The sequence below is a fragment of the Bufo bufo genome, chromosome 6 (genome assembly GCF_905171765.1).
Source record: "Bufo bufo chromosome 6, aBufBuf1.1, whole genome shotgun sequence".
Lineage (NCBI taxonomy): Eukaryota > Metazoa > Chordata > Amphibia > Anura > Bufonidae > Bufo > Bufo bufo.
The window spans coordinates 45,375,085-45,436,032 of record NC_053394.1 but is presented as its reverse complement, the minus strand read 5'-3'; the positions used below and the strand labels follow the sequence as shown (position 1 = coordinate 45,436,032).

At 45.2% G+C, this 60,948-nt stretch overlaps 1 protein-coding gene across 1 annotated transcript; it reads left to right on the top strand.

Annotated features, from left to right (window-relative positions):
* Positions 1–12,934: 12,934 nt before the first annotated feature.
* LOC121004364 (uncharacterized protein C10orf143 homolog) lies at positions 12,935–43,308 on the top strand. Its single transcript, XM_040436551.1, has 5 exons — positions 12,935–13,079; positions 19,466–19,579; positions 29,318–29,461; positions 29,862–29,924; positions 42,819–43,308. The coding sequence occupies exons 2-5, from the start codon at positions 19,487–19,489 to the stop codon at positions 42,846–42,848; spliced, it is 330 nt and encodes a 109-aa protein (XP_040292485.1). The 5' UTR covers positions 12,935–13,079; positions 19,466–19,486; the 3' UTR covers positions 42,849–43,308.
* Positions 43,309–60,948: the final 17,640 nt, after the last annotated feature.

Genomic DNA, 60,948 nt, shown 5'->3' with positions numbered 1-60,948 from the left:
CGTGTGCATGAGGCCTAAGGCTTTAGTCTAGTCTACAGTTGGAAGGAGAGGAGAATCACCCTGACTCCTTCCAGATTTACAGACTGAGTATTGCGAGGGTCAACAGGCACCCCACTCCAAGGGTACAAGAACGGTCCTAAAGTCCATCGATGAGACTAAAGCTGAGTTTAGCACAGCAGAGAGATAAAGCAGAATATTTAGTTGTGTCGGCCAGTTTATGCCAAAAACCTGCTGGAACCAAGAGAAACACCACTTCTTGTACGGATACAAGTTGATGCAAGTAAAGCTGTTGAACTTTATAAAAGTCTGGACTTGACTATTTCTCCACCTCCACCCGTACCCTCCCCTTTATTGCTTCGGAGTCTAACCCTGGGGAGCAATGGTATCCAGGCAGGAGCACCGTGACACACACAGAAAACTATTGAGGCCGCAACACATCACTCAGCATTCTGATAAACCTGGCACACGATCGGCCCTGGGGGGCGGCACAATGCAGATACAGACCTAACCTATTTGCCTGGATGTTACATGGCCCTGTATATCTGGCTGCTACATGGTTAATTACAGTACATTCAGAAAGTCTTCAGACTCTCACTTTACTTTATATTTTATCTTGTGGCCTTGTGCTAAAATGAAAACAAAAATTCAACTGTTTCCCCATCATTCTGCACTCAGTATCTCGTAATAAGAAAGTGAAAACAGGATGTTAGAAATATTTGCTAATTTATTAAAACAAAAACTAAAATCTTGTGTTGACATAAGTACTCAGCCCCTTTACTTAGTTGAATCCTCTTTGGCAGTGATTACAGCCTCCAGTCTTCTTGGGTATGATGCCAAACGGTTTTCACACCTGGATTAGGGGTTTTTCTGCCATTCTTCTCTGCAGATCCTCTCAAGCTCTGTCAGGTTGGATGGGAACTGTCGGTGAACAACCATTTTCAGGTCTCTACATAGATGTTCAATTGGGTTCAGGCTGACTGGACCATTCAAGAAAATTCAGAGTTGTCCCCAAGCCACTCATATGTTGTCTTGGCGGTGTGCTTAGGGTCATTGTCTTGTTGGAAGGTGAACCTTCAGCCCAATCTGAGGTCCAGAGCCCTCTGGATCAGGTTTTCATTAAGAATATCTCTGTACTTTGCTCCATTCAGCTTTCCCTCAGCCCTGACCAGTCTCCCTATCCCAGCCACTGAAAAACACCCCCACAGCATGATACTGCCACCACCACCATTCCTCACTGCAGGGAAGGGATTGGGCAGGTGATGAGCAGGGCCTGGTTTACTCCAGACTTGACGGCTAGAATTGAAGCCAAAAAGTTCAATCTTGGTTTTATTAGACCAGAGAATCTTGTTTATCACAGTCTGAGAGCCCTTTAGGTGCCTTTTTTTCATGTGTCTTTTACTGAGGAGAGGCTTTTTTTCTGGCCACTGCTATAAAGCCCAGATTGGTGGAGTGCTGCAGTGATAGTTAACCTTCTGGATTTTTCTCCCATCTGCACACAGGATCTTTGGAGCTCAGCCAGAGTGACCATTGGGTTCTTGGCCACCCATCTTCCCAAGGCCTTTCCCCCCGATTACTTAGTTTGGTCGAGTGACCAGCTCTGGTTATTTCAAACGTTGTCTATTTAAGAATTATGGGGGTTACTGTGCTCTTGAGAACTCTTGAGAATCTATCCAAACCATGTCCAATCAAGGTATAGAAACATCTCATAGCTGACCAAGAGAAATGGGGGACCCCCAGAGATAAATTTTAACTGTCATGACATAGGGTATGAATTCTTATGTCCATGTGAAGAATTATGGAGGCCACTGTGCTCTTTAGACTTTTCAGTACAGCAGAAATGTTTTTCTCCCCTTCTCCAGATCTGTGCCTCCACACAAGCCTGTCTTGTTTTTTTCTCTAATACGCATTGTCAGCTGTGAGATCTTATATATATATGTGTCTGTCCAAATCATGTCCAATCAAGGTGTAGAAACATCTCATAGATGATTAAGAGAAATGGGGGACCCCCAGAGATAAATTTCAAGTGTCATAGCAAAAGGTATGAATTCTTATTTTACTTAGGTCCATGTGAAATTTTAGTTTTTTCTTTTTAATAAATTTGCAAACATTTCTAAAATTCGGTTTGCACTTTCTCATTATGGGATATTGAGTGCACAAGGCCGCAACTAAATGTGAAAAAAAAATGAAAGGGTCTGAAGACTTTCCGAACGCATTGTAAAATAGTAATAAATTGTAAACTCTAAGCATGAAATAATTTGCTTCCTTCCACGTCTTCCCGAGCGACATTCTCCAAGATACTTCTCATTGAACCATCTGGTGCAGGGGACAAGCCTTTCTCCGTCTCCCCAGCGCATATTGATCAAAGTTGCAGCAGGGGAAGCACATCTGGCCATTCCTCAGAGGTGGGCGAAGCATCCAGACACATACCAGTCAGTAGGGTTATTTTTTTATGCAGACTGTCATTTTCAGATTTTCGCAATCCCTCATCTCATTACCTAATTTATTACAGGAAATTGAAAGGTTCAGAAGCCTCTCTGGAATTAAAGTCAATTATGACAAGTCTAATATTCCTATCCAAATCTTTCTTCTCACAAAGGAAAGTGCATCCAAATTAACACTGTCTAGAAAATATCTGGGGATAAATAATATTAATCCCCCATTCCACTTCATACGGCATTCGTCTCTGCCATCACTGCAAGCTGGAAATGTCTTCAAGGTAGACTTTGAGGATATTACGATGTGGGATGTCAGTGTTTGGTTACATAGAGATTATTATGCTGATGCGCTGTTTTAGTGACAGTTATTAAAATGAGGAAAAATCACTTTTACTTAGCTTCATGTGATTCAGCTCTTCACTATATATTTTAATTTTATGAGATTATGGGAAGCTCTTAACCTCATGGCTGATCCACTTTTTAAAGGTGGCTTTCAACCTTGTCGGAAACTCCAGCATGGCCGATGGTCCCCATTGGGCTTTACTAGGCCATAATCATGATGTGCTATGCTCCTCATAGTACACCTAGGGTTTAGATGAGGAAAATCAAAATATATTTGTAATTAGACCTCAGATCAGACCCCCAGTCTTCATCAGACCTCAGATAGGACTGCCAATCTGTATAAGACCTAAGATCAGACCCTCAATCTTCATCAGTCCTCCAGTGTTCATCAGCCCTTAGATCAGACCCCCAATCTTCATCAGATCCCCAGTGTTCATCAGACCTAAGATCAGACCCCCAATCTTCATCAGACCTAAGATCAGACCCCCAATCTTCATCAGATCCCCAGTGTTCATCAGACCTAGGATCAGACCCCCAATCTTCATCAGACCCCCAGTGTTCATCAGACCTCAGATCAGACCCCCAGTGTTCATCAGACCTCAGATCAGACCCCCAATCCTCATCAGACCTCCAAATCTGCATAAGGCCCCTTTCACACGGGCGAGTATTCCGCGCGGATGCGATGCGTTAGTTGAACGCATTGCACCCGCACTGAATACCGACCCATTCATTTCTATGGGGCTGTGCACACGAGCGGTGATTTTCACGCATCACTTGTGCGTTGCGTGAAAATCGCAGCATGCTCCTCTCTGGTGCGTTTTTCACGTAACGCAGGCCCCATAGAAATGAATGGGGTTGCGTGAAAATTGCAAGCATCCGCAAGCTAGTGCGGATGCGGTGCGATTTTCACGCTAGGTGACGATCGGGATGGGGACCCGATCATTATTATTTCCCCTTATAACATGGTTATAAGGGAAAATAATAGCATTCTAAATACAGAATGCATAGTACAATAGGACTGGAGGGGTTAAAAAAATAAAATAAAAATGTAACTCACCTTAATCCACTTGTTCGCGCAGCCGGCATCTCTTCTGTCTTCATCTGTGAGCAATAGGACCTTTGATGACGTCACTACGCTCATCACATGATCCATCACCATGGTGATGGATCATGTGATGGACCATGTGATGAACGCAGTGACGTCATCAAAGGTCCTATTGCTCACAGATGAAGACAGAAGAGAAGCCGGGCTGCGCGAACAAGTGGATTAAGGTGAGTTAAATTATTATTATTATTTTTTTATTAACCCCTCCAGCCCTATTGTACTATGCATTCTGTATTCAGAATGCTATTATTTTTCCTTATAACCATGTTATAAGGGGAAATAATACAATCTAATACAACTAACCCAAACCTGAACTTCTGTAAAGAAGTTCGGGTCTGGGTACCACAATCGGTTTTTTATCACGCACGTGCAAAACACATTGCACCCGCGCGATAAAAACTGAACATCGGAGCGCAATCGCATTCAAAACTGACTGCAATTGCGTTCCTACTCGCGCGGGTTTGCCGCATTGCACCGGGACGCATCCGGACCTAATCCGGACACGCCCGTGTGAAAGAGGCCTAAGACCAGACCCCAAATTTTATCAGACCTCAGATTATACCCCCAATCTGTATAAGACCTAAGATCAGACGCCCAATTAGACCACTAAACTTTATCCGACCTCAGATCGGACCCCCAATCTTCATTAGACCTCAGTTGAGACCCCCCAATGAAAACCTCCAGTCTGTATCAAACCTCAGATCAGACCCCTTTAATCAGACTTCCTCATCAGACCTCAGATCAGACATAAAATAAAAAATGAACTTACCTCTCCTGCTCTGGACGGCGTGCTCTTCCAGCACTCACTGCTCCCTGGTCTTCTTCCGGGTCCTGAGCTGCGCTGTAATCCGACAACACAAAGCGTCAGGTCATAGTGCACACTTAGGTGCACTACATTCTAGGGATCGACCGATTATCGGTTTTACCGATATTATCGGCCGATATTCAGGATTTTCAATGTTATTGGTATCGGCATCTATTTTGCCGATATGTCGATAACGAATCGGGAACAAGGATCGCGCTGCTGTCAGCGCGATCCGTTCCCTCAGCATCACAGGGGAGAAGGAAGCAGTGTCTCCCTCCCCCCTGTGCCGCTGCTGCTGCCACCAATGAGAGGAGAGAGGAGAAGAGGAGGGGCGGGGCTGTGGCCACTGCGCCACCAATGATGTTAACTCACTCATTCATATACAGGAGGCGGGTGCTGGCTGCAGAATCACATAGCCGGCTCCTGACCTCTATGAGCGGTAGCTGCGATCTGCGGTACGGCACCTGAGGGGTTAACTGCCCGGATCGCAGCTACCGCTCATAGAGGTCGGGTGCGGCTGTAAGATTCTGCAGCCAGCACCCGCCTCCTGTATATGAATTAATGGGCGAGTTATCTTCATTGGTGGCGCAGTGCGCCCCCCCAACCTCAGTATTAAAGACATTGGTGGTGCAGTGCGCCCCCCCACCCCAGTATTAAAAGCATTGGTGGCACAGTGCGCCCCCCCCACCCAAACCCCCCTCAGTATTAATCATTGGTGGCAGTGGCCACAGGGTCCCCTCCTCCTCATTGGTGGCAGCTTCTGATCGGAGCCCCAGCAGTGTAATCGCGGCGCTCCGATCGGTTACCATGGCAGCCAGGACGCTACTGAAGCCCTGGCTGCCATGGTCAGCTCCCTGCTGCTGTGTGCACTATGCACAGGGCAGCAGGGAGAGTGTGAAGTCCTATTCAGCCTAATAGAGCTCTATCAGGGTGAACAGGACAAGGGTTCTAGCCCCTAAGGGGGCTAATAGTTAGTAAAAAAACACCAAAATATTAAGTATAAATGAAAAAGAAAGATTTACAAAAAAAAGCTAAACGTTAACAATAATCATGTTCATTTTCAGCAGATTTGCATAGAAATTTTTTGTTTTTTCAAAAATGAAAATGCACAGAATATCGGTATAAATTATCGGCTATCGGCCTGAAAGTTCACAGATTATCGGTATCGGCTCTAAAAAATCTAAATCAATATCGGTCGATCCCTACTGCATTCTGACATTATATGCAGTCAGGGCACAGTGCTTCGTGCGGCCCAGAAGAAGACCAAGGAGCGGTGAGTACAGCCAGTGCTAACAGCGCTTCACTTACCATTCTCCACACCTGCATAAACCAAAAAATACGGTATATATCGCTGGTCAACACTGCAGCCAGTGATCAGTTGCTGTGACGGCTACAGCATGTCACCATTGTGAACAGACCAACATGGGACCATGAAGCAGTAGGGTGGTAATATCCAAATTTGTACTTTTGGCAAACAAAAGAGGTACCAAAAGTGAAATCACGAGAGCAATGTCATGTATAAAAACATAGGAAACGTATTAGTATCACAAATAAATTCTTATGCATTAAGGGTACAGCGACACTGGTTATGGCCAGGTTCACAGAGTAGCGGTGATCCCGCAAAAATGCGGCGTGTTGGATTTCTTGCAGTCATTTTTATGGGATCACCGCTACTCTGCGAGCCTGGCCACGACAGCGTCTCATCTCGCGTGTAGTCGTATCCTCAAAGAAAAACACTTCTATCTATAGGTGAAGAATTTCTCATTTAAAAGGGATAAAAAGAATAAAATGTAAAAAAAAAAGTATCTGGAATGCACACAGTTATTTCAACTATTTTGATGCAAAAAAAATATAAAAAATCCACTTTTATTTTAATCTATTTGAGCTTTATTACTCACCTCTCTGCAGCAGTGGTCTCTACACTTTCTGTAGGGGCAGCAGCTCATCAGTGAGACCATCAAGTGCCTCTATCTCCCAGGAGTTGATTGCAGATGTCTCTTCCCCAGTTGATGAAGCTCTGTTTTGGGGGGGTCTTCCTTCTCTGGATAGAAATAGTCCCTCCGCTCATAAATAGCACTATGGTATGCAGTCCCCCCATTTTCTTCTCCGGTGACATGAGAGATATAACATATCCGACTCTGAAGGCAGGAGAATTCTAGCCACAGGAGAAACAGCAGGGGGCGCTATCAGAGAGGAAAATGTACATAAAAGGCCTAACAATATTTTATAGCATGTACAGTATATTGCTATAATACATTTGAAATGTCCTGTTCGTTGCATATTAATACTTTTCCTGGGTTAACCCCTTATAAGGCTACTGTCACACTTGCGTTGTTAATTCCGGTATTGAGATCCGGCAGACGATCTCAATATCGGCATTAAACTGATCTGTTTTGATTTTGCACATCAGGATGCATCCGTTCCGTTAGGACGCGGTTGTGTGAAATCAAAACGGAAAAAAACTGATCCATCACTAAATACATTGAAAGTCAATGGGTGACGGATCCGGTTTTTTAAGCTCCTAAAAAAAAAAACGGATCAGTCATCATTGACTTATATTGTTTTCAGTGCAGGATCCATTTTTATGACCGGACACAAAACCGCAGCTTGCAGCGGTTTTGTATCCGGTCACAAAACGGAATGGAAGACGTCCTGATGCCTCCTGGACGGATCTCTTTCCATTCAGAATGCACGAGGAGTAAGCGGAAACGTATTTTTTTCTGTTATTGAGATGCTCTGCCGGATCTCAATACCGGAAAACTACAACGCAAATGTGAAAGTAGCCTAACATCATCATTATGTTATTCAGTTGCATCATTGCGGTGAAAGATAACATTCTAATAACATGTTAATCACAGAGGGGTGGGTCCGAGCCCCTCCGAGCACGTCTACAGCTCCTCCGCCCTCCTGGTCACGCCATCCATCCCCTTACAGGAGGAGGCATCTTGCCTGGACCTGTAATCTGGCACCTGCATCGTAGGTCACACTATCTACGCATGCGCTGCTTGGAAAGCAGTGTCAACCCTATTCAATCAAACATAATGCCTAGATGGGTTGATCCTGCTGAGCAGTGTTAAGCGAACCTGTTTTTTAAGGTCTGTGTCCAAAGTTCGGGTTATCCCGTAACGAAATCCATAACGGGATTCTTTGATAACCCGAACTTTGGGCGCAGAACTTAAAAAACAAGTTCGCTCAACACTACGGCTGAGTAAAATGATACCTGCTTTATGATATTCTTTTGCACCATTCTGGTAGAAATTAACATTTAATCGGGGGAAGGGAAGGGGGGGGGTCCGAGCTGGTTCCCTTGATTGACAATGCAGGAGTGAGATTAAAGGGTCAGTCAAGATGGCTGGGGGCTGGGGACAGGACAGGGGCTTATGTAAGAGAGGAGGAGATCTGGTGCCCTCGGGGGCTCGGGCCCCTTTGTGCTCTGAAAACCCGAATTAACATATTAATTAAATGTTAATTTTCAGCAGAGTGGAGCAATGGAATATGATAAGACAGGTGTTGTTTTACTCTTCAGGCACCCTTTAATAGGGTTGATCCTGCTGACATGTGTTCTTTAAGATTGTCCATTAAAAAATTATCACGCTGAACTTTATGAACCAGGGGTGGTGGCACATTATGAAATCACTGCCTTAGGCGCCAACAGGGCTTGCCCCACCCCCACCCCCGCCCCCACAGCCCATTACTACATCCAGCTGCACCCACACCTTTTCCCCTTTTACACCCGCCATCTCTCTCCAGCTGTGATCAGCTCTCTCCTCCACTCTCCACTTCAAGATGGGCTCATGGAAGTCTAAGAGCCAATCTTCCGCTAACGATCCAAAAAAATACATCGGGGTGTCACCCTTTTTTGCGGAAGGGCAGTTACCCTATAAAGTGGATCAGTCAGCCTCCGGACACGGCTGCTTCAAAAAGTGAAATAACAATTGTAAAGCAGGTTTTCCTAAAATGTAGTGTTGTGTTGTTCCTCTGTTATTCCTACTGTCACCATTCTCCTTGTTGAAGGGGCACGTCTCTATGGACAGTGTCAGGGTACACGGCATGGCTGGGTCATGTGGCACTTGTGGTTGCGCTGCCTTCGAGCACCACTGTACGGGCCGCGGCGAGCTCTAATTAATTGTTAATGGCCATGCGGCACCTGCAATACCACACGGCCATTAGAAGCACAGACTGATTAAACAGTGCGGTCTGATAAGTTTAATTAAAGCCCCCTCGCCACGCAGTCCTTGACCACAGAGCAGCTGATCTTACCACTACTGTGCAGGGGCACACCCCAAACTGGGAACACCCAGTAGGTCATTTATGCTGGGTGCACATAATTCAGTTGTGTTGATTTTTTGTGAGCCAGACACGGCTGATATATGTAGTGCACAGGACGGACGTCCACAGACTGCAGCGGACGGACAGCCTGGCATGCATGATTTTCCAACCGACAATATTTGACATCCAGCATCACAACGGATGCGCCGGATGGTTATGAATGATTCCATAGAAAACTCTGGGAACAGTTCTGAGTGCGGTTTCCCTCTGGTGATTCAGCACCATGCCTGAGGGAAGAGAAGCCGGGCGGCCGGCTATATGTGAGAGGGGGAATAACTGAGGAATTGCACAATGTAACAATGCTCCAGAATTATTACCAGGTTTTAGAGGAGGACAATAAGAAACAAATAGTTTTCATTAGACCTCAGATCATACCAGCAATCAGACCCCCAATGTTAATAAGACCCCCATTCAGACCTCAGATCAGACTCCCAATGTTAATAAGACCCCCATTCAGACCTCAGATCAGACCCCAGTGCCACAAATCAAATAAAATTTTAAAAAATAAACTTACTGCTCCAGACGTCATGGGCTCCCAGGATCCAGCTCTTTCTCTTCTTCCTGCGTCGGCTGTGTCGGGGAGAAGAATATGGAGGAGCTGTGGAGTGGCGCCCCTACAGGAGAGGTAAGTATTTTATTTCACTGGTGCTGGGGACATGGTGGCACTGGGGGGGCAAGCTGGTGGCACTGGGGGGCAAGCTGGTGGCACTGGGGGGCAAGCTGGTGGCACTGGGGGGCAGCTGATGGCACTGGGGGCAAGCTGGTCACACTAGGGGGCAAGCTGGTGGCACTGGGGGAAATCTGGTGGCACTGGGGGCAAGCTGGTCACACTATGGGGCAAGCTGGTGGCACTGGGGGGCAGCTGATGGCACTGGGGGGGGGCAGCTGATGGCACTAGGGGGGCGCCTGATGGCACTGGGGGGCAGCTGATGGCACTAGGGGGGAGTTGATGGAACTAGGGGGGAGCTGATGAGTTTTTAGAAAAGAAATGATCTAGTAAACCAGTGTGGCACACTAGGTGGTGCTGCATGGAGTCGGGATCCCACCCCGTATATATGATAAAGACAAACTCCAGCAAAATTTGCGTTGGAATTTATTGTGATGCGGCAAAGTAACACTTTGTGTGACGTTTCGGCTAAAATAGCCTTTTTCAAACAACAGCCGCTCTGGAGGAAGGAGCCAGTCAGTGCTGCGCAGAGGAGATGTATAGCGCGCGGATGCATGCGATGGGTATAAGCGCAGCACTGACTGGCTCCTTCCTCCAGAGCGGCTGTTGTTTGAAAAAGGCTATTTTAGCCGAAACGTCACACAAAGTGTTAGGCTACTTTCACACCTGCGTTCAGGTGTCCGCTCGTGAGCTCCGTTTGAAGGAGCTCACGAGCGGTCCCGAACGCAGCCGTCCAGCCCTGATGCATTCTCAATGGAGGCGGATCCGCTCAGAATGCATCCGCCTGCCAGCGCTCAGCCTCCGCTCCGCTCAGTGGAAGTCAATGGGGACGGATCCGTTTGAAGATGACACAGTATGGCTCAATTTTCAAACGGATCCGTCCCCCATTGACTTTCAATGTAAAGTCTGAACGGATCCGTTTGCATTATCATGAAAAAAAAAAAAAATAATAATAATATATTTTTTTTTTTTTTTGTTTTGTTCATGGTTATGCAAACGGATCCGTTCTGAACGGATGCAAGCGTTTGCATTATAGGAGCGGATCCGTCTGTGCAGACACCAGACGGATCCGCTCCTAACGCAAGTGTGAAAGTAGCCTTACTTTGCCGCATCACAATAAATTCCAACGCAAATTTTGCTGGAGTTTGTCTTTATCATTTTTATAAAGAAAAACATTCTTTTAATTATTGAAAAAATAGTCGTTAGCTGCAGCCCTAGGGCAAAACAATACGCTGTATGGGTAATGCAAGTAATTATTAAACCCCCTTTTGATATGACCAGGCAGGGACGTAGCTATAGGGGGAGCCGAGGTCGCAGTCGCTACCGGGTCCAGGAGCCTGAGGGGCCCAAAGACCCTTCTTCTGCCACATGAGAAGACACCGGTATTATAGAAAGTTCATGCAGGTCAAGTTACACCTTTGGCAGGAGGGAAGGGGTTAGGTCGAGAATTTGGCATGGGGGGGGGCGTGTTTCAATTCTTGTCCCAGGCAGCACGAAGGCCTTGTGCTTCCCTGCTCCTGGCCACTAAGCCCTGAGGGAAGGGGGTCCAAGCTGAACTCTTGCACCAGGGCCCCTGAGGCTTTAGCTACATCCCTGGGGGAAGACTCACCTGACGCACTCCGGTTCTAGCCCTGATCTCCTTTGGACCTGACGTGTGATATGCCATCTACAGGAATGTCACCACTGCCGCCATGCAGTGACCTCAGCGGTGATGATGTGTGAAGGCTGCCTCCTCTGGGGCTATTGATTGGACAGCAGCTTTGATGGTTCAGCAGAGACTGGAAGCGGAGGAGAAGGGAGTTTGGTTTCTTTAAAGGGGTCGTCTCTCACTCCAGTAAGTGGCATTTATCATGTAGAGAAAGTTACCACAAGGCACTGACTAATGTATTGCGATTATCCATATTGCTTCCTTTGCTGGCTTGATTCATTTTTCCATCACATTATACACTGCTTGTTTCCATGGTTACGACCACCCTGCAATCCATCGGTGGTGGTCGTGTTTGCATAGTACAGAAAAAAGCGCCGGCCTCTCTGGTGGCCTGGACCGCGGGAGGGCACATAGGCCGGTGCTTTTCCTATAGTGTGCAAGTGCGACCACCGCCGATGGATTGCAGGGTGGTCGTAACCATAGAATCGAGCTGTGTATAATGTGATGGAGAAATGAATCCAGCCAGCAAAGGAGGCAATATGGAGAATCACAATACATTAGTAAGGGGCTTAATGCCATTTGTTAAAGTGAGACTGCCCCTTTAAGCAAAACTCTTGGTAAAGTTGGTTCACTCAGTGCACCGGAACAATAGGAAATGGTTACAAAGGAAATACAGAAATGCTGTCATACCACAAAGAGGGACAATATATGGCGGCGCGCATCGCTGCAATCTTTTTCAAACTAGGCCACGCCTCTAACTCCGCCCAAAGCCTAATTACTGACCTCCGTCACAACCGCAGCAGCCGGGGGTCGGTTTGGTGAGTGGAAGGTCCTTTATTTTTTTAACCGCCTGTGGAGCGTTTTTTCTTGCGCTTCAATAAATATTCACACGGGCGTTTTGGTTTCCGTCTGTGAGATCCGTTCAGGGATGAGTTTTGTCCTAATGCATTCTGAATGGAAAAGGATCCGCTCAGTTTGCCTCCGTTCAGTCTCCACTCCGCTTTGGAGGCGGACGCAGCGTTTTGTTGTCCGTTTGACGAAACTGAGCCAAACGGATCCGTCCTGGCACACAATGCAAGTCAATGGGGACGGATCCGTTTTCACTGACACAATCGGACACAAATCGAAAACGGATCGGTTCTGAACGGATGCAGACGTTGTATTATCTGAACGGATCCGTCTGTGCAGATCCATGACGGAGGAAAGGTAGAAATAATGAAGTTCTGGTCTAATCTACAGGTAGTTTAGTAAGTTTCTGCATTAATTCCCCAGGTCAAAAAGAGAGACATTTAAGGATCAGAGAGGGACGGAGGGACTTGGATAAAACATAGGGACTGTCCCACTTGTTCCCCATTGTGTCAGTTATACACCCCAAAAAAATGAAACTATGGCGCCTACAAGGACCTTCCTTATCATCTGGGTTCTGTCAGCCATTCCTTTGGGCAGAACCTGTGACCCTCTGGACGGGACTCTGTTCTACAGCAGAAGCGACGTCTCTGCGCTCTCAGCCAGAGGCACGGGACACCAGGGGTTAAGTCCTCCTCTCCGCTTCCCTGTTACTGGCAGGCATTGGTTCGTGACGTCACTGGCTTTGAACGCCGCGCGCTGATTGGCTGGGAGGAGGAGGGCCGGCTGATACATTGTAACACTGTCCGCGTTCTGAGCGGCGGGTGTGTGGCCCCCAGCGGAGAGGAGCGGCTCCCGGGGTCCCCTCACTGGCATCGGGACGACGGGCGGCAGAGTGAGCGGTAAGTGATCCTCACGCTCCCTTATTAGAATGGGTTAAACCAGTCCTGGGCAAAACTCCTGTCATCTGCTGGTGGCCAAAGGAGTCGGATAGGAGTTGTAGTCCTCCTCTTCGATGAGAGATGGGGCACGGCATGGGGTCTATCCTGCTGACTGCACGTGTCTGGGAGCCCTGTGGCCCTTCCAGGGCTGTTACAATTAGGGTTGTACTTCTTGTGTAGGACTGCCATGGTCTGGAGTCTGCAGAGAAGAGAAGATCTCTAGGAACAGTGACGTTTAGCTTCCTTTTATCCTGCACTGATGCCGCTTATCCCAGCCCGTATACTATATACAATATGCTATATATATGTACACTGTATAGGCCGTATACCATATGTACACTGTATAGGCCGTATACCATATATACACTGTATAGGCTGTATACTATATACAATATATAGACCATATACTATATATATACACTGTATAGGCTGTATACTATATATACACTGTATAGGCTGTATACTATATATATACACTGTATAGGCCGTATACCATATATACACTGTATAGGCCGTATACCATATATACACTGTATAGGCCGTATACCATATATACACTGTATAGGCCGTATACCATATATACACTGTATAGGCCGTATACCATATATACACTGTATAGGCCGTATACCATATATACACTGTATAGGCCGTATACCATATATACACTGTATAGGCCGTATACCATATATACACTGTATAGGCTGTATACCATATATACACTGTATAGGCCGTATACTCTATATATACACTGTATAGGCCGTATACTATATATACAATATATAGGCCGTATACTATATATACACTGTATAGGCTGTATACTATATATACACTGTATAGGCTGTATACCATATATACACTGTATAGGCCGTATACCATATATACACTGTATAGGCCGTATACCATATATACACTGTATAGGCCGTATACCATATATACACTGTATAGGCCGTATACTCTATATATACACTGTATAGGCTGTATACTATATATACAATATATAGGCCGTATACTATATACAATATATAGGCCGTATACTCTATATATATATATATATATATATATATATATATATATATATATTGTATAGTCCATATACTATATATATATATATATATATATATACACAATATATAGGCCGTATACTCTATATATACACTGTATAGGCCGTATACTCTATATATACACTGTATAGGCCGTATACTCTATATATACAATATATAGGCCGTATACCATATATACACTGTATAGGCCGTATACTATATATATACAATATATAGGCCGTATACCATATATATACTGTATAGGCCGTATACTATATATATACACTGTATAGGCCGTATACTCTATATATACACTGTATAGGCCGTATACTCTATATATACACTGTATAGGCCGTATACTCTATATATACACTGTATAGGCCGTATACTCTATATATACACTGTATAGGCCGTATACCCTATATATACACACACTGTATAGGCCGTATGCCCTATATATACACACACTGTATAGGCCGTATGCCCTATATATACACACACTGTATAGGCCGTATGCCCTATATATACACACACTGTATAGGCCGTATGCCCTATATATACACACACTGTATAGGCCGTATGCCCTATATATACACACACTGTATAGGCCGTATGCCCTATATATACACACACTGTATAGGCCGTATGCCCTATATATACACACACTGTATAGGCCGTATGCCCTATATATACACACACTGTATAGGCCGTATGCCCTATATATACACACACTGTATAGGCCGTATGCCCTATATATACACACACTGTATAGGCCGTATGCCCTATATATACACACACTGTATAGGCCGTATGCCCTATATATACACACACTGTATAGGCCGTATGCCCTATATATACACACACTGTATAGGCCGTATGCCCTATATATACACACACTGTATAGGCCGTATGCCCTATATATACACACACTGTATAGGCCGTATGCCCTATATATACACACACTGTATAGGCCGTATGCCCTATATATACACACACTGTATAGGCCGTATGCCCTATATATACACACACTGTATAGGCCGTATGCCCTATATATACACACACTGTATAGGCCGTATGCCCTATATATACACACACTGTATAGGCCGTATGCCCTATATATACACACACTGTATAGGCCGTATGCCCTATATATACACACACTGTATAGGCCGTATGCCCTATATATACACACACTGTATAGGCCGTATGCCCTATATATACACACACACTGTATAGGCCGTATGCCCTATATATACACACACACTGTATAGGCCGTATGCCCTATATATACACACACACTGTATAGGCCGTATGCCCTATATATACACACACACTGTATAGGCCGTATGCCCTATATATACACACACACTGTATAGGCCGTATGCCCTATATATACACACACACTGTATAGGCCGTATGCCCTATATATACACACACACTGTATAGGCCGTATGCCCTATATATACACACACTGTATAGGCCGCCCAAGCCCTCCTGACTGCTGCTGGCCGGGTACCTATTGAGCTCTCATGTACCCGGCCAGCGACCACGTGTGCCCTCCTGAATTCAGCTGCCGTGGCCGCCCCTCGCCTCCTCGGCCCCCTGCTCCATGTCTTACAGAAGATGGCAGCTACTGATGGCCACCACAGAGGGGCAGCTTTTGGGGCAATATATTGAACTGGTTGTGATGGGACGGTATTTTGCACTATGGTATTGCTGCCCCTGTACAACATGCAGCCGCTATAAGGCCCCTTTCACATGAGCGAGTTTACCGCGTGGGTGCAATGCGTCACGTGAACGCACAGCACCCGCACTGAATCCGGACCCATTCATTGTAATGGGTCTGTGTACATGAGCGTTGTTTTTCACGCATCAGTTCTGCGTCGCGTGAAAATGGCAGCATGTTCTATATTCAGCGTTTTTCACGCAGCCCTGGCCCCATAGAAGTGAATGGGGCTTCAGTGAAGAACGCATCGCATCCGGATATAGTCCTGGGGTAATATGTTTTTCAGTGATGGTTGCTAGGAGATGTTCTTGTAAGCCATCCGTTTTTTTTCCCGTGTGAACAACTGAACGCAATCGCAGACAAAACTGACTGTTTTTTAAAATTCTTCCGGACAGATCTTCACTGTGTCTTGAAATTTTATAGCAGCAACTCCCGTTTTGAAATATTAGGGGCCACTATGAAGAGGGGGGGGGGGGGGGGCTGGTGGAGTATGGCGGCTGCGGTGATGTAGCAGAGCTCGTCCAGCTCTAGGCTTCAGTTGTCATGAATAATATTGGTAACTTTAGCATAAAGTCTAATAATCTTGTGGCTACAGCAAAGCCTTGTATCAGGTTTCCACTTCTCCCAGGGAGGATAGTTCAAATGGCTTGACCCCCACCCCCCCACTCCCGCGCGGTTCGGCAGGCTGTACAGGCTCGTCCTGTAATTGCCTGTGGGGCAGATTTGGCTTCTGGAATTTTGAGTGCAATTAAAGCAACCAGTGTAGAAGAGCAGGTTTACACTTTTCACGCAAGTCCTCAAATGGACAACTCAATGATCCACCGAGATATTTGGCGAAGTTTAGGAAAGCAATGTTAAAGAGGACCTTTCACTTGTAAAAACTATGTGAACTAAGTATGCTGCATATAGAGCGGCGCCCGGGGATCTCACTGCACTTACTATTATCCCCGGGCGCCGCTCCGTTCTCCCGTTATGCCCTCCGGTATCTCCGCTCAGTAAGTTATAGTAGGCGGGTCTTCCCTTGTCCTGTGGGCGTCTCCTTCTCCTAGGCTGCAGCGCTGGCCAATCGCAGTGCACAGCTCACAGCCTGGGAGGGGGAGACGCCCACAGGACAAGGGAAGACACCGCCTACTATAACTTACTGAGCGGAGATACCGGAGGGCATAACGGGAGAACGGAGCGGCGCCTGGGGATAATAGTAAGTGCAGTGAGATCCCCGGGCGCCGCTCTACATGGCAGCATACTCAGTTCACATAGTTTTTACAAGTGAAAGATCCTCTTTAAGCCTGCATGTCCTGATCAGCCGAGCATGCATGTTTATTTTGATAGACCCCCCACTAGAAGTGTCATTTTAACCTTCGAGGAAAACCTGAGGATACTTTCACACTAGTGTTTTTCTTTTCCGGTGTCGAGTTCCGTCCTCGGGGCTCAATAACGAGAAAACGGATTCGTCCCCATTGACTTGCATTGTGTGTTATGACGGATCCGTCTTGCTCCGCATCCCAGGACGGAAAGCAAACCGCAGCATGCTGCTCTCCGGTATGAGAACCGAATGCATTTCATATCACTCCGTTCGGTTCAGTTACGTTATGTCCTCATTGACAATGAATGGAGACAAAACGTAAGTGGTTTTTTTTCGGTATTGAGACCCTATGACGGATCTCAATACCGGAAAACATTAGCGCGAGTGTGAAAGTAGCCTAAGGAGTTTCTCCAACATTAATGTGTATTGATGACTTTGGGATGGTCATAAACTACGGAAAGGGAAATGTGGGATGCGCACGGCTGGCATCCGCGTTTTTTCAGATTCACGGTTTGTGGACTACAAAAACGCGTACGGTCGTGTGCATTGCATTAGGCCTTAACGGCATGTCGATTTATCTGCGGATCTCCATGTTGGATTTTATCCTGTGCCATGGAAAAAACGTACGTTATTCACTTCGGGTTCATCCAGCAGCGGATACAAAAAAACGTCTAGAATAATGAAGCCGAATACGCTAATCTGAGTGTGTGCAGGCAACAGAATGAGGCCACATGCACATGGCCAGAAGTGTTTTGCAGTCTGCAAATCACGGACTCGGGCGAGTGCATGCCGCCATCTTTTTTTTTTTTTTTTTTGCAGGGCCACGGACTGGACTTACGGATGCAGACAAAACGCGGTGAGCTGTCCGCATCTTTTGCGGCCCCATTGAGATGAATGGGTCCACATCCAGTCCGCGAAAAACTCTTAGGGCTCATGCACACAAACATACGTTTTTTGTTTTTTTTTTCTTTCGGATAGGATGCGGACAGCACACCGTGTGTTGTCCGCATTCGTATGGCTGTTCCGTAGCCTCGCAAAAAATATAGAGCATGTCCTATTCTTGTCCGTTTTTCAGACAAGGATAGATATTGTTAAAATGCAACACTGATGTCACACAGACGTCATCCGTATTTTTTGCGGACCTCAAAATACATACAGTCGTGTGCATGAGGCCTTAAACAGACATTGAGGGGGGAGGAAAAAGTTGCTTACAACGGACACTGTGGGCCAGATTTATCATTCCTCTGACAGCTCACTCCACTTTAACATATGGCTAAAGTCAGTTTTAGCCAAGTCAGATTTATGATCGGCCCTTTAAGACTGTAATAAATCTGGTTTGACGGTAGCAGTTTATCCGTCAGTAAGCAGCTTTACAAAAGTCGCACATCTTTACGAAAAAGTCGCACGTTTTTATGAAAAAGTCGCATGTTCTATTAAAAAGTCTCATAAGATAAGCATGGTCCTCACTGGAGTGAAATTGGGACTTTTTTGCGACTTTTTTAAATAGTCCCAATAGTAAATCTGTCTAGAGATTCATTTACATAAGAAAACACGCCCACTTTCAGAAAACTGGCGAGCGTAGTGGAGAGCAGAAAAAAGTCGCAAATTTGTGCGCAGTTTTAGCGTTTGGGACTTTTTCACTCCATTATTCTGACCTGAGCTAATGATAAATCTGGCCCTGTGTGTTTATGGCCATACAAATTCTTGTTACTGAAAATTGAATTCACTTCAGTTGGCCCCTGGAATTTGTAATTGGGCCCTTAAAATCCGCAGGGATTTTTGTTGTTTTCTGCCCTAATGTGATAAGAGATCTCTGAGTGAAATGAGAAAATCCCCAAAAATAATTTTTTCACTTTTCCAGGAAAAATAAGAAAGTGGTTAAAAAAAATCTGAATGTCATGAAAGGTTTATCAGTGAAAGGCAAAGGTAAGGCGTCTCCGAGTGATCCAAAGTGCACCCGGGCTTATCTCGAGGGCAGCGCCCGGAGATCGTTTTGTAAGAGACTATTTGATCCGGGACTTTACAGGGAACGTGTCTGACTCTTACTCCTGAGATCCGGGAGGAGTTCCATTTTGGGACAGCAGGTGACCCCTTATAACTCATTGCAGTGTATACTGACACCCGGATTACATGACCTCTGCAGATCACTGACAGGGTTCTACTCCCAGACACTTGGCACCGCTCGGCTGTGGACGAAGGGGCCTTTTATCCGTTATAACCCTATAGATGGTGTGCAGCAATAAGCTCTGACTTTACTGGGATTGTATTCTTCTCTTAGGGGCCCTCTCTGAAGTGAAACATGGAGATGTGTGAAGACATGGTCATTGATCTCAACATGGTGAACATGAGGAAGCGGCAATGTATGGACGCTGTTCTGGACCATCCGCTCAATGTACGTCTGTATCCATTTTATACATTTTTTGTTTTTGCATTTAAAGGGGGTGTCCGCCTATGCCGGGCACAGTCGGGCAGCAGGCCTCTTTGCCAGCAGCTTTTAAAGTAGTCAGCTCCTTGAATTTGAAGATTTACCTTTAGGATGTGGGACGGACTATTTCGGTTGTCACAAGTCATCCACTATCCAAGGGCTAGGGGATAACTGTTATCAGTGATATCATGAGAATGCGGACCCCACATACCGGGGGCCTCTTAAATGAATACGATGGCGTGTATAGCATGCCCCCCGTCTCTCCAATTACCGTATCTCAGTGGGACTGCAGGAGATGGCAGAGTACTACACTGACAGTTCATTTTGGGAATCTGGCCCCCATTGGTCTAATAGTTCTTCCCTATCCTTTGTATAGGTCAGGGGTCAGCAATCTTTGGCACTACAACTCCCAGCATGAAAACATGCTCTTCTGTTCTTCTAACTCCCATAGAAGGAATGGAGCATTCTGGGAGTTGTAGTTTCAGAACAGCTGCAGTGCCGGAGGTGGCTGATCCCTGGTATAGATGATAACTTGTTGTCTCACTTCAGAAAATGGCATTTATCTTGTAGAGAAAGTAAATCCAAGGCAGTTACTAATGTATTGTGATTGTCCATATTGCCTCCTGTGCTGGCTGGATTCATTTTTCCATCGCATTATACACCGCTCGTATCCAGGGGATATATGACCACCGCTGCAGCGCAAGATATGAGATGGTTGGGACGGAAGATGCACCGCTATGCGCGCTCCCTCACATCTGGCCACCAGATAGGTCAGCTCCTTTTCCTCTAGTGTGCAAGCACGACCACCGCTGCTGGATTGCAGGGTGGTCGTACTCGTAACCCCTGGAAGCGAGCCGTGTGTATAATGTAATGGAAAAATTAATGAGGTCAGCAAAGGAGACAATATGGAGAATCACAATACATTAGTAAGTGCCTTGGATTTACTTTCTCTACATGATAAATGCCATTTCTTGAAGTTAGACAACCCCTTTAACTAAACGGAATATATTTGAGAACATTTGTAATAATTATCAAGCAGTAAAGCAAGGTGACCGATCCTCAGCTTCTCCGGCCCGGACTCCTCTCCTAGTAAGTTGTATCCTCAGTTACTCTACGTTACGGACATGTTTGGACCCCTAATTCCCAGCTGCCTGATGTCATGGGGGCGGTTTAGAGGCCCCAAACCAGGTTAATGTGGTTATCAGGTTATCCAATATGATGTAGCAGTTGAAAGTCCTGCAGTCATACGTTGGTTTCACCTGCTCCAGATAAAAGTGGCGGGAAGGCACTGGGAGGATAGGAGTGGTGGCTGCAGGGAGGAGGGTGATGGTAATTATCACGGGGGCTGATCCCTGCTTCAGTGCTCCCTGGGCTGCACATAAAAGTGGTATGGGGGGCGCAGCCTTTCCGTTCCTCTGGGCATACCCTGGGTTTTGGGGTCTCCTGTCTTGTGGTTACCGGGGTTCTCTTAATGGTAAATGGATAGCGGGTGCAAGGCAGGAAGACAATGACCAGGCCAGCTGGGCTGTCTCCTTACTGGACCTGATGAGTGGCACGGTGCAAATATAAGTAGTTCTCAAGTCAAACCTTTCCCAAAAGGTTATGTTTAGGGGATAGGCAATATAATGGACCCATGTATGTCGCAATCTTCCCAATTGACCTAGATCAGGTGGCCAGTCTCAGTAGTATGTCGAGCACCGGAAGCAATATAACCCAAACCACATACAGTAAAGTCTATAGCTGTGTCCATGCATTACCTTTACTGTCTTTAATGTCCCTAAGTGTCCTTAACCTTCTGCAAATTCCCAATGCCTCTTTCTCTCAGAGGTTGGTTCTTAGTAACGTTGCTTTTCCGGCAGCTTTCACTCGCACAGGGATGGTGTCTCCCTAGAGAAGAATTCTTGTTTCCTGCTTTAGCTTGTCTGGCTAAAACACCAACAGCAGCAAGCATGTCCTTCTTCTTCTTGGCTGACTTGCTAACAACTCTTTAGCCAGGGGAATGTGGGGTCAGCCTACCACCCGGCAACCATTACTAAGGCTGCTTGTTAACTATTTCTCACCCATACATAGCCTTTTGGAATACATGGTGCATCATAAACTCTATTTGTGTAACTGAAAGTGTATAGTCAAAAGGGTTATCCAACCCCTGTAATGACCCCCCCCCCCCCCCCCCCAATGCCCGGGCACCTCATATAGGTTATACCTGCCCCGCTGCCTGGCACCTGCATTGCTTCTGATCCCCACACGGCTGCTGCATATCCCCGTTGCGCTGATGAAAACATACTTGGAAAGGGGATTGGACAGCCAATAGCAGGCCGCGACAAGGACGAGCCTCCCTAGCGTCGCCCGTGATGCTCGGGAGGCTCATCCCTGTTGCGGCCTCCTATTGGCTGCCCCAACTGTTCCCAGCCCCCGTCGCCGGATGTTTTGATCTGTGTGACGGGGAGATGAGTCAGTGGCCGTGCGGGGATCAGAAGCAAAGCGGGTAAGTATAACCTAATATGAGGTGCCCGCGCATTAGGGTGGGGGTCATTAAAGGTAGGGATGAGCGAATCGCCTTTGGATAATAACTTCAGAAATTCATTTCTACGGTAAAAACCTTTTTACCAAACTGTTTCGGTTCCAAGTGTTACCGTCTCCGTACAGTATTCTAACAAAGTTTTATGCGAATCGACTTCGGACGTTGCATCCAAAGTCGATTCGCTCACCCCTAATTATAGGGGTTGGATAACCCCCTTTAAACATTTTAACGGTTTAGCAGTGAACCATAGCATTAACCCTTTAGCAGTGAACCAACGGTTCCCTGCAAAAGCGTGTTGCAGCAGTTTCCAAATGGATAGCATGTGATGGCAGCAGCTGTGGATTCAAATATGGTGCAATGTTCATGCAGAACAATCTGAAACGCATTCCTATGGGGTGACGAGGAAAGAATTTACAGCTCCCCCGCTCATAAACCTTCCAATAATAGAGAGGTATTAGAGAATTGCCGTCTGAACAATTCCCTGACATGTAGCAGTGTAGGTTACGAGCCTCCCTACACGTGTTTATTGAAGAACACTTGTCCTGTCTTTTATCTTCCCTTAGAACTTTCTGTGCTTCCAGCGACCTGTCAATGTCTTTCCCTCCTTAGCAGCAAGCTGTGAAGTGTCCTTTTTTTTTTTTTTTTTTTTTTTTTTTTTAAAGCTCCTGAGATTTTTTTTTTCTTCACTTTATGGAGTATGATAAGAAATTGTAATAGCTTGGAGGTCAGGCTCAAAGTTTATACCATGTGAGATGCCTTAGCACATTGCTTTTTGGTGTGAAAAATGTAGAGTAACAACCGACATCTAAGGTGAGAACATCCTCGGGTGATGAGATGGAACGGAGCGGGTGGGTCGGGAATAGACAGATTTCACCTTGGTCAGTAAGAAATGCTTGTACGATAGTCTGGGTATGTCCTTGCTGGTCCTGAGTGCTCCTCCATGGTACATCAGCCATAGGACATCCTCAGGATAGAACACCAATATCAAACCGGTCAGCTTTCTGAAGAGGCTAGGCCCAACTTGCGGCCCTCCGGCTGTTGCAAAACTACAATTCCCAGCATGCCTGCACAGCCTACATGCTGGGAGTTGTAGTTTTGCAACAGCTGGAGGGCCGCAGGTTGAGCATCCCTGGGCTGGGGCATGCTACTGCCTTCTCACAGCTTTCCAAGCACAGCGCCGCACATTGCATAGTGGAGGTGCTTGGTATTGCAGCCCAGGCTCATTCACTTCACTCTCTGGCCCAGGAAGAGGATGCAGGGCTCGCCTGAGAACCACGTCCTCTTCAAACCTCTGATCGGAGACGGTGCCGTGAGTCAGACCCCAACCAATCGCATATGGACGACCTCTCCTGAGCCTAGGCCATCAATGTTCTAGTCCCAGTTAACCCCCTTGAAATAATTTGTTTTACTTTTCTCTAGCTCATCGTGATGCCTGGTTCTATCGGACGAGGTCGGGATGCAGATTAGGTCCACATTCAAATGCTGATTAGACGTTTTTGTAAAAGAGCTGGTGAGCGGCTCGAGAGCTACTTACCTAATTGGTTTCTTTCTTTCCAAAACTGAGCAAATCGGAGAGATGAAATTAAAATTCCAGTCAATTGTTATAAAAGTGGCTCCTGAATAACTCGGCGTGGTGTAAAACCGGATTTTTTGGCTCGATCTGTGAAGGGAAACTTACCTGTTTCCCGACTCTGGCTCCCTCTCCTCTAGGCTCCCTCTCTGTAAACATCCGGTTTGACATGGCTGCAGTCAATCGCTGGCTGTGGCGGGGACCTTCTTCCCTTGCATCATGAGAAAAGGTCACATGACGCAAAGGTAGCGGGTCACCACCCCGGCCAGCGATTGGCTGCAGTTGGATGTTTACAGAGAGGGGGCCTAGGCCTGGAAGAGAAGGAGCAGGGAGCCAGAGCCGGGAAGCAGGTCAGTAAAGTTCCGTTCACAGGTCCCACTCCCCCAACAAACTTACACAACCCCTTTTAAAGGGGTGTCTCATGTTAAGTATCTTAAGGCCCCTTGCAGACGAGCGTGTCCGGATGCGTCCCGGTGCATTTCGGCAAACCCGCGCGAGTAGGTACGCAATTGCAGTCAGATGTTCAGTTTTTATCGCGCGGGTGCAATGTGTTTTGCACGCGCGTGATAAAAAAACGACTGGTACCCAGACCCGAACTTCTTTGAAGAACTTCAGGTTTGGGTTAGTTGTAGTGTAGATTGTATTATTTCCCCTCATGACATGGCTATAAGGGAAAATAATAGCATTCTGAATACAGAATGCATAGTACAATAAGGCTGGAGGGGTTAAAAAAATAATAATTTAACTCACCTTAATCCACTTGATCGCGCAGCCGGCATCTCTTCTGTCTTCATCTGTGAGCAATAGGACCTTTTGATGACGTCACTGCGTTCGTTACATGGTCCATCATATGATCCATCACCAGCGTAGTGACGTCATCAAAGGTCCTATTGCTCACAGATGAAGACAGAAGAGATGTCGGCTGCGCGAACAAGTGGATTAAGGTGAGTTAAATTATTATTATTATATTTATTTATTTTTTAACCCCTCCAGCCTTATTGTACTATGCATTCTGTATTAGGAATGCTATTATTTTCCCTTATAACCATGTTATAAGGGGAAATAATAATGATCGGGTCTCCATCCCGATCGTCACCTAGCAACCGTGCGTGAAAATCGCACCGCATCCGCACTTGCTTGCAGATGCTTGAGATTTTCACGCAACCCCATTCATTTCTATGGGGCCTGCGTTACGTGAAAAACGCACAAAGAGGAGCATGCTGCGATTTTCACGCAACGCACAAGTGATGCTTGAAAATCACCGCTCGTGTGCACAGCCCCATAGAAATGAATGGGTCGGGATTCAGTGCTGGTGCAATGCGTTCAACTCACGCATCGTACCCGCGCGGAATACTCGCCCGTGTGAAAGGGGCCCAAGACATGCGCATGCCATGTAGACGCGGTCACTATTTCTGGATCTTCCTTTCTCTATACGAGAGGGACCCTATGCAAAGAAAGGCACCATCTAAATTTTTAGTGGGAAAACTCAATTTTGCTGTCCATCCACATTAGATGAAAGAAATCCACACCTACCATTTCTTTGTAGGATCTGCTCATGTATGGAGGGCTCACAACTCCTGGCGCCAGATGTTGGTGGGAAGAAGCATCCAGCTGCTGGATTTCAGCTTCTCGATCCTTTGTTCCTGCATAAGACAAGCTGCTTCTAGGAGGGCCCGGCAGGGACTTGGCTTCCTCTCCACGCTGATATGAAATGGTGGAGTTGGTTGATGCCTATCTGATGTGTATGGACGGCTTTGTGGTAGTCACAGTGTACAACCCCTTTAAACAGCTCATTGCAGGCAGCAGTAGGTGCTTACTGCACGTTAACCTCTTAACAGACCCTTTTAAATTGGAAAAACCCTCCCCAAAATGTCAGTTTTTATTTTATTTTTTATTGTAGATTTTAAATGTGTCTGCAGTAAACCTTGTTGGCGCAGAACTCAAGACACTATTGGATTTTTAACCCCTTAGCGACATAATTAATTTTGGCCTTAAGGACCGATAATATTTTCCCCCTTCTGTGTTTTTTAAAATTTTTGTTTTCACCTAAATTTAAAAAAAAATTATTTTGTGTTTTTGGGGTGTATATATAGTGTATTAAATAACTTTTATTATTTTATTTTTAGGGGGAAAGATAAAAATAAGATTTTTACATTATTTTGTGGAATTTATTTACAGCGTTCACTGTGTGGTAAAAAAAAAAAACATAATTTTATTATGTGGGTCTGTACACTGATCATAATACCACATTTCTAAATATATATTTAATACTATTTTTCTCTCCTCCTGCAGCCTGTCAGCTCTGCAACTTCTCCCTCTCCTCCTCCACACTGACTGGAGGGGGGGGGGGGGCTGCTTTAGCTGCTCATATCTCTGGTTTGGTACCAGCTAGAGAGATGATTTTTTCAGTAGATGGGAAGATATCACTGATAGAAATCGGGATGCAGTGAATACAACTGAAAGTGTAAGTAAAAGCAGGTTTTACCCGCGATTATTCCCGACTCGATTTCGAACAGTGATATCTCTTCTGTTGCTTGGACTTTAGCTGTCATTTTGGTCTTGTATGAAAGCCTGGAAGACCAGGCTTCGAGCTGCTACCATTGAGGAGATAGCAGCATCTAAAGCAGCCCTCCACTTCTGCCCAAGCTCAGCTCCCACAGAACGGTTAAGTACTTTTCCCACAGCAGGAGCTGAGCTCGGGCAGAACAGTTAGGTGGTTAAAGAAAATGAGTCATCAGAAAATGACTTATTATTTAAATGCGTTTTTATGTTAACCTCCCGAAGCCTCCGCCTAGCAGTGTAAAAATGTAAACAAAACGGCATAAAATGCTCCGATGCTCAAGAGGGGCTGAGTCGGGGAAGAAGGGGTTATGTCCGGGTTCAGCTCTGAAGCTATTTTTTATTTTTTTTTTATTTATTTTTCATTTTTTTAGAAGATCCATTGTGTTTGCTCGTAAACAATGTACATCACCCTCTTTAACCACTGAAACTTGTGTACAGGACACAAAATTGGCCATTAAGTCTCTCATGCTTTGTCTTGTTATCACATTTTGTTTTTAGGTCCTGGTACTAGAGGGGAGAGCGGCTCTTGGCTGTAATAAGATGTTTCGCCTGTCTCGGATACATTTCTTGTATGGTCACAGCGGTTTATTAGACCAGAATTAATGTCGATGGTATCTGGAAACATTTTCCATTGCTAAGTGCAAATGTAAAGTCCATTAGTGCTTGCTGTGGGAGCTTTAAGCCACCAGTGGATTAAATGATTCACGTCTAATCCAAAGCAGAAGGGTCACCTGTCCAAAAAAGAAAAGGGCTTCTCTGGCTAATCCTCTGAATGCATGAAGTATTAATCGTATGTTTCACGTTAGTTCCGCCTGGCTGGCTACATGTGATAAATATATGAAGGAAGAGTCTTCCCTTTCACCTTCACTGTGATGCATGACAGCCGGTACATCAGGACCTGGGAGCATGGAGGACGTCTGGTACAGTGTGACTGGCTGAGATGACGACATTCTTGGTAGAATGTTGTTATCACATCTAAATTTCGTCTGATTTCACTTGTGAGGTTTGAAGGGTACATGACGTCCACAATGAAGTGGTACAATTGTCGACACTGGTGCAACAGTAGCAAACTATCGCACTGCATGGCAACACCGCATGTAAAATATGACCCTTAAAGGGGTTATTCAACCCCTATAATGCCCCCCAATATTCCCGAGCCCCTCACACAGGTTATACTTGCCTTGTTCACCGGCACCTGCATCACTTCTGTTGCCCGCACGGCCGCCGCTGCATCTCCCCGTCCTGCGGATCAAAAAATCCGGCGACGGGGGCAGCCAATAGCGGGCCGCAACGGGAACCAGCCTCCCTAGCGTCACCCGCAATGCTAGGGAGGCTTGTTCCTGTTGTGGCCTGCTATTGGCTGAGACCTTCCCACCCCGTCGCTGGATGTTTTGATCCGCACGCCGGGGAGACGCAGCGGTGGCCGTGTGGACATCAGGAGCGACTTGTCTGAGGGGCCCGGCCATTAGAAGCACTCTGTAATCCCGGGACTCGGTCTTCCTCAATATGCTGTCACCAGGAAATTCGCTGTTCACCGGGCACAATGCCTTGTAGGTCTAGATCATCTTAATGTAAAGATACCTTTCACTTAGCAATCTGTTGCTTTGTTCTGCAGAAAAAGTACACCTAATCCATATGCAAATGAGCAGTTATGTGCACTGAGGGCGGGCCCAAGCCACATTTTGCACCTTTTGATATTAATAAGCTATCCTTAAGTTAGGCCATCAATAACAAAATATTGGACAACTCCCTTAACGGCAGGGAATCTGTGTGATCCAATATGTCCACCTGGTCCTTGTCTCTGTAGATCAGGGTCTCTCAACTCCGGTCCTTGGGACCCACTTACCAGTCAGGTTTTCAGGATTTCCAGTATTGAGCAGGTGATCTAATTAGTGTCCATGCATCAGGACTTACCACAGGTATTCATTCTGTGGGATATTCTCAAATCCTGACCGGTAGGTGGGTCTCAAGGACCGGAGTTGAGAAACCCTACTGTAGATGAACGCTGTGGGTGATGAATCCAGTTTGCGTTACCTGTGGAGTGACCACCTTGAAAAGAAGTCCTAATCCATCTGATCTGCCCTGCGGCCGCTTCAGGCTGAAGAGTAAAATTACTTGTATTGAGTTCCCTCAGAGAGAAAGAGACATGGTGGACTTCTTCTTCTCATAGGTCATATGGACAGGGGTTGTTTTCTTTTGTGAGACATTGACCAGCATATTACAGTAGAAGCAACGTGGATGGGATTTCCAAAAAATCTCATCCACACGCTGTGGAAAATCTCAACAATGGACTCGGCACATAACTTGACCTGTGGTGCACATTCTAAAGGGAAGCTGTCACCTGGTCTAGATCTTCCAAACCATCAGCATCCGGCGAAAGAAAAGGAAATTCAAACTTATCGAAAGAGTCCAGGACTCTTCTCTAACGTTTTTGGGTACATACAGTGTATTCACAGTGACGTGACATATGCCATCCTCTGCTTCATCGGAGCGGTGTACTTGTGACCAGTGCTATTGGAGAAGAGTCTTGGACTCTTCTAATGGTAAGTTTGAATTTCTTTTACTTTCTCATGAAGGACGGATGGGTTTGCTATGGGCAGGTTTGGCACCTTATAACGATGTATTGGTGGTTTAGTAGCCCCAAACCAGGTGACGGGTTCTCTTTAAGCCCACAGCATGTCAACTCGTGTTGTGGATTTTCATTGCGGATTTCACCTTTTCCAATGCAGAAGGTGAAACCTGCGGTAAAACTTCCCGCATTTACACTATGAATTCCGCACGATTCGGTGCAGATTTTGCTGCTGCTCACTTCCGGCAGATGCAGTGCAGACCTTCCGCATCCCGTCTCGGCGTAGCCTTATATAATCTGGGATTGTCAGGAGTGGCCTGTACAGAGCCCTGATCCCAACTCCAACTAATGCATGTATATTTTCAGAATGGTTTACATGGTCAGGGCAGTGGTTATGCCTATTTAGGCGGAGGAAATGCTCTTTTTCTTGGGGGAAAAAAAATAAAAATTTGGTTAAAATATATATATTTCTTTTTCTTTCAGAAGCGTACATGCCAAGGGTTGGAAGGTTTTTCAAATGCAAATGGAGTTTTGCTGAGTGACTATGACATGGTGTACTGGCAGGCGGAGGTCAAAGAACCTGCAAATGGGTTTGTGCCTAAGGATGGAGTACAGCAGAGCTGTATGGTACGGCAGTTATTTTTATTCTGCTTTGGCTGGGTTCACATCACTTTTTTCCCATTCGTTTAACATATACAAAAAAGGTGCACATTAACAGATACCTGACTGCCTTACAGTGGCATCCATTCACAATTGTAAAAAAAAAAAAAAAGTATACTTTTTTTTTACCATTGTAAAAATAAATAAAAATTGTATAATTTTTTATTTATTTTACACTGGACTTTGCAGGATACAAGAACGTGGTGTGCTGCGTTTTTGTATCTTTATTATTTTTTTTCTAATGTATACGTCAAATGGAAGCATAAAATGTGATGTGAAGCCACCCTTTATTTTACTATTTACCTGTACTTTATTATCTGCAGAAAAATCATAATATCACTTTTTCTTTTTTTTTTTTTTCTTTTAGCCCCCACAAAATCCTCAAAATGTAAGCCCCCAAATTTGCCCAAGATGTATTGCTGGAGAATCGGTGAGTGAGTGTGTGTGTGTGCGTGCGTGTATATATATATATTGTGGGGTTTCGCTCTGGTAGACAGGATTAGCAGACGCAGTATAAAGGCAACTACAAGTTCTTTGGATCAAACAGTTCAGTGTTTTATTCACACTTTAGGCAAGTGACAAAACAAGCAGTCATAATTCAGCAAAACGGTCATCTTGTGGTGTTGGTGGTAATTCACACCATGTGGCAATTCTGCCTCAAAGAGTCCTTGAGCATAGCAGCACCAACCTGTTTTCACGCCAAACAGGTAGCAAGCCTTCATCCAAACACAAGGCTCCCAGATCCAACACGGAGACATGGCTTCTGAGCCCAGCTGCCTATTTAAGGACAGCCAGGTCCTGTCAAAGCCCAGACCGGCACTTAATATCCGGTCTGGTATTTGACCTCACCTTGCTGTAAATCAGCCCAGCAGCACATGCTGGGAGGAAAATACCTTTTTTCCCAGACCAAACCTCACTGTGTCACATACCCACCCCTTTGTTCAACCCTGAGGGGGTGAACACACGCCAGACAGTGTACCCGGGACAGGGCATCCTCGTTTCCCTGTAACCGGCCTGCCCTGTGTTCCACCGAAAACGTAAAGTTTTGTAGGGAGAGAAACCATCGGGTGACCCGGGCATTTCTGTCTTTGACCTGGCTCATCCACTTGAGAGGGGAGTGGTCAGTCACCAGGTGGAATTTTCTCCCCAATAAATAATAGCGGAGAGGTTCTAGTGCCCACTTGATAGCCAGGCACTCTCTCTCCACTATACTATACCGGCTCTCGGCTGGGGTGAGCTTACGGCTGAGGAAGACAACGGGAAGCTTCTCCCTGTGGACTTCCTGAGACAGTACAGCACCGAGGCATACTTTAGAGGCATCGGTCTGTACTATAAACTCCCTTTTTAAGTCGGGCGTCACCAAAACCGGGGACCCGCAAAGGGCCGACTTCAAAGCGGAGAAAGCCTCTTCCGCTCGATCATCCCAGCGAACCATCATTGACTTGTGTCCCTTCAAGAGTCCTGTCAAGGGCACGGCTAGAGTAGCAATGTGGGGAACAAACCTTATGTAATAGCCCACCATTCCCAGGAATGACTTTATTTGCCTAGTGGTGACAGGTCGGGGCCAATTCCGTATCGCCTCTATTTTGTTCACTTGGGGTTTGATGACTCTGCGCCCAATGACATACCCGAGGTACTTAGTCTCTTCTAACCCTGTTGCACATTTTCTTGGGTTAGCGGTTAGGCAGCTTTCCGAAGAAAGTCCACTACAGCCTGCACTTTGGGTAGGTGACTTTCCCAGTCGGTACTGTGGATGACAATATCGTCCAGGTAAGCCGAAGCGTACCGATGATGTGGACGAAGCACAATGTCTATTAGTCGCTGAAAAGTGGCGCCATGCAGACCAAAGGGTAGCACCTTATATTGATACAGCCCCTTAGGTGTGATGAAGGCAGTTTTCTCTTTGGCAGCATCCGTTAAGGACACCTGCCAGTACCCTTTCGTAAGGTCCAAAACATAAAAAATACCGGGCTTGTCCTAACCCTCTCGATGAGCTCATCCACATAGGGCATTGGAAACGCATCAAATTTGGAAACCTCCGTTAAGTTTTCGGAAGTCGTTACAAAACCGCAACATCCAATCCGGCTTGGGTATCAATACTATAGGACTGGCCCACTCGCTTTTTGACTCCTCGATGATGTCTAGCTGCAACAATAGCTGCACCTCCTCTGATATGGCTTGTCGCAGAGCCTCGGGTACCCGGTATGGTTTTAATTCGACTTTTGTCTGAGGCTCAGTGACCATGTCATGCTGGATTATGGAAGTGCGTCCAGGGAGGTCCGAGAACACATCTGACTAACAAACTCCCTGGCCTCCTGAGTCTGTTTAGAGGAGAGGCTGTCAGCAATTTTTACTGTGGCAGCCACCTCTCTTGCATCAGACAGAGGGGCCGGTACCTCTTCTCCTAGAAAACCCGGCTGTGGGCTGTCTTCTGTACAGGTTTCCCTATCTTTCCACGGTTTGTGTGAATTCACATGGTAAACCTGCTTCGACTTTTGCTGCCCTGGCTGGTGTACCTTGTAGTTTACATCTCCAATTTTCTCGAGTACGTCATAGGGCCCCTGCCACCTAGCCAGGAACTTACTGTCCACGGTGGGCACCAGAACCAAAACCCTATCACCCGGGTTAAAGATCCGGACCAGAGCCTGCCGATTATAGACCCAACTCTGGGCTCGCTGAGCTGCCTCCATATGCTCCCTAACAAGAGGCAACACTGTCTCTATCCGATCTTGCATCTGGGTAACGTACTCAATGACACTTTTATGTGTAGTGGGTTGTTGTTCCCACGCCTCTTTGGCCACGTCCAAGAGACTGCGAGGGTGTCTGCCATATAGCAGTTCAAAGGACGAGAAACCAGTAGAGGCCTGGGGTACCTCTCGCACTGTGAACATGAGATGGGGCAGAAGGTGGTCCCAGTCCTTCCCATCTTTAGACACTACTTATTTTTAACATTAAAACATTTCTACCAGACCGCCCGTTTGCGGATGGTAAACGGACGTCCGTAGTTTGTTTTATGTGCAGAAACTTAGAGTTTCCTCATCACCTTGGACATAAAAGGGGTCCCTTGGTCGGTCAGAACCTCTTTAGGTAGTCCTCCTCGGGAAAACATATCCATAAACTCCTTGTAGCTATGAGTTTGGCCAAGGTATGTCACAGTGGCACCACTTCCGGGTACCGAGTGGCGTAGTCTAGAATGACTAAGATGTGTTGATCCCCTTTGGCGGACTTCGGTATTGGGTCTATGAGGTCCATAGCTATTTGGTCAAATGGTACTTCAATAATCGGGAGATGTACTAGGGGACTACGGAAATGTGGTTGGGGGCTAGTTATCTGGCAGGTCGGGCAAAACTTACAAAACTCTTCCACTTCTTTTGAATATGCTGGGCCAGTAAAACCGCTATAGAATACGATCCTAAATTTTCTGCAGCCCCAGGTGACCCCCTGAAAACGTGTTGGTGAGCTAAATCCAACACAAGCTTGCGATAAGCCTTGGGGACCACCAACTGTTCAATTGGCTCATCCCGTAGTTGGTTTACCCGATACAACATATCCTGATGAACCCCAAAACGGGGAAACACTGTCTCTGCCCCAGGTTGTTGTGCTTCACCATCAAGTATTAACACATTTTCCCAGGTGCGGGATAGGGTTGGGTCCCGACGTTGGGACGTTATCCCCGGAGACATTGAGGTTTGCCAATTTAGGACCCGGCGGCAAGTCCTCCACGTCTCCCACCATCACACTTAGCAGGGTTGTCTCCCCCTCTTCCACCGAAGTGGCAGTCACCCCTACCGCTAGCCCTTCGGTCTCAGGTTCCCAGGGTTCTGGTCTCCCCCCTGAGCCGGGCCACTCTGCTAGGGTTACCCCTGTCTCATGGGTATCAGTCACTCTCATAGCAGGCCACAGTGCCAGGAAGTCTCTCCCTATTATGACTTCATAATGTAGATTTGTGGCAACAGCCACCTTGTGGGTCCATCTACCGGCCACCGTGTTTAGAGACACCAGCGCGGTAGGGTAGTCTTTTAAGTCTCCGTGGATGCACATCACCCCGACTTTCCGGCCAGTATACTCAGTGGACCGCACCAGGGTAGCCCTTACTAGGGTCACCAGAGTCCAGCAGAGCCTCCGCCGGAGTGTCTGCCACTTCCACCTGGCACAAGTGATCTAAAGACTCTAGGGTACCTATTCCACACAGCCTCCTGGCATATAGAGAGTGACGGTAGCCATAGTTAGTGTCCATGGGCTCAACCCGGTGGGGACAGTCAGCCCTTAAGTGGCCAGGCTCCTGACACCGCCAGCAGACTATCAGAGCCAGGTCCGCCATGGGTACATGCCGGGCGGGTTTTATCGGCTCAAATCTCCAGGCCTGGGGTGGAGATTTATGGGGTTTGCCACCCCCCCCGACAGAACCTTCCTTTAGATTACTGGTAGCTTCATAGCGTTCCACCAGGTCCAACATCTCAAGGGCATTGCCAGTAGACACCTGACCGATCCAGTGCTGAAGAGTGTGTGGCAAAGCCCTCCAGAACATATCGGCTAACAGACGATCCAGCATAGCAGTGGGACTCAACACGCCAGGCTGTAGCCATTTTTGCAAGAGGTGAAGTAAGTTATAATACTGAGGTCTTGTAGGCTCAGCCGGGTTGAACCCCCACTGAGGGCCCGTACCAACACATTCACCCCCAGTCTTGCCAGAATCTCACCCTTGACTTTCTGGTAATGGGCTGCTTGAATGTCCGGCAAGTTGAAATGCACCCACTGGGAATCGGATGCCAGAAACGGAGTGACGACCTCTGGTCACGGGGGGTCGCTTGTCCCTGAGGGCCACTTTCTCGTACATCGCCAGGTAGGTTTCGATGTCGTCTGCGGAGGTCATCTAAGGAATCGTGGCACGGACTGCTTTCTGGGCATTGTGAACGCTCTAGGTTGCTCCTGCTGTCTGCAAAGCCATCACGTGTTGTAGCAGCAACTGGTTTGTCTCCTGCTGCTGCTTATTAGCCTCGCGTTGCTGCAGGTTTGTCTCTCGCTGCTGCAGATTAGCCTCCATGAGGGTCTTCACAACAGCATCCATTTTGTCATGGGGCACTGATTGTAATATAGCTGGCTTAATGTACGACATACAACCGTGCCTGAAAAATGCAGAAACCAAATATCGGCATTCACGCCAGCCTCACTGCTCCTGCCCGCATTCTCCACCAATTGTGGGGTTTCGCTCTGGTAGACTGGATTAGCGGACGCAGTATAGAGGCAACAACAAGTTCTTTGGATCAAACAGTTCAGTGTTTTATTCACACTTTAGGCAAGTGACAAAACAAGCAGTCATAATCGAGCAAAAAAGTCACCTTGCGGCGTTAGTGGTAATTCACACAATGCGGCCATTCTGCCTCAGAGTCCTTGAGCATAGCAGCACCAACCTGTTTTCACGCCAAACAGGTAGCAAGCCTTCATCCAGACACAAGGCTCCCAGATCCCAACACAGAGACATGGCTTCTGAGCCCAGCTGCCTATTTAAGGACAGCCAGGTGCTGCCAAAGCCCAGACCAGCACTTAAAGTCTGGTATTTGACCTCAACTTGCTGTAAATCAGCCCAGCAGCACATGCTGGGAGGAAAATACCTGTTTTCCCAGACCAAACCTCTCACTTTGTCACTATATATATATATATATATATATATATATATATATTATAATTTTTGTTGTGTATTTATTTTTATTTTTTTAAGTTTCTGCCTTTTAAAATTGAAAAAAGAAAAAGATCTGAAATTTCGACTCTCTCCACAGTTTCCGATCTATAAAATGTAGTTAATAAAAAACGACAATTATGTCCTTGAGAAATAAGGTCTGTAAATAATAAAGGAAGATTGATAGACTTTCCTGTGGGCAAGCGGCAGGCTTTACATATAATTACAAATGAAACGGCTTTCAATGCATTTTAAGGAGCCGGGTACATTGAAATAACAAAATCGCATTTTATAGTGATTTGACTAAATAAATATTGAACACACAAATAATGACTCTGGTGCGGAGAGACAGGCCAAGTGGATTTTTATCTCTGTACGAGTATTGATTGCATATCTTATAAATAAGACTGGAGAATGCATTATTTAGCTAACAATAATGCTCCACCATCTATTACTTTTATTGCCCAAAGTCTTCAGCATGATGAGCGGTTGGGATGGCAGAAGAGGAAGGTGATAACTGATCTCGTCTGACAAGCCTGTCTACTCGCTCCGAGCCTGAGAGCGCTTGTTTGTAGAAATTAATTTGGGCATGTATGATGTGTGTCCGCGCAATATAGAGTCACTGGCCTGAAACTATCTCTTCCCATATACTCACTCATTCATAGACTTCTGGAATTGTACATTTTTATTTTTTTCCTTATGCATCAGATGTATTGAAAAGGTAAAGCTAACATTAGAAAATATAATTTTAGATTTAAAAATTCTGCATAGGCTTTTTTTTATTAAAGTCGGTGAGGAATTATGCATTTTATGTACTGGTATTTTTATTTTTTTTTATTTCAAAAAAATCCGCATCCAGGTTTTGTGAAGAAAATATTGCAAAAAGATAAATGCCCATATTTTTCGCCCTATAAGATGCACCGACCCATAAGACGCACCTAGGTTTTAGAGGAGGACAATAAAAAAAACTATATTTCATTAGACCTCAGACCTTTAATCAGACTTCAGCTCACAGCCCCAATTAGACCCCCAATGTTAATAAGACCCCAATAAAACTTCAGATCAGACCTATAGTCAAATTTTAGCTCAGACCCCAATGTAAAAGGACCCCCTCTGCATCAGACCTATTATGCTTTACTAGTTTTTAAAATACAGAAATACAGTAATTAACTTTTTAACAAATTGCTTTATGTTGCTGCTTTCTGACACCCATAACTTTTTATGTTTTTTATTTTTTGTGATGAAAGCTTTAGGGTATTTTTTTATACCTTTTTGGGGAGCATATGATTTAATTTTTTTTATTTTTTTTTGAGAGGCGGGCAATAACCAAAAAACTGCAATTCTGACACGGCAATATGAGTCTTGTTTTCTTTTCTATTTTTTTTCTATAGGAAAGGGGGAGGGGGGGGTTTGAACCTCTGATATGTGTTTTTAAATTGTGCTTTTACTATGCCACTCTTCTATAATGATGAAACAAGTTTTACGGACAGCTGAACAGAGCAAACTACCTGCTGGGTTCACTTTTGGGGAAGGGACAAAACTGCACCACAATTACCACAACTAAGTGGTTCAGCAGCGACTGCACTGCCAGCAACTTGCCCAGGTGGGAATTCAGCTTGCACACAAGCTAATTGCTGGTCGCGAATAGTTTTCTTATGGTCACACATTCTGTTATGGATGCATCATGATGGAGAAGAGGCTGATGATAATGACAAGGACACTGTACTGCTTAGGGATGCAGCCTGACTGCCAAAAAGAACACCGGGAAAAGGAGGACAGACTTGTTCCTATTCGGAATTTTGGCCAGTTCTATTTTTCCACAGGGTTCGGTGATGTTGCCTCAGGTGCTGCAGTAGAGCCCTGGTACCTACCATATTTGAGTTTTTAACGCCCATGGCTTATTTTAATCCTTCAGATCTTGCACATGGCTTTGGTTTTGTGTGCTGGCCTTGTGAAGAAAAACAATCATAAGGGAGACATTCGCATACAGCTAGCAGCCGCCTAGCTTGGTCTAGCACGTTTTGAGCCTGTGCCCACAGTTTCAGCATCCTCACCAGTTCCGGAGCTGAGCACAATAGAAGCAGATCTGGCAGTTTTTTGGGAGGTTTTGACTGTATTTTGCATCTGCTCTTTATAGCCATCGTGGCCATCACTCTCATCCCCTGATGTCACCTCCTCCTAAGCACACCAATCTGGCGCTGAGGTCCTATCAACACCCAACCATCATTATGGTCCTTACTCTCCCCACCCATATGTCATCATAGTCTCCTTGACCCCCTCCTGCTTCCCTGCTCTGTATTTGGCCAGAGCTTTAATGGGACTGAGCTGCACCTAGGCCATGTGACCAATGAATGTGAAGTCACTTGGCCAAAATAGAGGCCTAAGCGCTCACGGAGTGCTGTAGACTCTTCGAAACTCCTGAGGATAAGCCATCTGTATGAAAATCCCCCCAAAAAAACTTTAATGCAGTTATTGCAGCACAATGCATTCTGTAACACTGCACAGTATCTTGACGCAGTATCAATGCGTGGACTAAAACTAGTGTATTAATACAGTTATTGCAGTACTACACTAAGGGTACATGCACACGTTCAGGATTTATGTGCGGAGAATCCTCACTGAAATCCCCAGGTGTGTGCAGGTACACCCCCCCCCCCAACTTGTTACCTCCCCTCTGTACCCTTACTGAAAGCTAATAGCAATTCATTCATAACTTCTAGCAGGAATAATACAGGAATGGCACAACATACAGACATAAGAATAGAGGCTTCAGAATTATTACATATGGAATCCATGAAGCTATTAAAACGGACATATCAGGAGCGGTGAAAGGAAGGTCCTCTTTAAATGTCTTGTCCCTATACTCTCCCTACCACACCCAGATTAATGTGCAGACACAGCCAACCCAGATGCTCTCAGATATCAAGCTGCACACAGAATAGTGTCTCTCCAGTACGGAGGCTGAAGGACCTGCCAAATCACTGCCCCTGATTGGTTCAGAGGCTGACAGACTGTGAGTCAATCAGTGCAAGCCCCTTCCCTCCCAGGGTCATGTGGCCCTCCATCTTTATCCTCCAAATCATTGTCCCTGACAATTTCTACTTTAAAATGGTTCTGTTTTGCAAGATTCATCCAAAGCAAATCATCATAAGATGAAATCAAAGTTGAACTTTGATCATTCAGCACGGAGAGAGTTTGAACAAGATTTTTCTGTGAAAAGCATTCTGCAGCTGCTAGGTACTATGAAGTCCAATTGAAGCATAATTTGTAATAATAACCCATTACAAAAACTTTTTGTCCATAGCATTTGATTTCTCTCCCCCCCCCCCCCCCCCCCCCCCGAACCAGCAAAACTCTCCAGATTGCGAAAGGACCTAAAATCTAAAATTCCCCCCCACTTGCCCTGATATTGTTTTGGTATGGTACATTTATAAAATAATACTTTTTTTTATTTTTTATATTCTGGATTTTGTAAGTCATGCTAAAGTAACGAACTCTGGAAAACCAGATTTATTTGTAAACCTGGCAGCTTATTGTCCCACAACTCTGTCCCTCTTGGGGATGTCACTCTTGTGTCTGGATCATGTTGCATGCGCTGCTCTATCAAGAAAGCGCTCCGGGAGCAGCAGGGAGGCGCAGGATAAAAGGTTTGATTTGGAGTGAGACATCTGGCTTGTAAATACTGTGAATTCATAAAAGGTGGCGATGGCGCAGCGCTTCTTTTCAGTACGTTCCGCTCATCTGGGCCTCCTGCTGCCACTGTGACAATAAGTTTACATTGTAGATTGACTGAGTCACGAAAGCGATGAGACAACCTTTTGCATTTGCATTTCTAGAACTACAGTGAGGAGCTCAGTCAATGACTATAATGTAATGCTAAAAGGCTTGTAAAAAACATAGAAATGTGCAGAACTGGTGCAGTATGTACTGGAGGGCAAACTGGTGAACACAAGGCCAAATCCTAGACTTCTGATGAGATCTGCTTGGTTTTTTGCAGTTTTTCTGCTACAGATCTCTCTGCAAATCCTTGGCTGGCATTTGCTGTGGATTTCAACCCTATACATTAAAAAAACAAAAGACAAAGCTACTCAGCACATCCTATAAAACAAAGTGAATGTGCAGATGTGCGTCGCCTCGGCTGAAAAGTAAAAAAAAAATAAAAAAACACAATGAAACAGAACTTTGTAAACGGTTTATGAACTAATACTACACTGCTCAAAAAAAATAAAGGGAACACAAAAATAACACATCCTAGATCTGAGTTAATTAAATATTCTTCTGAAATACTTTGTTCTTTACATAGTTGAATGCGCTGACAACAAAATCACACAAAAATAAAAAAATGGAAATCAAATTTTTCAACCCATGGAGGTCTGGATTTGGAGTCGCACTCCAAATTAAAGTGGAAAAACACACTACAGGCTGATCCAACTTTGATGTAATGTCCTTGAAACAAGTCAAAATGAGGCTCAGTAGTGTGTGTGTGGCCTCCACGTGCCTGTATGACCTCCCTACAACGCCTGTGCATGCTCCTGATGAGGTGGCGGACGGTCTCCTGAGGGATCTCCTCTCAGACCTGGACTAAAGCATCTGCCAACTCCTGGACAGTCTGTGGTGCAACGTGACGTTGGTGGATAGAGCAAGACATGATGTCCCAGATGTGCTCAATTGGATTCAGGTCTGGGGAACGGGCGGGCCAGTCCATAGCATCAATGCCTTCGTCTTGCAGGAACTGCTGACACACTCCAGACACATGAGGTCTAGCATTGTCTTGCATTAGGAGGAACCCAGGGCCAACCGCACCAGCATATGGTCTCACAAGGGGTCTGAGGATCTCATCTCGGTACCTAATGGCAGTCAGGCTACCTCTGGTGAGCACATGGAGGGCTGTGCGGCCCTCCAAAGAAATGCCACCCCACACAATTACTGACCCAATGCCAAACCGGTCATGCTGGAGGATGTTGCAGGCAGCAGAACGTTCTCCACGGCGTCTCCAGACTCTGTCACGTCTGTCACATGTCCTCAGTGTGAACCTGCTTTCATCTGTGAAGAGCACAGGGCGCCAGTGGCGAATTTGCCAATCTTGGTGTTCTCTGGCAAATGCCAAACGTCCTGCACAGTGTTGGGCTGTAAGCACAACCCCCACCTGTGGACGTCGGGCCCTCATATCACCCTCATGGAGTCTGTTTCTGACCGTTTGAGCAGACACATGCACATTTGTGGCCTGCTGGAGGTCATTTTGCAGGGCTCTGGCAGTGCTCCTCCTGTTCCTCCTTGCACAAAGGCGGAGGTAGCGGTCCTGCTGCTGGGTTGTTGCCCTTCTACGGCCTCCTCCACGTCTCCTGATGTACTGGCCTGTCTCCTGGTACCGCCTCCATGCTCTGGACACTACGTTGACAGACACAGCAAACCTTCTTGCCACAGCTCGCATTGATGTGCCATCCTGGATAAGCTGCACTACCTGAGCCACTTGTGTGGGTTGTAGACTCCGTCTCATGCTACCACTAGAGTGAAAGCACCGCCAGCATTCAAAAGTGACCAAAACATCAGTCAGGAAGCATAGGAACTGAGAAGTGGTCTGGGGTCACCACCTGCAGAACCACTCCTTTATTGGGGGTGTCTTGCTAATTGCCTATAATTTCCACCTGTTGTCTATCCCATTTGCACAACAGAATGTGAAATTGATTGTCACTCAGTGTTGCTTCCTAAGTGGACAGTTTGATTTCACAGAAGTGTGATTGACTTGGAGTTACATTGTGTTGTTTAAGTGTTCCCTTTATTTTTTTGAGCAGTGTATATTCACTATATAAAATGAATATGAGGTACTTGGAAAATATATATTTTTAACAAAATCTTTTTTGTCCATCCACCACGACAAGGTGACCACTTTTGGATGGGATTCTACTCTATATGATACCTCTCCTTGTGCCAACTCTGATCAAATTAATTCGGGGAGAGCAGGCTACAGCTATATACTGCAGTCATTAAAATCAGCCAGTGGGAAAGATGGATTTGCACGGTCCTAGTGCACAACCAAATTGAGACGGCCACACCTCTAAATGCATACAGCAAAAACAAAAGATGTTAGCCCTTCCTGTAAAATAAAGTGAATGCACATAGAGTAGGTTCCCATCCAAAAGAGGTCACTTTGCAGTGGTGGATGGGCACAAATGACTCTGATCAAAGTATATTTGCCAATTACCTCATATTTATTATATATAGTGAATATAGCTTTAGTTCATATATTACATGTTTGCAGAGTGCTGTTGCGTTGTTTTGCTTTTACTTTTGTATTTTTAGCCATGTCGATGTGCACCTGCGCATTCACTTTATTTTACAGGCTGCGCTGACTAGCTTGGTCTTTGTTTTTGCAGTATGCATTTGAAGGTGTGGCTGTATCCATTTAGGTTATGCACTCCCAACAAACCCACCTTTCCCTCAGGCTGATTTTTAATTATTGTAGAATATAGCAGGAACCTGCTGTTCCTGAATTCGAGGCTAGCTGGCACAAGGAAAGGTATGCTATAGGGTAGGTTCCTGTCCACAAGAGGTCACCTTTCTGTGGTGGATGGGCACAAATAATAGTGATCTAAATATATATTTATTAAGTACCTCATTCACTTTATACGGTGAATGTAGCATTAGTTCATGTTTGCAGAGTGCTGTGTCATATTTTTTTTTTCCTTATACTTTAAAAATGTGAAATCCGTGTTGAAATGCCTCGCAGCATAATTGACATTCCACCATTTAGAAAATCCCCAGCATGCTCTATTTTCCATATGGATTCTCTCTGCTACATGTGGATGGCTGTTTCAACCTCCCTTCCACATGTATTATACTGTAATTTGCTGCAGATCTGTTGTGCTGAATCTGCACTACAAATCCACAGTTTTGGAAACCACCCTAATAGTCCCTTAAATGACTGAGTAGAGATCTTGAAAACAATGAGATTCTACTTCAGAAAGTAGATTGGGTCTATACTGATCCAGCATGTGCTATGAGAGCCCTCTTTTTGGGATACATTCAGCACATGGGTCCCTGCAGATGTGTTCAACGCCTAGCCAGGAGCATTGCCACAGCAAAGGATGACCATTGTGATGGTCCGCATCTGATCTGCATTTTTTTGCAGGTTGGATGGGGGCCCATTCATTTTATTTCGTATCCACATGTCCGTTCCGCAACCCCACAAAAAAATAAAAAAAATAGAACTTGTCGTATTCTTGTCAGTTTTGCAGACAAGAATAGGACATCTGTGAAGGAGTAAAAAAAAAAAAAAAAAAAAAAAAACGCCATGAGCCTTAACTCTATTGACCAGTTTTCACCATGTAAACCAATCCCTCTGGTTTGTTTCCATCTTGTAGGTAGCACTTCCTGTTGCTGAATCCAACCAAACCCATGATGCACTTCTCCTCCTTCCTCAGCACCGCCCCTAACACCCAGCTAGTTTTATAGGGGAGTGTCTATCACTGCCCAGTCCATGGACATAACATCACATGGAGACAACCTAGAACGGGAGATAGGAGCAATAAAGATAAAAGAAATACCTTACAAAATGGGGAGGAATGTTGTTGCAAACCGCCAGACCCTTTTTCTTTTCTTTTTTTTCATGTGTAGGAGTATAATAAATGTTCACTTTTACCGTTTCAGGGCCACATCAACCACATATTGGGACTCTAGAGCTTCAGGGGAACGGAGGACTCCATATGCTATATTTTATAATCCTGCTTGCCACCGAACACTCCACTCTAAAATGATGTCCATAGAGGAGGATCTTCATTTTTACAAGACCCGCTGTGATTAATCGTACAGTACCTGAACTGTAGAAACTCCCACCGACTCGCCTGCCGCAACTTCCGCTGCATCGTCTCCATCCAAGTTGTCCTGTTTATTCCATGTGAATTATGGAGACCTCTATCTTCTGGCAGCTAGGATGGTAGTACATGTCCTTGCCTGACATTTGAGGAGAAATTCCCAGAGTCTAGACTGAAGTAACCCTTCTAATGCCGGAACATAATTAGTCCATTTAATGTTTCATGATAGCTTCTGTCCAGTCACGGAATATGCTCATTTTTTTTTTTTTTACCCTTTTGAGTGCTGCTAACCCGTATTAGTGGGGGGGTTTTCGTTCAAAGTTTACTAACATTTTTTTAAAACTCCTTATTACAGAAGCACTGAATATTACATGTCCCCCTGTTCATCCTAAGCTTCCTGGTTCCTGCATATAATACTAGCAATATAAACTGCTTAACAAAATAACTTGCAAAGAAAGGACTTCACCTTCTTGCCTCCAAAAATGTTATAAAAAATGCACTAAAAACTGCCGGTGTGATTCCTGCCCAATAGTAATTCCACTAAATAGAATATTAAGACTTCACGTGAACACACAACTCAGGGACTTATTTTACTTTCTACTTTAAGGGGGTTAATGTTCTTTAAAGGGTTTCTGTCACCCCGCAAAACTCATTTTTTTTTTTTTTGGGATAGTTAGATTCTTCATAGTGCGATATAGGAGAATATAATAGTCTTACTTACTTTCATGCGGCCGATTCTTTATAAAACGAACTTTTATAATATGTAAATGAGGGCTCTACCAGCAAGTAGGGCGTCTACTTGCTGGTAGCTGCTGCAGAAATCCGCCCCCTCGCCGTGTTGATTGACAGGGCCAGCCGGGATCTCCTCCTCCGGCCGGCCCTGTCAGTAATTCAAAAATCGCGCGCCTCTGGTCATTCGGCGCAGGCGCTCTGAGATATGGAGGCTCGTCTCCTCAGTGCGCCTGTGCCGATGACATCACCGAAAGAGAAGACGTCATCGGCGCAGGCGCACTGAGGGAGTGCTGAGGATACGAGCCTCCTCATCTCAGAGCGCCGAATGACGCGAGGCGCGTGATTTTTGAATTACTGACAGGGCCGGCCGGAGGAGGAGATCACGGCTGGCCCTGTCAATCAACACGGCGAGGGGGCGGATTGCTGCAGCAGCTACCAGCAAGTAGACGCCCTACTTGCTGGTAGAGCCCTCATTGACATATTATAAAAGTTCGTTTTATAAAGAATCGGCCGCATGAAAGTAAGTAAGAGCATTATATTCTCCTATATCGCACTATGAGGAATCTAACTATCCAAAAAAAAAAAAAAGAGTTTTGCGGGGTGACAGAAACCCTTTAAAGAGGACTCATCCACTCCTTTTATTTTTTTATTTAGTGAATATTTTTTTTGCTTTGCCTATATCATTCCTCTGTTATTCCTCTTGGAAATGTATAAATAAACTGACAACTGCCTGTTGCCATTTCCCCTTGTTTATGGGGCTTAGCCCTATGCATATTCTGATCTTGTCCAATGAATTATGACGGTATCAGACTGTGTAAAGACACGCCTTATTGACACCCATTTGACAGTGTATTCCTGCATTTCCAGGCGGAATAACAGAGGGATTCAAAGCTCTGGAAAAGATGCCCTATAATTGTTTTATAGGGACATACATGTATTTACTTAAAGAGAAATATCTGATAGAACTGTAAATTTTTTATCTTATTTAAATTAAAATGGGAAGCCCCTTTAATTGTAATAGAAATTTAGGTCAAGCACCACTTACAGGGAATGTACGGTAGTTTTTGTGTTTGAACCTGTTTGTTTGTTTTAACACTTTTTGATAATTTTTACTTTCCATATCCGTACATACTTGCCAACATTTCATTTGGTAAAATCGGGACCTCTAAGCCCTGCCCCTTGGAACGCCCCGAAACACCCACACACAGGTGGGGTTTGAGTTGGGCCCCACCCACATTCAGCCCAGGACAGTGCAAATTTGCCGGTTTTGTCTCTTGAAAATCAGGGAGAATACTACCATATATGGGACCGTTGGCAACTATGGGGCACATTTATGAAGACCGACGTTTTAGATGGAGATCCTAAACCCCTAAGCTGACCGTGGTTCTGCCGAATTTGTGAAGAGGCCCACTTTATTAGAACTAGCATGAGCGGGGAAAAGTTGCTGATTGCGGCACAAGTAACTGTCGCGCCGCAATCTGCGCCTTAAATACGTCTAATATAGGCATGTTTCAGCTTCATAAATGACCCCCTATGTCTGTATATTTAAAAAAATCCTAAAACTGCACAATGTTAGTTTTTTAGATAGATCTATACGGACGAGGAGAACTAAAACAAATACAAGCAAAAATTCTTTAAAAAAAAGTTTCACATAAAAACCTGACTTAAACACTAGGTCACTTTCTGATGACACATTTCTGCATTTTTTAAAATCTGATTTGAGGCATGAACATGTGTTTGCAGTAAAAAAAAATAAACTAGCTCCAGATTTTATCTGACGGTTTGTGGGCAAGGGCTCATTCAGACGGCCGTATGTTTTTGTTTTGTTTTTGTTTTTTGCGGTCCGTAAAAATGAAGTTCTGTTTTTTTGTGGACAGTTCAGTCTGTCTGCAAAAAAAACTGAATGTGTACGGTATGCATTCAGTTTTTTTTGCGGATCCATAGACTTGAATGGGGCCACGGAGCCGAGTTTTACTGACAAACATAGGACATGCTCTATCTTTTTTGCGGCGCCGTAGAATGGAACAAGGGATGTGACAGCACACGGAGTGTTGTCCACATCTTTTGTGGTCCCATTTGAAATGACTGGGTCTGTACCCGTTCCGCAAAAATGCGGAACAAAATATACGGCCGTCTGAATGATCCCTAAATGAAATGCGTGCACACGCTGGGCCGGTATAGTGTGTGCCGACGAATACCTCCATCATATGTGCCAGGAACTTTTGCAGCGTAAGCACTGTATGTGAACAGACCTGTGTCTCCTACTCTTTTATACAGACCCTATGCAGACCCCATAAGAACCACTGACGAGTGTTTTTTTATTTTTATAATGTGTTTTTTAACTATTAACATGCTGATGCTTGCTGTTTTACAACTTTCTGTAAATTCAATAATTGTAGAATTTATGGAATGTATTTTAAAGGTTTAACACCACCCGAATGCTGGATGTAACGCCGTGGTTATGGCACCGATTGTGTAAACCAGTGACCACCGACCTTTGGCTGTCCTGTGGTATAGTTGGGGGCCACTGCCCACTGGTACGAAAGTGGTCATTTCCTTGCAGAGTTTTTTTATGTTAAAGATGCCTAATTTGTACATTTGTTTTAATGTATGAAAAACCTTTTAGATTGTCTGAGGAATTTATGCCAAATAATATCCAAACCACTAGGGTTCAATAAAATGGTAAATTTGTAAATTTTTGGGCCGTCTCCTGTTTCGTGGTAATCCCTGTCTGAAGGGTGACAGCATTTATTTGTGGCCTGGAGATTGAGAAAAGAGTGGTGTTGCCAAGCTTTCTTGTCCTCCTTCACCGTCGGAATCCCCTGTCCTAGTCTGCATAGCACTGACAGGATTCACATAGCATTATATTGATTTATAATGCTATGTAACCCTTAGAGGTCTGGAGTGTACTGGATAACACTGACGTAATGCTTTCAGTGTTATCCAATACATTCCAGAACTGTAAGGCCCCTTGCAGACGAGCGAGTCAGGATTAGGTCCGGATGCATCCCGGTGCATTGCGGCAAACCCGCGCGAGTAGGAACGCAATTGCAGTCAGTTTTGACTGCGATTGCGTTCCGATGTTCAGTTTTTATCGCGCGGGTGCAATGTGTTTTGCACGCGCGTGATAAAAAACTGACACTGGTACCCAGACCCGAACTTCTTCACAGAAGTTCAGGTTTGGGTTAGTTGTAGTGTAGATTGTATTATTTCCCCTTATAACATGGTTATAAGGGAAAATAATAGCATTCTGAATACAGAATGTATAGTACAACAGAGCTGGAGGGGTTAAAAAAATAAAAATATTTAACTCGCCTTAATCCACTTGTTCGCGCAGCCGGCATCTCTTCTGTCTTGTTCTGTGAGCAATAGGACCTTTGATGACGTCTCTACGCTCATCACATGGTCCATCACTATGGTGATGGATCATGTGACGGACCATGTGATGAACGTAGTGACGTCATCAAAGGTCCTATTCTTCACAAAAGAAGACAGAAGAGATGCCGGCTGCGGAAACAAGTGGATTAACCCCTTAAGGACACAGCCTTTTTACACCTTAGGACCAGGCCATTTTTTGCAAATCTGACCAGAGTCCCTTTAAGTGCTGATAACTTTAAAACACTTTGACTTATCCAGGCCGTTCTGAGATTGTTTTTTCGTCACATATTGTACTTCATGACAGTGGTAAAATGAAGTCAAAAAATTATTTTTTTTTGCACCAAAAAATACCTAATTTAACAAAAATTTGGAAAAATTTAGCAAATTTCAAAGTTTCAGTTTCTCTACTTCTGTAATACATAGTAATACCCCCAAAAATTCTGATGACTTTACATTCCCCATATGTCTACTTCATGTTAGAATTGTTTTGGGAATGATATTTTATTTTTTGGGGATGTTATAAGGCTTAGAAGTTTAGAAGCAAATCTTGAAATTTTTCAGAAATTTACAAAAACTAAATTTTTAGGGACCAGTTCAGGTCTGAAGTCACTTTGCGAGGCTTACATAATAGAAACCACCCAAAAATCACCCCATCTAAGAAACTACACCCCTCAAGGTATTCAAAACTGATTTTACATACCTCGTTAACCCTTTAGGTGTTGCACAAGAGTTATTGGCAAATGGGGATGAAATTTGAGAATTTCATTTTTTTGTCTAATTTTCCATTTTAACCCATTTTTTCCACTAACAAAGCAAGGGTTAACAGCCAAACAAGACTGTATCTTTATTGCCCTGACTCTGCCGTTTACAGAAACACCCAATATGTGGCCGTAAACTACTGTACGGCCACACAGCGGGGCGTAGAGGGAAAGGTGCGCCGTTTGGTTTTTGGAGGGCTGATTTTTATGGACTGGTTTATTTACACCATGTCCCATTTGAAGCCCCCTGATGCACCCCTAGAGTAGAAACTCCCTAAAAGTGACCCCATCTAAGAAACTACACCCCTCAAGGTATTCAAAACTGATTTTACATACATCGTTAACCCTTTAGGTGTTGCACAAGAGTTATTGGCAAATGGGGATGAAATTTGAGAATTTCATTTTTTTGTCTAATTTTCCATTTTAACCCATTTTTTCCACTAACAAAGCAAGGGTTAACAGCCAAACAAGACTGTATCTTTATTGCCCTGACTCTGCCGTTTACAGAAACACCAAATATGTGGCCGTAAACTACTGTACGGCCACACAGCGGGGCGTAGAGTGAAAGGTGCGCCGTTTGGTTTTTGGAGGGCTGATTTTTATGGACTGGTTTATTTACACCATGTCCCATTTGAAGCCCCCCTGATGCACCCCTAGAGTAGAAACTCCCTAAAAGTGACCCCATCTAAGAAACTACACCCCTCAAGGTATTCAAAACTGATTTTACATACGTCGTTAACCCTTTAGGTGTTGCACAAGAGTTATTGGCAAATGGGGATGAAATTTGAAAATTTCATTTTTTTGCCTTATTTTCCATTTTAACCCATTTTTTCCACTAACAAAGCAAGGGTTAACAGCCAAACAAGACTGTATCTTTATTGCCCTGACTCTGCCGTTTACAGAAACACCCAATATGTGGCCGTAAACTAATGTACGGCCACACAGCGGGGCGTAGAGTGAAAGGTGCGCCGTTTGGTTTTTGGAGGGCTGATTTTTATGGACCGGTTTATTTACACTGTGTCCTGTTTCAACCCCTCTGATGCACCCCTGGAGTAGAAACTCCCTAAAAGTGACCCCATTTTGGAAACTACGGGATAAGGTGGCATTTTTTTGGGGACTATTTTTAGGGTAAATATGATTTTTGGTTGCTCTATATTACATTTTTGTGAGGCAAGGTTACCAAAAATTTTAATTCTGAAATTTCATCTCCATTTGCCATTAACTGTTGAGGAACACCTAAAGGGTTAATAAAGTTTGTATAATCAGTTTTGAATACCTTGAGGGGTGTAGTTTCTTAGATGGGGTCAGTTTTGGGGAGTTTTTACTCTAGAGTGCATCAGGGGGGCTTCAAAAGGGACATGGTGTCAATAAAAAAGGCCATCAAAATCGGCCTTCCAGAAACCATGTCGGTCCTTTCCTTTTGCGGCCTCCCTTTTACTGATACAGCAGTTTACGACCACAAATGTGGTGTTTCTGTAAACTGCAGTATCAGGGTAATAAATATTAAGTTTTGTTTGGTTGTTAACCCTTGTTTTGTTACCGGAAAAAACGGATTGAAATGGAAAAGTGCCAAAAATAGCGGTTTTGGCACCGTTTTTTTTTTTTTTTTTAACCGTGTTAATCTGGGGGGTTAGGTCATGGGATATTTTTATAGAGGAGATTCTTACGGACGCGGCAATACCTAATAAGTCTACTTTTTTTACAATTATTTAGGTTTTTGACTATATTATCTTTTTTGATACAAATCTTTTTTTTGGGTATCTCTAAAGTCTAAGGGTCATTTTATTTTTATTTTTTTTATCCAATTATCTCATGTGGGGGCTCATTTTTTGCGGGAGGAGCGGACGGTTTTATTGGCACTATATGGGGGCTATATGACTTTTTGATCGCTTGCTATTAAACTTTTTATTATGTAAGGTGACAAAAAAAAAACTTTTTTTGCACCTTTTTTTTTTTTTTTTTTCTTGACCGTGTTAATCTGGGGGGGTTGGTCATGGGGTAGTTTTATAGAGGAGATTATTACCGACGCGGCGATACCTAATATGTCTACTTTTAATAAATTATTTTAGTTTTTTTGGGTGTCTCAGGTCTGAGAACCATTTTTTTTTATCCGATGTCAGTGCTAAATTGGGATATAAATTTAGTACTCCATGGAAGTGTGATACTCCCTGAAGCAACCGTCAATGCAGAGGCCCGGATGATCGGGGCACGTGTCGCACTGAGTAGTCGTGTCCTTCCGTATCCCCCTCCTGCGACACACTCTGCACTTTTTTTGGGTTCGTCCCTTCTTTCCAGTATGGGGGACCACACCTGGAAAGTGTTGGCCAGGGACGATCCGGGCACCTACAGTTCCCGAGGTACTCCGGCCTGCTCTTTCCCGGTCCGAAAAGATCAGGGCCTTGAGGACTGCCTCATAGAACTGGAGGAATGTCCCTGTGCTGCCAGCGCTTCGGGATAGTACAAAAGAGTTGTACATGGCAACCTGCACCAAGTAGACCGCAACTTTTTTGTACCATGCCCGGGTTTTGCGCATGGCATTATATGGCTTGAGGACTTGATCCGAGAGATCAACTCCTCCCATATACCGATTGTAGGCGACGATACAATCGGGCTTGAGGACCGTTGCCGCGGTACCTCGCACAGGGACAGGGGTGATGCTGTTACCATGAATTGTGGACAGCATAAGGACATCCCTCTTGTCCTTATACCTGACCAGCAACAGGTTTCCAGTGGTAAGGGCACGGGTCTCACCCCTGGGGATAGGTACCTGGAGGGGGTGGGCAGGGAGGCCGCGTTGATTTTTCCGCACGGTCCCACAAGCGGACGTGGATCTGGCGGCAAGGGACTGGAACAAGGGGATACTGGTATAAAAGTTATCCACGTAAAGGTGGTAACCCTTATCCAGCAGTGGGTACATAAGGTCCCACACAAGTTTCCCGGTAACACCCAGAGTGGGGGGACATTCTGGGGGTTGAATCCGGGAATCTCGCCCCTCGTACACACGAAATTTGTAAGTGTACCCTGAGGTACTCTCACAAATTTTGTATAGCTTCACGCCATACCTCGCCCGCTTGGAGGGCACATACTGGCGGAAAATGAGTCTCCCCTTGAACGCAATGAGAGACTCATCAACCGCGACCTCCCTTCCAGGTACATAGGCCTCCATGAATTTGGCCCCAAAGTGATCGATGACCGGCCGTATCTTATACAGACGGTCATGGGCAGGATCACCTCGGGGGGGACATGCTGCATTATCGGAATAATGCAGACATTTCCGGATGGCCTCAAACCGGGAGCGTGTCATGGCTGTACTGTAAAGTGGGGCCTGGTATAGGACGTCCCCACTCCAGTACAGCCTGACACTGGGTTTTTTGACCAGGCCCATATGCAGCACGAGGCCCCAAAATATCCTCATTTCGGCTGCACTGACCGGCGTCCAGCCACCGGGCCTGGCCAAAAAGGAGCCCGGGTGTTGAGCGACGAACTGTTGGGCGTACAGATTCGTCTGCTCCACCATCAGATTTACCAGTGGGTCACTGAAAAAATGACAAAAAAAGTCATATTCAGTGTAGCCCACTGTGGAAATCTGGATTCCTGATTGGCCTACAAAATCAGGAATCACGGGCTCGTATCGCTCTGGGCTACACCAGACAAGTTCACCGGAAGGGGGCTCCGGTGGATTTAACTGGTGGGCCGGGAAACCAGTACGAGCCCCAGAGCTGCTCGTACTAGTGTGGGCCACAGGGTCCCTAACATGGCGGTCCCCTTGCTCCGCCTGGCGGCGTCTCCGCCGCCTTGGGGGCTCATCATCATCGCTAGATGATGAGGAGGATGCGGATGACAACAGGAATGTGGGGTCATCCTCATCCTCACTGGGACTCTCGGAGTCGGAGGCAAGCTGGGCGTATGCCTCCTCGGCCGAGAACGTCCGGCGGGCCATAGGGGAGTGTGTGTCTGCGTGTATATGTGCGTGTGTGTAACTCTTTATTTTGTGTGCGTGTGTGTGGGGGCACGGGTGTTCACGAACTCACCCTAAAACTAACAGAAAAAAAATAAAATAAACTAACTAAAAAAAGGGCAAAAAATGTGGGGGAAAAAAATCAAAACCGCTGATCAACTGTCCGAAGTTGATCAGCGGTGGGGTGTGCGATGCGCTAACAGTGGCCGGACACTAAGTGCCGGCCACAATCAGCGTACAAAAAAAAAAAAAAAAAATGCACCCCAAAAAAGGTGGGGGGGGGAGAAGTGGCAGCACCCCTGGGGGGGTCTAGGGTCACACAGCTGTGCTGTGGACCCCAGACACCCTAACTTAGGGTGATGCAATCAAAGTAAGAAAAGTTCAGAAACTAACTTTCCCTTTTTTTTCCCTGCCTAAAACAAACTTTCCCTATGCTGTCCCTATGTACCTGATGGGGGGTGCTGGGGCACAGATCGGGTCCTGGGGGCACAGATCGGGTCCTGGGGGTGCTGGCAACGATGGTGGGCACACGTGCAGGCAGCTCCTCTCTCCTCCGGCTCCGGAACACAAAAGGAGGAGGAGAGGAGCGCCTGCCTCTTTTGAATTTGGCGCCGGACCGCCCACAGACCAATCGGAAAGCGATCCTAAGTGGTGATGTCACCATCACCACTCAGGATCGCTGGATGGTGATTGGTGGGGTGAAATCACACCACCATCACCATCCTGTTCCGGGTTATCGGGTCTTCAGAGACCCGAACAACCCGGAAACGCAGAAAACCGCAGGTCTGAATTGACCTGCGGTTTTCTGCGATCGCATACATGGGGGGGTCACCGGACCCCCCGGCGCATTTGCCCCAAGTGCCTGCTCAATGATTTGAGCAGGCACGGGGTTCCGATCACCGCCCGCCGCCCGGCGGTGATCGAAAATACACAGGGCGTACATGTACGCCCTGTGTCCTTAAGTACCAGGGCACAAGGGCGTACCTGTACGCCCTATGTCCTTAAGAGGTTAAGGGGAGTTAAATTTTTTTTTTTTTTTTTTTTTTTTTTTTTAACCCCTCCAGCGCTATTTTACTATGCATTCTGTATTCAGAATGCTATTATTTTCCCTTTTTATAACCATGTTATAAGGGAAAATAATAATGATCGGGTCCCCATCCCGATCGTCTCCTAGCAACCATGCGTGAAAATCGCACCGCATCCGCACTTGCTTGCGGATGCTTGCGATTTGAACACAACCCCATTCATTTCTATGGGGCCTGCGTTATGTGAAAAACGTGCAAAGAGGAGCATGCTGCAATTTTCACACAACGCACAAGTGATGCGTGAAAATCACTGCTCATGTGCACAGCCCCATAGAAATGAATGGGTCCGGATTCAGTGCGGGTGCAATGCGTTCAACTCGCGCATCGCATCCGCGCGGAATACTCGCCCGTGTGAAAGGGGCCTAAGGGTTACATAGCATCATAAATCAATATAATGCTATGCGACCCCGGCAGTGCTGGGAGGTCAGTACAGAGCTAGAAAAGGACAGCTATGTTAGTGCAAGGCTCCTTACTGACATGTGAGGCGATGGGCAGAGAGCGTTAGCTGCTCCAAAGACACACAGGTGAAACTCTAAAAATTTTAATATCGTGCAAAGTTCATTTATTTCAGTAATGCAACTTAAAAGGTGAAACTAACACATGAGAGACTCATTACATGCAAAGCGAGATATTTCAAGCCTTTATTTGTTATAATTTGGATGATTATGTTTTACAGCTTATGAAACCCCAAAGTCACAATCTCAGTTACCCTTTGCTCAGGGGGTATTGATTAATTAGCCGACTACAGTGTGACACTTTGAGCCTAGAATATTGAACCTTTTCACAAAATTCTCATTTTAAGCTGCATTAATTTGTTGTACAGAAATAAATGGACTTTTGCACAATATTCTAATTATTCGTGTTTCACCTGTATGAAGTTAAAAAGAGGGATAATTTCACTAAAGCAGCCTATAAGGGGTTAAGCACAGGCTGGTTCAGCTGCCAGAGGGGGTCTTCTACCTTTCCCACACCTCTGTTTGCTGGCGATGAATGGAAACCTTCAAGGTTGACATTCACAGACTGAATGTCCATGTCCAGCCACATTTACACAGTGAGCAGCACTAGAATATGGGCAATCTTTCCTCCCTCTGGTGGCTGACAAAAATAGCCGAGCGCCCTCCTTCACTTTCAGGGCTCGGTTCTCGATATAGGTGGGGGTACCAGCGGTGGGACCCACGCCTATAAGACAATGGGGGCACATCCTAGCGATATGCCCCCATTGTCTGTAATGAGACAACCCTTTTATGGATTGCAGTGGGGATAGTTCATTTTAACTCATTCTGTGTTACACATAGAAGAATACTGGTTTGAAACCCCCTTTAAAAAATTAACTCCTTAAAGGGTTTGTATACACAAGTTTCTGAGACTGGAAGGACCTTTGTTGGTGATCATACCTACCTGATCCCCAGTGCTGGGTCCCGGCTCGTTTCCTCCCCAGCCCCCGTTGCTTGTCTTGAGTCCCTTCATGAAAACGTCCTCTTTGACGCCGTTACAGTCAATAACTGATCACTGCTTCCCTTGCATTATGGTAAATGGTCATGTGATGTAAGAGGAGCAGATCTCCACTGTGGCCAGTGATTGGCTGCAGCGGCATCATGGAGAAACCCAAGACAAGCAACGGAGTCCTGGAAGCGAATGAGCCCAGGCCCAGCACCTAGGGATCAAGGAAGCATGATCAGCAACGTGAATCTGGCTAGTCTGAGAGTTCATAGAAATTAGTGCACAACCCCTTTAACTGTGTGGGCTGTAGCCTCGGAAACCTCATGCTTCGAAGCCTCAAATTTTTTATTTTTTATTGGAACACTACAGTAGCCATGTGGGTGAGAGTAGGTGGGGGTTTCAATGGAGGAACAGTGAGGGGGTGTAATGAAGGACGGTGAGCCTCAAGATTGATGGCGTTAGAAGAACGAATTAAAAGGAGAGACAAATGGGCAACTACACAAGGTAAGACGTCTTTTTATTTTATTTATATTATACCGTAATTATATGTATTTAAAAATTGGTGACTCCTTGATTATTTCTTTTTTTAGTCTGGAGCACTGAGGCATACCTACCTGCTTCCTGGCACTTCTTCCCGGCGCCTTGGCTGCCTTGTACAGCTCCCCCACTGTCAACATCCAGTATGACACTGCTGCATCCCATTGCTGGCTGCAGTGGTGACCCTGCAGTGTGACATTCAGTGATGGTCGTGGACACTTCAAACTTGTATATGCTTATCAAATGTATTTCTGTAAATTCCTTATAACAGGCTGTTAGAGTGGTGCTGGCACTATAAATATATATATATATATATATATAATAGATATATATATATATATAATAGATATAGCCTGGGGTTTGTTAATAAAGAGGTGTGGATAGATTCAGTTGGTTGTTGAGAGGAGAAGGTAGGAAGTTAATGGAGGAGCAGAACAGGCCTAGTCCACAATGTAGTTGCTATGTTTGCCCTTAGGCTCTGGCCAGGCTCATGGAGTATAGAGAACAGTATTACAGCAGCACAGAGCAGCGAGTCTACGTCTGGATATAGAGGAAGTCTAGTGGAGATCAGAGCTAAATTAGCCAATGGACTTCACCTGCACCAGTGACCAGGAGGAACCTAAAAGTACCTGGACACAGCCGGAGGATTAATGCGCAAAATGATCCTTTACCACATCCCTCTATGGACATAGTGGACCGTAATTCTTCAGTCAGCATCCTTTCCAAAGAATGGAGCAGAAGACTGATGCCGGCCATTAGGGAGCCGCCCTGTGGATTGTTATTATATCCAGTACCTGGCTGCTAGAGTGTGGGCAAAGTGTAGACAGATATAGAGAGAAGGAAAACTCCTTAAGTTACAAGGATTACAGCTAAACCAATATCTGAGTCATACCTTTTATGCCATATAAATGAACTGTACTGACTACCTGGAGACAAGTGATTTAACCTCTTAAGGACACATGACGTACCGGTACAAATCATTGAGCAGGCACCTAGGCTAAATGCGCAGGGGGGTCCCGTGACCCCCCCCATGTCGGCGATCGCAACAAACCGCAGGTCAATTCAGACCTGCGGTTTGATGCGCTTTTTGCAGTTTCTGATCCCCGCGGTCCCTGACCGCGAGGATCAGAAACTTTATAATGTCCAAAATATATCTGTATTCCCCCCCCCCCCCTGCACCCCTGAGTGATTTTTAGCCCGGTGGGAGGTGCAGGGGGAGGGTTGCGGGAGGCGGGCGGTGCGGCAGGCGGGATCGCGATCCCCCGCCCGCCTCCCATTGAATGATCGTTGGTGGTTAGTGGGTATACCAGGGTGCCAGCACATTCTACTGTGTCAAAAAAAACAGTCCAGCGAAATCTGCTTTCCAAAAACCGTATGGCATTCCTTTCCTTCTGCTCCCTGCCGTGTGCCCGTACAGCAGTTTACGACCACATATGGGGTGTTTCTGTAAACTACAGAATCAGGGCCATAAATAATGAGTTTTGTTGGCTTTTAACCCTTGCTTTGTAACTGGAAAAAAAATATTAAAATGGAAAATCTGCCAAAAAAGTGAAATTTTGAAATTGTATCTCTATTTTCCATTAAATCTTGTGCAACACCTAAAGGGTTAACAAAGTTTGTAAAATCAGTTTTGAATACCTTGAGGGGTGTAGTTTCTTAGATGGGGTCACTTTTATGGAGTTTCTACTCTAGGGGTGCATCAGGGGGGCTTCAAATGGGACATGGTGTAAATAAACCAGTCCAGCTAAATCTGTCTTCCAAAAACCAAACGGCGCACCTTTCCCTCTACGCCCCGCTGTGTGGCCGTACAGCAGTTTACGGCCACATATTGGGTGTTTATGTAAACGGCAGAGTCAGGGCAATAAAGATACAGTCTTGTTTGGCTGTTAACCCTTGCTTTATAAGTGGAAAAAATGGGTTAAAATGGAAAATTAGGCAAAAAAATGAAATTCTCAAATTTCATCCCCATTTGCCAATAACTCTTGTGCAACACCTAAAGGGTTAACGAAGTTTGTAAAATCAGTTTTGAATACCTTGAGGGGTGTAGTTTCTTAGGGTCATTTTTGGGTGGTTTCTATTATGTTAGCCTCGCAAAGTGACTTCAGACCTGAACTGGTCCCTAAAAATTGAGTTTTTGTAAATTTCTGAAAAATTTCAAGATTTGCTTCTAAACTTCTAAGCCTTATAACATCCCCAAAAAATAAAATATCATTCCCAAACTAATTCAAACATGAAGTAGACATATGGGGAATGTAAAGTCATCACAATTTTTGGGGGTATTACTATGTATTACAGAAGTAGAGAAACTGAAACTTTGAAATTTGCAAATTTTTTCCAATTTTTTGCTAAATTAGGTATTATTTTGTATAAAAAAAATATTTTTTTTTACTTCATTTTATCAGTGTCATGAAGTACAATATGTGACGAAAAAACAATCTCAGAACGGCCTGGATAAGTCAAAGCGTTTTAAAGTTATCAGCACTTAAAGTGACAGTGGTCAGATTTTAAAAAAATGGCCTGGTCCTTAAGGTGAAATAAGGCTGTGTCCCTATGGGGTTAAGTAAAAGTTCAACTGTTTTAGTACAACTGACTCCTCAGCTTTTCCACCACCACCTTTTGCACCTAACGGTGCTGGCATCACAAACAACCGGGGTCCCAGCCTCAAAAGCACCCTAAACACCTATACCATCAAGGGCACGTCAACCACCATCTGGCTGGTGATCCCTGTACTATAGAGTGCCCCGGAGGATTTAGTGCTGTCTTCCCCATTACTGCACGCCGGCCCAGGGAGCTACAAAAATTGTGAGTACGACTACTACCGCCATCAGCCCACCGTGTGCTCACAGATTGCCCGTGCGGTCGCTGCAACCCCCCTCCCCACCCCCTTCCTTTGCGTCAAGGGACAAGGAGCTGGGGCCAAGCAGGTAAGGATGCTTCCCTTCTGCAGCTCTGACAAAGGTGGCAAACCCTTTTAAAGTAGTTTTTTAAGCATAAATATATTTTTAATAATTTTTTGCTTCCAGGTGTCCTCTCAAGTGCTGCTGAGAGCAGGCTTTGTGCCAAATCGGTCTCCTTCCCCTTCTGACAAATAGGTTAAGGACCTATGGAAGTTTTGATTTTGTGAAGAAGAGCAATATCTTTAGGCATGCAAATAAAATATTTAAAGGGGTTGTCCAAGTTATTCTTTTTTTTCTTTGTATGTTTCTATCTAAATAACAGTAATGTATTTTCAATTGACTAACTTATTCTACAGTGGCCACTTCACATGACCTGTAGCATCAGCTTCTTTGCAAGCTCTGATGATGATCTGTGCACCAGCCTGGTTTACTGGACTAGAACAAAGTATTTTTCCTGTGTAAATGGAAGAAGCAGCAAGATGTAAATGGCCAGGAGAGCAAACAGAAGACAGAATGTCTGTGTGTGAGGTCAGTGACTACTGGGAAGAGCTGCAGCAGGAGAAGATGGATCTGTTGCAGCTAAGAGAACAGAGAGAGGTAGTCTTAGCTGACACTCCCAAATATTCATGAGAAGAACGTCACAAAATGTTGTTACACACCCCACAGCTCTGGAACTGCATGTAAACAAAGGGACCAGAGCAGTACTAGGTATGTGTGGAAATAGCATTTTATTTTTATTTTTTGCTAGACCTCACTTATCTAATGTATACATTCCTGACCATCCGATTTACATTTTTTTTTTTTTTTTTAAGGGGTTGTCTGACTTAAACTCAAGCATGAATAGCTGGCAGGCCTATTGAAATGACTTCCATTCCAGCACCATGGTTCCCACCACATCAGAAGTGATAAGAAAGCCAATCACTGGCAGCAACAATGATGTGTCGTTCTTGCACACATCACAATTGAGGCCAGTGATTGGTTGCATTGGTATTGAGACCTCATCATTTTTGCCGGGAACTACGATGCTGAAACGGAGGGAGTTTTTGAAGCGGAGTGTCATGAAAAGGTAACATGGATGTATATATTTGTCAGGAGGATTTTATTCTTGATTTGTGTCCAGATGTGATAAATGAGTATTACACTTACCGATAATCTAGTTTCCTGGAAGTCTCCATGACAGAACACACTGAGATTAACTTCCTCTGATAGGACAGGAAAAAGCAAAGAGAGGTTAAAAACCCCACCCCTTCCCCTTATCACCAGTGTATTTTAACTGAGACCAGGATAAAGGGTAGAACCCAAAGGAATTTATCGAAAACAAAAAACGGGCAGGAATATATATGCTGTCATGGAGACTTCCAGGAAACTGGATTACCAAGGAGGGGGGGGGGGCTGTAAATCTACTCTTGGTAGGCAAACACCGCTCTCACTGAATGTGCTCTGAGAGACGGAGGAGGCTCTTTACCAGAGGCTAAATAATTCTTATGTAATAGCACTCCTTATCCACCGTGATATGGAGCTCGTAGCTGCTTTCCTACGTTTATTAGGGCCAAAAAAAAAAAATGCACAAATACATTTTTATCTATCCTCCATTCCCTGGTAGCGTCAATATAACGAAGAACTGCCCTTCTTACATCTAAGTTAGGGAATTTTTCTTCCTGCTCGTTCCTGAGATTGGCACAGAATGAGGGAATGACAATATCTTTGTACCTGTGAAAGGTGAATACTACCTTTGGGAGGAAATTGGGGTCCAACTTAAGTTAATATTTATCCTCTCAGGCTAGGTTCACACCTGAGCGTTTTACAGCGCGTTCCTACATGCTTTAAAACGCTCAACAGGCAAAAACCAATGTTTCCCTATGGGCATGGTTCTCACCTGAGCGTTTTACAGCGCGTAGGAACGCGCTGTAAAACGCCCTACGCCCCAAGAAGTACAGGAGCTTTTTTGGGGCGTATTGTTGCGCGTAAAACCTCTGTTTTTCATTGTACGCCTTTTTCATTGTGGTCAATAGCAAGAACGCGCGTACGACGCGCGTTTCCAATATACAAAAATGCCCCAAAATACGTCTCAAAAACGTCAGATAAAAAAGCCTGTAAACAGCACTTATCGAATACGCTCAGGTGTGAACCCAGCCTAAGACCCTAAGGAACGGCTCCTGGATGGATAGGGCCTGAAGCTCGTAAACTCTCCTAGCAGAAGATATTGCTACCAGGAAAACCGTCTTAAGAGTAAGCCACTTGATATACAGAGAATCTTAAGGCTCAAACAGGCAATCTGACAAGCCTAAAAAAAACTCTGTTCAGGTTCCATGGGGCTACCAAATTCTTAATTCTTGGCTTTAGCCTATCTGCAACTTTCAAAAGCCTAGCAACCCAGGGGGACAAAAATAAAGACTAGTGTTGTAGAGGGCACCCAGGGCTGACACCTGCACCCTTAGAGTGTTTGGGGAGAGACCCATATCCAACCCATCCTGGAGGAATTCCAAAATGAGAGGGATATTGGGAGTGGACTGGTTAAACCTGTTTTTCCCCCAAGAGGCAAACTTTTTCCACACCTTAAGATATGCTCTGGAGGTAATGGACTTTCTGCTGAGCTTAAACTGAGATAAACTCAGACCTAGGGGGATGGAATGTTCAGTAACCAGGCTGATAGTTTGAGAAGCCTGGGATTCGGATGGCTGATTGGGCCCTGCGTTAAGAGGTCCTCCATCGGGGCAAACAGGATTGGATCCTCCCAGCTGAGGGATCTCAGAAGACTGAACCAGCCCCTTCTGGGCCAAAAGGGGACCACCAGGATTAGGGTACACTTCTCTGTCAGGAATTTATGCAGGATCTTTGGGATCATCGGGATTGGTGGAAAGGCATAAACGAGGCCCGACGTCCAATCCTGAGTGAAGGCGACGCAGGGATCCCTTGGATTGAGGGAGAAGTAATGAACCTTGTGGTTTTAATTTGAGGCAAACAAATCCAGACTTGGACTGCCCCACCTGGATCTTCTGAAAGGCTGTCAGAGAAAGAGACCATTTTCCTGGATCTAGTCTCTGCCAGCTGAGAAAATCTGCCCTTAGATTGAGGGAGCCCTTTAAGTGTACTGCTGTAAGGGATTTTAGATTCTTTTCTGCCCACGAGAATATCTGTCTTGAGAGACTCTTTAGATGACCTTGCCTCATACCCCCTTGAT

Bases quoted from the DNA above. Each gene is read 5' to 3' on its own strand.
- LOC121004364 (XM_040436551.1), top strand. From the start codon at position 19,487: ATGGAGATGTGTGAAGACATGGTCATTGATCTCAACATGGTGAACATG. The intron at 29,462-29,861 runs GTACGGCAGTTA...TTTTTCTTTTAG, and splicing joins GAGTACAGCAGAGCTGTATG to CCCCCACAAAATCCTCAAAA. The intron at 29,925-42,818 runs GTGAGTGAGTGT...TTACCGTTTCAG, and splicing joins GATGTATTGCTGGAGAATCG to GGCCACATCAACCACATATT.